General features: G+C 37.6%; 6 protein-coding genes across 28 annotated transcripts in view; 3 read left to right on the forward strand and 3 right to left on the reverse strand.

Annotated features, from left to right (window-relative positions):
• The first annotated feature begins 3,378 nt into the window (after positions 1–3,378).
• On the forward strand, positions 3,379–13,488 carry ctps1b (CTP synthase 1b). Of its 2 annotated transcripts, none has more exons than XM_051720934.1 (18): positions 3,379–3,673; positions 4,179–4,360; positions 4,563–4,733; positions 4,924–5,024; positions 8,419–8,535; positions 8,682–8,765; positions 8,851–8,931; positions 9,048–9,199; positions 9,314–9,446; positions 9,590–9,678; positions 10,680–10,774; positions 10,893–10,955; positions 11,054–11,097; positions 11,194–11,290; positions 11,460–11,515; positions 11,603–11,699; positions 11,785–11,929; positions 13,334–13,488. In XM_051720934.1, the coding sequence occupies exons 2-18, from the start codon at positions 4,195–4,197 to the stop codon at positions 13,398–13,400; spliced, it is 1,758 nt and encodes a 585-aa protein (XP_051576894.1). In that variant the 5' UTR covers positions 3,379–3,673; positions 4,179–4,194; the 3' UTR covers positions 13,401–13,488. The 2 variants fall into 2 exon arrangements, with proteins under 2 accessions (XP_051576894.1, XP_051576893.1); XM_051720933.1 differs by having other exon boundaries at positions 3,380–3,673; positions 13,322–13,488.
• A 238-nt stretch (positions 13,489–13,726) lies between these two features.
• Positions 13,727–21,064, forward strand: LOC127454022 (transcription initiation factor TFIID subunit 12-like). 6 transcript variants are annotated; one of them, XM_051720943.1, is made up of 7 exons: positions 13,727–13,885; positions 17,558–17,665; positions 17,961–18,182; positions 18,265–18,342; positions 18,647–18,761; positions 20,051–20,139; positions 20,260–21,062. In XM_051720943.1, exons 3-7 carry the CDS (start codon positions 18,012–18,014, stop codon positions 20,293–20,295), a joined length of 489 nt encoding a protein of 162 aa, XP_051576903.1. In that variant the 5' UTR covers positions 13,727–13,885; positions 17,558–17,665; positions 17,961–18,011; the 3' UTR covers positions 20,296–21,062. The 6 variants fall into 6 exon arrangements, with proteins under 6 accessions (XP_051576903.1, XP_051576901.1, XP_051576905.1 ...); XM_051720941.1 differs by having other exon boundaries at positions 17,964–18,182; positions 20,260–21,060; XM_051720945.1 differs by lacking the exon at positions 17,558–17,665 and having other exon boundaries at positions 13,736–13,885; positions 17,964–18,182; positions 20,260–21,064.
• A 26-nt stretch (positions 21,065–21,090) lies between these two features.
• On the reverse strand, positions 21,091–26,389 carry LOC127454020 (ras-related protein Rab-39B-like). 6 transcript variants are annotated; one of them, XM_051720940.1, is made up of 6 exons: positions 26,247–26,389; positions 25,988–26,157; positions 25,474–25,544; positions 24,439–24,762; positions 24,087–24,283; positions 21,091–22,202 (listed from the first exon to the last, which is right to left on the reverse strand). In XM_051720940.1, the coding sequence occupies exons 5-6, from the start codon at positions 24,263–24,265 to the stop codon at positions 21,761–21,763; spliced, it is 621 nt and encodes a 206-aa protein (XP_051576900.1). In that variant the 5' UTR covers positions 24,266–24,283; positions 24,439–24,762; positions 25,474–25,544; positions 25,988–26,157; positions 26,247–26,389; the 3' UTR covers positions 21,091–21,760. The 6 variants fall into 6 exon arrangements, with proteins under 6 accessions (XP_051576900.1, XP_051576897.1, XP_051576899.1 ...); XM_051720937.1 differs by having other exon boundaries at positions 24,087–24,325; XM_051720939.1 differs by having other exon boundaries at positions 24,362–24,762.
• Positions 26,390–27,554: 1,165 nt separating this feature from the next.
• Positions 27,555–31,736, reverse strand: LOC127454567 (ras-related protein Rab-39A-like). The gene is made up of 2 exons (XM_051721855.1): positions 31,239–31,736; positions 27,555–30,152 (listed from the first exon to the last, which is right to left on the reverse strand). The coding sequence occupies exons 1-2, from the start codon at positions 31,454–31,456 to the stop codon at positions 29,756–29,758; spliced, it is 615 nt and encodes a 204-aa protein (XP_051577815.1). The 5' UTR covers positions 31,457–31,736; the 3' UTR covers positions 27,555–29,755.
• A 590-nt stretch (positions 31,737–32,326) lies between these two features.
• On the reverse strand, positions 32,327–56,213 carry LOC127453604 (discoidin, CUB and LCCL domain-containing protein 1-like). Of its 2 annotated transcripts, XM_051720095.1 has the most exons (15): positions 55,994–56,213; positions 52,412–52,633; positions 50,412–50,549; positions 42,434–42,485; positions 42,011–42,083; positions 41,641–41,774; positions 41,178–41,215; positions 40,328–40,507; positions 39,054–39,166; positions 38,753–38,924; positions 37,537–37,623; positions 37,313–37,406; positions 36,749–36,789; positions 36,561–36,668; positions 32,328–33,942 (listed from the first exon to the last, which is right to left on the reverse strand). In XM_051720095.1, the coding sequence occupies exons 1-15, from the start codon at positions 56,094–56,096 to the stop codon at positions 33,521–33,523; spliced, it is 1,977 nt and encodes a 658-aa protein (XP_051576055.1). In that variant the 5' UTR covers positions 56,097–56,213; the 3' UTR covers positions 32,328–33,520. The 2 variants fall into 2 exon arrangements, with proteins under 2 accessions (XP_051576056.1, XP_051576055.1); XM_051720096.1 differs by lacking the exon at positions 37,537–37,623 and having other exon boundaries at positions 32,327–33,942.
• A 13,064-nt stretch (positions 56,214–69,277) lies between these two features.
• The window catches only part of LOC127453603 (receptor-type tyrosine-protein phosphatase U-like), a 374,740-nt gene continuing 372,997 nt past the window's right edge, over positions 69,278–71,020 (forward strand). For all 11 annotated transcript variants that reach the window (XM_051720082.1, XM_051720086.1, XM_051720087.1 and 8 more), the window contains exon 1: positions 69,278–69,508. In XM_051720082.1, the coding sequence (XP_051576042.1) occupies positions 69,439–69,508 (70 nt within the window). In that variant the 5' untranslated portion in view covers positions 69,278–69,438. The remainder of the gene's footprint in view (positions 69,509–71,020) is intronic.

A 71,020-nucleotide genomic window follows, 5' to 3' on the forward strand; every position in this document is an offset into this window, starting at 1 on the left:
AATCTGTTATTGAGCATCACCGTCAGTGTGTAAAGCATGCGGCATCTTTGATGTTTCTTATGACGAAATATGGCGCCATCTAGTGCCAATAAATATACAAACATCGTAGTAACATAGTTTCAAATATCCCGCTTTTCGCTCGACTCCTCCTCCAACCGGCAACGACGTGACGTCACATACCGCGCATAGCCAACATAGATATTTGTGCTCTAGTCTAGCCACTCAGATTTCATTCAGAGGCTTATTTAGTTAGTATTCCACCATTCGTAGTGACCTTTACTCTATTTTCTAATTTCCGTTTTTTACCAAATGAAAAGATTAACCATTTATAACAGTAAAATTGTGGATGTTTGCCACAGCAATGGTCATTTTACATTTGTGGTCAGGTGAAATATGTTTAAAATATTCTGTAAATGTGTCAGTACAAACATTTGTCATATGTCCGTTTTCATGTAGCCTACTGAAGCAGTCAGACACTGAATGTAGACGTTGTTTCCATTACACTTCACAATGTTAAAACAGACTTGGATATCTTGGATTAAAGAAAGGGAACGATTGAAATTGGTCGGGATACCATGTTTGAAGACATTTGCATGTGTTTATAGGTCTATGCACATCTTACTGTAAATAGTGCTGTTTAGGCTGCAGTCCAAAAACCTGGAAGAGAATGAGCATTTTCCCATCTGGATTTTCGTAAGGGTTTTATTATTATTATTATTTTATTTTATCAGAGATTCTTTTAATTAACTACATAACAAGCACATAACAACCTCCGCGGCTCTATCATGGGAGAGAGCGCAATGGTCAACTTGCGTGTTACGACAGTAAGTCGCCATTTGCGGATACCATACAAATTAATGGGGACAGCTACCTGTCGCAAAATTGTCATTCTCTTCTCTTATAAAACAACAATTGCATCGTTGTAAACTCCACACATAGTCCATTCCAGAAGGATTGTTTCGTGTAACTCATGTTGAAGATTAGCGGACAGTCGGTCAATTCATTAAGTGATGAGCTGTTTCCTCACAAAAGCAGTTTATTCAGCACACTGAAGCATCTGCTCAATAGACATCTTGTCTCCTCGACAGTGTACCAAAATGTCTATGGGACCGCCGCGTTATGCCATTTATTTATGCTGAGTTATGATACAGCTGGATCCTGGACTTCCTGTCAAGCAGACGCCAGGTGGTTAGAATAGGCAGCAACATCTCCTCATCACTAACCCTCAACACTGGAGCCCCGCACGGCTGTGTTCTCAGCCCACTACTGTATTCCTTGTACACATGACTGTGTCGCAACACATAGCTCCAATGCCATCATTAAGTTTGCTGATGACACGACGGTGGTAGGTCTGATCACCGACAATGATGAAACAGCCTACAGAGAGGAGGTGCACACTCTGACACACTGGTGTCAGGAGCACAACCTCTCCCTCAATGTCAGTAAGACAAAGGAGCTTGTGGTGGACTTCAGAAGAAAAGACAGAGAACACAGTCCCATCACCATCAATGGAGCACCAGTGGAGAGAGTCAGCAGCTTCAAGTTCCTGGGTGTCCACATCACTGAGGAACTCACATGGTCCGTCCACACTGAAGTCGTTGCGAAGAAGGCTCATCAGCGCCTCTTCTTCCTGAGACGGCTGAGGAAGTTTGGAATGAACCGCCACATCCTCGCACGGTTCTACACCTGCACTGTGGAGAGCATCCTGACTGGCTGTATCTCCGCCTGGTACGGCAATAGCACCGCCCACAACCGCAAAGCACTGCAAAGGGTGGTGCGAACTGCCAGACACATCATCGGAGGTGAGCTTCCCTTCCTCCAGGAAATATATACAAGGCGGTGTGTGAAAAAAGCTCGGAGGATCATCAGAGACTCCAGCCACCCGAGCCATGGGCTGCTCTCACTGCTACCATCAGGTAGGCGGTATCGCAGCATCAGGACCTGCACCAGGCGACTCCATGATAGCTTTTTCCCCCAAGCAATCAGACTTCTGAACTCTTGATCTCCCACGATCAAAATACATCAGCACTGCACTTTATTACCCTTACTCTTATATCTCACACCGGACTGTCATAAATTATATTATTATTATTATATTATGTTCTCTCTTAACAACTGACTATCAACCGACAGCCTGAATGTCAATACAGTACAATACTGTACATTCTATATATATATATATATATATATATATATATATATATATATATATATATATATATATATATATATACTTTTATATATATTTTAAATTTTTATTGAATAATGTGTATCTATATAGTAAAAAAAAAACAGCATATTGTATACTGTACAGTGTATGTTATTATTTGTATATTGTTGAGTGTAATTATGTGTATAACAGATGTTTAAATTGTGTTGTGTTAATTTGATGTTATTGTAAATTGGTATATGTCTCATCACTGTCACGACTGCTATGTTGCTCGGAACTGCACCCAAGAATTTCACACACCATTGCACTTGTGTATATGGCTGTGTGACAATAAAGTGATTTGATTTGATTTGATTTATTTGACTATATTGACTAAAATAAGGTCTGTGGTAAACATTACTTGAAGACATTTGGACGTTTTCTTCTACAACATAAACTGCACACAGTCGTACCTTAAATGTGAACTTTTAAGATTCAAAATTCACATTTGATTTTTATCCCTGAGATCTTATTTTACTTATAAATTGCAAAACCCCATTATAAAAACCCCATACGAGATGGAATGCGAGTCCAATCATATATTCTGAGAACATCTTTATTTACAGAAAGTAACAATAACTTTATATAAATACATGTAATTAATAAATGTGATATATTTACTGTACTAAAGCTTAAAATTATTATAATATGTTTGAGATTTAGGAAACATGCTAAGTTGAAATACTGGCTTCTCCGAAATCAATGCTACCGCCAGTATATTCTACTTTGAAATGTCTGTTCCGGGCCGGAATTTCTGTTTGTGTTTTGGCCTGTGTGATCCCGCCCACTGCCCATTTCCCAATAGTATTTCGAGACCCCGGGTTGCCAGATTTGAAACAAATTAGCGGGTAAACACAGCACACTGCAGCCACTGAAGCCAGCAATACATCTAGCTAACATTGACAGAGTTATAAAAAATACACTTGAGCTGGTTTATAATTTTCAAACAATAAAAACATTCCAAACGTATACATTAGCTGATCAACTTACAGTGTAAGGCTCGTCACTTGCCATTGTTATTTTGCTCGTTCCTGTTGTGTGTCCACAACCTGGCAACCCGCGTGAGCTTCAAGTCTGGGAGGAGGGGGCGGGGGAGACAGTACTCTCAAATATTTTGAATTTAGACTGCATTACCCATTTTAAACGCTTGATGTCAATGTTACATATTTCTCCTTTAAGTGTTACAAAAATGAACAGACGAAATGTTGTTAACCGTTTTTGACTTTCATACCGTGTTCATTCTACGTTTCTAACCCTTTCATTATCAAGGTAATGTCTGTGTGGAGTGGCAAAGGCAAGCTAGAGTTGGAACCATTTTAGTATCAGATCTCCCACACCACGTGTTGTTTTGGCGCTTCACCACGTTCCGGTGACTCCCACACAAACGTGAAGATGGCTCATTCCTACCGAATCGCTTGACGTCTTTAATCTGTGGTTTTATAAATTTGACAAGCAGGAGTTCAGGTACAGTTAAAATTCAGTTTATTTTCGTGTGTTCTGCTTTCATTGCACCTCGCGAGTTCACTGAAATGCTATGTAATATACATATGTTGGTCACTTTTGAGGTTTATTAGTAAATCTATTTAAACCATCTGAAACGTATGTGCTTTATAGTATATTTCGATGCACGTGATGCATTAGTGAAGGAATTGATATGTGTTTGCACGTATAGTAGTGTCAGTTCTGTTTACAAGGTCATCCTGGTTTTACAGTTTGTTCTCTCTGAACATTACAATTACCTGCCATGTTCAGTTTTAATGGTTATTATGGTCAGTTTATTCTTCCCTCCAAAAATGTATTAATGATTTACTTTCGTTGTGTAAATGTCACTTTCTAGGATTGAGATCTTGTTTAATGTTCATCGTGGGGTGACGCATTTGTTATTCTGTCCAGTAGGTGTTTTTACAGTGCATCTATTATAATGACGTTATTCTTAAAATAAACATCACTGTCTTTCTAACATTGATAGACGCTGTTTATAGACGATGAAGTACATACTGGTGACAGGAGGTGTGATATCTGGCATTGGTAAAGGGATCATAGCCAGTAGTGTGGGCACAATACTTAAATCATGTGGCCTGCATGTCACTGCTATAAAGATTGACCCCTACATCAATATTGATGCAGGCACCTTTTCTCCCTACGAACATGGTGAGTACAAACCTAGAGGTTTAACTTTTACCTCATTTGATTAAAAATAATAATAATAATAATAATAATATATATATATATATATATATATATATATATATATATATATATATACACACATTAATTATATTTACATTCATGTCTTTGGCAGATGCTTTTATCCAACGTGACTTTGCTGTTGTTTATGTTCTCTTTTTAACAGGTGAAGTATTTGTGTTGGATGATGGCGGTGAAGTTGACTTGGATTTAGGGAACTATGAACGTTTTCTGGACATCAGGCTAACCAGAGACAACAATCTGACTACAGGGAAGATCTATCAGTCTGTTATAACCAAGGAGAGGAGAGGAGATTACTTGGGCAAAACTGTACAAGGTGAGTTATATAATGAAATCACAAAGACATGCTTAAATTTTGAACACAAATAAAAAAACTGACATAAGTCTTATCTATGTTATGTGAGCCTTTTTTTTTATGTCCTTCTGTGATCATATTACAAAGGTTTGCATGTGTTATGGAATAAGGGTAAAACATTATTTATTTATTTTTTACTTTTTTTTTTAAGTGGTACCACACATTACCGATGCCATTCAGGAATGGGTCATGCGCCAGGCTAAGGTCTCAGTGGATGATGATGGTATTGAACCAGAAGTTTGTGTTATTGAAGTAAGAGTTTTTCTATTTTGTGCTGTCAGTAGAGTGCAACAGTGCCCGCCCAATTTTCCAGCCATATGGGCTCCAAAAGATTTTTCCCATTCATTTTTTGCATAGGCTTTTCATGAAATCCTCCGTTGTAAGCCATTAACTAAACCAACCAGTTCCGAGGTAAATCACCGCATTACAAACTTTGTATTAAGCAAAAAACTATTTTAAAATCGGACAAAAAGACAAAGGTACAAGGCTGTGTACTTACAGTCTTTCACAAGGGCACGAACTATAATCCCATGAAGCATTGTTAATGATGTAATTAAATAAAAAACAGGGGAAATGTATAAAACTGTTGATTTTAGGTTGGCAATTATAAGTATATAGAAACAATATCTTTTACGTTTATCGCAAAATATTCCATTATGTACAAATAAATAAGTAGTTTAAGGTTGAAGGGAGGCCGACTTGGTTGCATCATTCACAATGCATCATGGGAGTGGGCGGTCGCTCCTGGGCTCGTTTCGCGGGCTATGTTGGCCGTGGTTCTCTGATTAATGAAGCTTTCTCTGCTGGACCATGGGTAATGTACTATAGTTGTTTACCAGGAATTCCACTATCAAACAATTTTTAAACAGTGAAGTTGAAATTACCCAGACTGATGGCTTCAACGGAAGCATATACCATCAGTGAACAACCTTTGAGCTCACGGTAGGTCTATCTTTAACAGTTTATAAGTTAACGTTGAAAACGGGTGTAAAGTAATTGTGTAAAAATACTTAAGTATTATACTTAAGTATTTTTGGGGGGAGATTTGTACTTTACTCGAGTGCAATTTAAACGGAATACTTGTACTTTTACTTAATTACATTTCCAAATAACTTTTTTTTACTTTTTACTACTTACAATTTTATTAAAACTTGAAAAGTACTCATTACATTTTTGCCGCCTTTTCACTGCATCCGACAGATGACAGGCCAGAGGTCTGTCATTTCAAATAGAGTGCCACACGGCAGCTGTGTGGAGTTCCGACCATCCGCAGAGGTGTAATTTCGGATCTGATTTGAGATTGGATATGTTGAAATATTTGTGCGACAAGACCGTATGTAACCTCTTGACTTAATGTGATGTATTAATTCAATACTGTGAGCACGAAATGAGAAACACTGAAATTGTTTTTGTCCTAAACTTTATTCTAAATACCTTCTACTTTTACAGATTGGACAGATGAAAATGATCATTCATATTGCAAATATATATATTATATATAAACAAAAGGCTTTTGTAATTAAATGTGTACGTGTCATTTATTTCTACACTTGCCTTCTTATTTAAATCATATCTGTGAAGTTCTCCCTATCTGCTGAATTTTTATTGTTGTTTTTGTTAGGCAACTGTTAATTATAAAACAAGAAATGATGATAATGATAAAAAAAATAATGGGATCAGAGTAAATAATTATGAATTTTATTGAATTCATCCATCTGCTCAACAGCAAAAGCTTCAATTGAAATTTTTATTTATTTATTTATTTATTTATTTTTTTAATCTTTCACTGTCTCAAAGGGCTGAGTACTCTGACATCGCAATTTGTGACTGCCTTTTCCCATGCAACGAACATTGCGTGACTGGCAACATTTTTGCTGAATAACATTATGTGGTTCATTACACGTCTCAGGGCAGTTCCGAAGTGAAATGTCCACTGTGTGCTGCTAAAAAAAGAGTGAAATATTTTCCCGAACTGACGTTTTTAAGGTAAATGTTCTATCAAGATTTAAATCAACAAAACCTACCACCCTACACATTAAACCTAAACCTAACCGATAGCGTCATATAAAGCAAATGTGAGATGAAAAACACAATTTTTGAAGCAACCACGTCATTTTGACTTGTCGACTCACATGCTCTTCAGGACTCGTACCCTGGTCCTTTTTATTGCATATGCAACACTCTTCAGTTGAGCTACTGTGCAATTTGATCACACTTAAACAAGCTTGGATATGTAGTTGGTTATGTAATGCAAACGTTAAAATGAGACATATGAGTGTTTATATGTCATAAGATAGCATTGTGTGAGGAACAGAGTGAAAAGTTAGTGTTTATTAACTGATAATATGTCGTTTTACTCGTGATTTGAGTGAAACGGGATAAAAGTAATTGTTGTTTTAGCGCCTGTAGTGTTCATTCCACCAGGAAAATGCCATGTTACGTAAAGGCCACATAAAAAATTATTTTGCAAAAATGTAGTTATTGTAACATGAATCTATGACCAGGTTGCCAATGCCACTGGGGGAGAAATATGACAGTAAAATGGCGTCTAAACAAACCAATCAAATTTAACAACATCCTCTCTCACACAATCTCCTCTCTTGAATTCATTCTAGCAAGGAAAAAAGTTCCTTTTTACTTTTTTAATACTTAATTACAATTTAATGTGAATACTGTTTACTTTCACTCAAGTATGTTTTTGGCTAGATACTTGGACTTTCAATTAAGTAAACTTTTCACTCAGTATCAATACTTTCACCTAAGTATAATTTCAGAGTACTTTATACACCCCTGATTGAAAATCTATTCATCTATGGAAAAATTGAATGGGATTTTTACTTCCCGAACCAGACTGTTGCACTCTATTTAGAACAGTTGAAGTCATTGCTGCTAAATAAGATGCCACTTAGTTACCAAATTAAAAAAGTAATGTAGTGTTAATTTGTTCAATAAAGGTATGAGAAAGTAATATATATCTTTTACAGTAACTTAAAGGTGCTATATGTAATATTTTTACTGTACTAAATCATAAAATGACCATAATATGTCATTAGAGAATTAGGAAACATGCTAAGTTGAAATACTGGCTTCTCCAATAACAATGCTACAGCCAGTATATTCTACTTTGAAGTTTCCATTCCAGCCGGAATTTCCGTTTATGTTTTGCCCTGTGTGATCCCGCCCACTGCCCACTCACCAATAGTGTTTTGACACCACCTTGTTGCCAGATTTGAACAAGTTTGCAGGCAAACAACACTGCGTGCTGCAGCCATGGAAGCTAGCAAATGAACTGGATCACGAAAAAAGCCACACAAACTGGTTTATAATTTGCAAACAATCAAAACATTGCAAATGTATACATTAGCTGATCAACTTACAGTGTAAAGCTCGTCGCTTGACATTTTCAGTTTCGCTTGTTCCTTATGCGTGTCCTCATTCTGGCAACCTGCATGAGCTTCGAGTCTGGGGCGGGGCAGACAACTCTCCAATATTTTGAATTTGGACTGCAGTACCCATTTCAAATGCTTGTTGTCAATCTTACATATAGCACCTTTAATGGAAGGTTAGCTCAAATACATCTACAAATCTCACAAATTTTCTTCCATCACTGTTGGAGGAATAATTGTATTTTTTTTTTTTTCCACAGCTTGGAGGTACAGTTGGAGACATTGAGAGTATGCCTTTCATTGAAGCCTTTAGACAGTTTCAGTTTAAAGTGAGACGGGAGAACTTTTGTAACATCCATGTTAGCCTTGTCCCTCAGGTAAAAGAAACAAACTCAAATTTGTCATACTATATTTTTTCACTAGGAGTTTTATCTAAACAACTGTAGCATAAGTAATTATGTTGAGGACCTGTACAATTTCAGTTTTTTTATATGATTTTGTGGTCTTTTGTATGTATTGTCAGCCTAATTCTACAGGAGAACAGAAGACCAAACCCACACAGAACAGTGTTCGAGAGCTTCGAGGACTTGGCCTATCTCCTGACCTGGTCAGTCTGTACCCTCCATTATGTCCTGTGAAGAGCTAGTCAAATACCCGTTAGTCCAAAGCCTCTGAGATTTTTTTATTTGCAGATTGTTTGTCGTTGCTCAACTCCATTGGAAACTGCTGTCAAAGAGAAGATCTCCATGTTTTGCCATGTAGAACCTGAACAGGTACACACAAGACACCTAGTTAACAGTTAAGAGCTAGTTGTGGTGGACATTACCATCTTAGACTCAACTGAGACCTTTTTGAAAGTTTTGTACACCCTTTACAACTTTGTCTGCAGGTGATCTGCATACATGATGTCTCCTCCATCTACAGAGTACCTTTACTCCTGGAGGATCAGGGTATAGTCATCTACTTGTGCCGCAGACTGGACTTGCCCATCGAGATGAGACCTCGTAAAATGCTCACAAAGTGGAAGGAGATGTCGGACAGGTTTGAACTGTTTGGATCCTCCTTGCTGTGCAAACAACCCCAAAACCGCACAATCTTCTGACAATGGCATGGCTGTTTGTTTTATGTTTTAATTGGTCTCTCTATGTTCCCTAGGTCTGACCGACTCTTGGAACAAACATCGATTGCTCTAGTAGGCAAGTACACCAAGCTATCGGATTCTTATGCCTCAGTGATTAAAGCACTGGAGCACTCTGCCCTCGCTATCAACTATAAGCTAGAGGTCAAGGTAAGGAACTTCAGAGAAACCAGTGGTGCTGGAATTTTAGTTTAGAGTTTTTGCAACAAAAAAAATGTTGGGCCTTTATGTACTAATCATTTTACATGTTTTTGTTTGTAATGCAGTGTGATATTAGAAATTTTTCATTTTAGTACATAGATTCTGTAGACCTGGAGCCAGCAACATTGCAGGAGGAGGCAGTAAAGTACCATGAGGCCTGGCAGAAGCTCTGCAGTGCTGAGTAAGTATGTTCTCTACTGCCTATTGCTGCTATTAAATAACACTTCACTAGACACTGTTGCACTCTCCCTTGTCCATCAACATAGAGCATTTAGAACATTTTAATTCTGTGTTCCATTTTAACTAGCATAATTCACCCAAAAATGTAAAATCTCTCATGATTCACTCACCCTCATGCCATACCAAATGTGCATGACTTTCTTTCTTCTGCAGAACTAATTTTGTAGAAGAATATCTCAGTTCTGTAGGCCCATACAATGTTAGTGAATGGGGTCCAAAACATTGAGGCTCCAAAAAAGCACATAAAGGTAGCATAAAAGTAAGACTTCAGTGGTATAATTCATGTCTTCTGAAGCAATCCAGTCGATTATGGGTGAGAACAAATCAAACTGTTACTCCTTTTTCACTGTACATTTCGCCATTCAGTCTTTAGGCACGATCATAATTTCAAGCTCAATTACACTTCCTAGTGCTTGACGCATGCGCAGAGCGCTAGATGGCACTAAGAAGTGTAATTGAGCTTGACATCAGCCAGTCTCCATGGCAATTATGATTTCAAGATTTATAGTGAACAAGGAGTTACATTTTTGGTCTGTTCTCACCCAAAACAGATTGGATCGCTTCAGAAGACATGAATTAAACCACTGGAGTCTTATGGATTACTTACACACTGCCTAGGCTTTTTTTTTTTTTTTTGTGGAGCTCCAAAGTTTTGGACCCCATTCACTTGCACTGAATGGATCTACAGAGCTGAGATATTCTTCTAAAAATCTTCATTTGTGTTCTGCAGAAGAAGGTAAGTCATACACCGCTGGGATGGCATGAGGGTGAGTAAATGATGAGAGAAATTTCCTTTTTGGGTGAACTAACCCTTTAATTACTATTAGTGTTAGCTGTGTGATGATATAGTTATGTGCCCCTTTGTTTTGAAAAATCACTGGTTTACTTGACATTGAGGTTGTTCGTTTGAATGTGTATTTAAATGTTGAATTGTGTTGTTAGTGGAGTTCTTGTTCCTGGAGGCTTTGGTGTGCGAGGCACTGAGGGGAAAATCCAAGCCATTAAGTGGGCGAGGAAGCAGAAAAAGCCATTTTTAGGTAACAGATTTCTGTTTATTAAGCTAGCAATCCTGTGACAGTTTGTGCAAAATATGATGTAATGAGATGTTATTTTTACAGCATGCCTTCAATGGTTAAATTTGACCTCATATTGCAGGTGTTTGTTTGGGCATGCAGCTGGCTGTGTGTGAATTTGCTCGTAATGTACTCGGCTGGGAAGGTAAGAGAACAGATACAAGCTTTTCTGATTGGTTTTTCAAATCAAACAGTGTGTTTTAGTGACAACTTAAAATTTTTATACTCATTATCTCTGAACAGATGCCAATTCTACGGAATTTGATCCTGAAACAAAGCATCCTGTGGTAGGTGGTGATTTAGTGCATTTTTTGTGCATATCTACTGTATGTAATCATTCCATTTGTGTGGTGAGATGAGATTTATCATGTAGTTAAATGCAGGTGATTGAAATGCCAGAGCACAATCCTGGGCAGATGGGTGGAACCATGCGTTTGGGGAAAAGGCGGACCGTATTCAGAAGCACCTCTGGTGTTCTTCGTAGGTGTTTTTTATTTATTTATTTTTATTTTATGCCTGCAGGAAAATTGTGAATGTCATGAATCACAGAAATAGAAATATGATTTAATGATGTTCATATTTGCATACAGTATGCTAAACTGACATTTGAAATGGACACATTTGTTTGACTCTCATTGTTTTGTTGTAGGTAAGCTGTATGGAGATGCTGAATATGTCGATGAAAGGCACAGACACCGTTTTGAGGTTCACAAAAATATTTTCAAAAATTACTGTTATTTTAATATTTAGATCCGTTTCTTCACATAGTTCCATTTGCATTACATTTTCCAGGTGAATCCAGAACTGAAGCACCACTTCGAGGATAGAGGGTTCCGATTTGTGGGTCAGGACCTGGAGGGGGAGCGAATGGAGATCATTGAACTTGATGGTCAGTGAATGTCCTATTCCTTTGCCCATGTCTGGAGAGGTTTTCAGTGAGCATAAGATTCAGCTCATTTCTTCTGTCTTGGCAGATCATTGTTATTTTGTCGGCGTGCAGTACCACCCAGAGTTCACCTCTCGTCCCATCAAACCTTCACCTCCTTATTTTGGCCTTCTACTGGCAGCTGCTGGGAAACTACAGAGCTACCTGCAGAAAGGATGTCGGCTCTCACCTCGGTAATCATGGTCTAGTGGACTGACTTCATTTTACAGGACTTCATAATTACATATATTTCATGACAAGTGCTTAGAAAGTTAAAGGGATAGTTCACCCAAAAATAAAAGATTCTCTCATCATTTACCTCATGCCATTTCAGATGTACAGTACTGTAAAGTTTTAGGCACTTGGGAAAAATGTTGCATAGTGAGGATGTCTTCAAAAATAATGCCATAAATAGTTTTCATTTATCAATTAACATCATCCAAAGTCTAGTAAACATAAAAAAAAAAGCTAAATCAATATTCGGTGTGACCACCTTTGCCTTCAAAACAGCACCAATTCTCCTAGGTACACCTGGACACAGTTTTTCTTGGTTGTTGGCAAATAGGATGTTCCAAGCTTCTTGGAGGATTTGCCACAGTTCTTCTATCTATTTTAGCTGTCTCAATTTCTTCTGTCTCTTCTTGTAATCCCAGTCTGACTCATTATTTAGTAGGGGGCTCTGTGTGCAGGGCTCCCTGTTCTTCTATTCTATTCTATTCTGTTTGCAAAAGAAATGTTTGGGAGTCTAAAATGTATATTTCCTATTGACACACTAAAGCTGAAAATATAAATAACCATCTTAAGAAAAATGCTTTTGTGAAGCATCTTGTGTGCATAAGACTTTTGCACAGGACTGTATATGACTTTATTTCTTCTGCAGAACACAAATGAAGATTTTTAGAAGTTCTCAGCTCTGTAGGTCCATACAATGCAAATGAATGGTGGCTAGAACTCTGAAGGTCCAAAAAGCATGTAAAGGCAGCATAAAAGTAATCCATACGACTCCAGTGTTTAAATCATTGTCTTCATTGTCTTTTTTTTTTTTTTTTTTTTTTTACTATAAATCTCCACTTTCACTTTTCACTTCCACATTCTTTTGTTTTTGGCGATTCACATTCTTCATGCATGTCACCACTTAAATATTGATCTGTTTCTCACCCACACCTGTCATATTACTTCTGAAGATATGGATTTAACCTCTGGTGTCAATGGATTACTTTTATGCTGCCTTTATGTGCTTTTTTGAGCCTCAATGTTTTGTCCAATGCAAGTGAATACTTCATTGTATGGACCTACAGAGCTGAGATATTCTTCTAGAAATCTTTGTTTGTGTTAAGCAAAAAAGAAAAAAAGAAAGTCATACACATCTGGGATGGCATGAGGGTGAGTAAATGAATTTTCATTTTTGGGTGAACTGTCCCTTTAATGCATGAAATCTAAATGCAGTTCTAATAAATTACAATAAGTAGTCTCAGATCAGCTTTTTTTTAAGTGGTGATAAGCTGTATGTTATGTCTTGAAACTTGTTTTGTTTTCTCTTTCTCTCTCTCTCTCTCTCTCTCTCTCTCTGTCTTACTTTCTTTAAGGGACACTTACAGTGACCGCAGTGGCAGCAGCTCACCAGATTCTGAGATCTCTGAAATCAAATTTCCATCACTTTCTTAAAAAGAAAACAAACACAATAATAGAAAATGTGTAATTTTATGAAAGTATTCATTGTAATATATGAATTTGAATAAATGAATAAAAATTTCATGTCATTTTTCAGGAAAATTATATTTTTGATACATGTAATCAAATATTAATACTAAAAGTCATGGTCATTTGGAGTCTAGAATATATAATATTTGAGTCCTAAAATATGAAATGGTAATTTGAAAGCTAGAATATAGAACACCTGTGTCCTAATATCCACTTACACACCGCCGTGTTCAATACATTTGAAGAGCTTTTATGGTTTTATTTATCCCCCACTGTGCTTTTATTTTATAAAATCACATTCCCGGAAGTCTCGCGATATGTTTACGGGGCTCCGTTATAGCCAGAAGAGGTGCCTGTAAAAGCAACAACATCAACATACAGGGGCTTTTGCATATTTCCATTTCAAGAATGTCGAAGATGGTAAGATAGTACAAAGTCATTTTGATCAGGTAATCAAAATCACGACATCTATCACAGTTTAATGAATTAAAGGGGAAAAGAATAAGACGTGTTTTGGCACGAATGTTTACTTGCTAGCTGCTAACATGATAAGTTGAAGCTGTGTGCTGATTAATTACAATAACCGTGATATCTTTCAAACTAAAGTGAAGACTTATTCATCTAAATAACTACATGTATTATTACTATTTCATCGCCACTTCTCTAGATGGTTTAACGTTAATCTCAGTCGACATATCTGCCTAAATCCGTTAGCCTGTGTAGCAAATGACAGATCTTAAATGATTACAGCCTGCAAGTTGTTGGATTTGACATTTTGGTTATGTGTTCTGTAATTTGTTTTTTATTTATTTATTTATTTATTATTTTAATTTTTTTATTTTTTTTAATTTTTTTTATTATTATTATTTTTTATATATCTGATTTGTAGTTGTTTTATAAACGCTATACCTTAATAAATATAAATTTGGCTAATTGATTGCTGACAATTTCGAATCCGTCATATTCACCTAGGTAATTATTACGAAACCTGTCAGAAATGTCCTTGTCATATTTAACCCCAAATCAATACAAAAAATGTGGTTTTATATTTTACATAAAGAAAATGAAGCCTATACATAGGACGATTGTTTTGTTTTTTGTATTTTTTTTTTGTTTGTTTGTTTTTTTTCTTTTTTTTCTTTTTTTTATAATTATTTGTTTGTACAAATAAAATAATGTAATTGTGATATAGCCTTTATTTTCTATATGCCATATATATATATATATATATATTAGAGCCCGACCGATATGGGATTTTTGAGACCGATACTGATTTTAGAGGGGGAAAATTACCGATATGGTGGCCGATATAGCTAATTTTTTAGCTGGAATGAAAACAGACCTTTTCTATGTGGATTGTTCACCGATATGCCTATGCAAAGGTACTCAGAAGGCTGCTTTCTTAAATATTTTTATCAAAGAATATTTTACATTATTATTATACATATATATTCATATATACATATATATTATACATAAAAAATACAATAAATAGCTTAATGAACATCAGTACTGTATGTTTAGTATCAGTCAATTGCTGACCATTTAAATAAAGAATAAATAAAAATACAATAAATAGCTAAATAAAAATCAGTACTGTATGTTTAGTATCAGTCAATAGCTGACCATTAAAATAAAGAATAAATTCAAATAAAATATCAGGGGCCGGTTGCACCAGCTATGCGTACGTTACAAATTAGCCTAGTTGTGGCTTAAATGGGCACTAAGTCAAAATGTATGCACTACTAAATATTTGAGGGTTGCACCATTACATTTATATAGGACGTAACCCTATGTATAAACAAAATATTTACAGAAGCCTCCGACCAGGAGCAACTGATGGAATAAAAAACAGACTCACTTAATGACATCAGTGAGCTCATGTTTTGGTTGACAGGCATCAGTCCTTTCGACATATATGATGGTGTTGGCATTTACACTCGTTTACATTTACGAGAGAGAGAAAAAAAAATGTATTTTTAAGTGGCTCTTCAGTATGAAACCGATCTAACGGTGCGGTTTTTAGGGTGCGTCGCTCAGTTTCAAGTTTCAACACATTCAAAATATATATATAGGATATTAAAATGAATAAATGTCTATTTTTCCAGCCTGTTGTATTAGTATTTATCACCCCTTATTTATTTTAGATACAGTTCCTATATATTATTATTTACACAGAGCAAATATATTTATCAAATCTACTTTTATTATGTATCCTATATTAATGTCTGGAAAACCAGACTTTTAAATATTACATTTTATAAATGCAACGACTGGAATTGTTCAGATGAAGGGGGTACCAAACTGTGAATCCTGAACAAAACAGTTTCGTGAATACATGTTTACACGCTGACAAGCAATGAAAGTAGCTACGTGATTAGCTAGTTAGCTATATAAGCTCGTTGCCACGGAGAGCAAAAGATGGACTTTATTTACTTTCCAGCATTGTGTCTCACCGACTAGGTAACAATGTAGTGTGAAATCAACACTCACCACACACAATCCACCACCAATTGCTCTGATGTTTACCTTTCAGTCTGCTACATTACTGACTGCACTGACAAACTATAGCTGGCTAACAGCAAACAGATGTGATAAACATGAGTGACATGGTTGTCAGGGACAGGGTTAACATTATATTAGTTATATAAAATGATGGGGTCATTGTTTATTAACTTTACAGTATGTATTTCACAAACTAGTTAGCAATTTAACAGAAGAGACCGCTGAACTCCGCCCTGTCTGCAGAGCCACCGTCAGTTCAGCTCTGTAAACAGTGGAGTCGGAGTGTGCTCTGCTGGACAAACTACGTTATGAAACCAATTCTAAAGCATTGTTTTCTGCATTATATGTTCTGAAAAAAGTTTTCGTATCTGCGCATATCAGTATACATACAGCGATACCGATATATCAGTGAAAGGCTAATATCGGCCGATAATATCAGCCGACTGATATATCGGTTGGTCACTAATATATATATATATATATAGATATATATATATATAGATATAGATAGATATATATATAAATGGCATATAAAAAATGAAGACTATTTAGGGCTTTTTCTTTATTATTTTCATGACAACGCACATTTTGCCCCCAATTCACATTATATAATATATATAATTCACATTAAATATATATATTTATTTATTTATGCAATTTTATTATTATTTCCTTAACTTTTTATTTTTGTTGGAGTAAAATAGGCCTATGACATTTTATTAACAGATCTTGTGAGAGTCTCCCACCTCCTACTAGTAATTGTATAAACTGATTAACACTCATTTCTTTATATTTAACCTTTAAGGTCAACTTCTCTTTTTGTATTTGCTGTAATTTTAGTTTGTAAACCTTGATACACCCTATGACATGCATTTATATAATTTAACACTTCTGTTGTTTAAAAATAATGACAACTGTTGTTGTCAGGTTAAAAATTACCCACATATAGAGTTCAGTATATTTTCAGTAGGTTTACAGCACACTTACCTATTAATTATGAACATTAACATTGGCATAGGCTTAACTACATGTACACATTAAATCCTTGACTTTACTGTAAGGGTTTACAGTTCTTAAAATAAGCTGATACTTAGATTACTTAGAAATTGTATTTATTTGAAAGAAAAACAAATCTTAGTTTATATTATGCAGTATTACCAACTAAAGGAATATTGCAAAAAAGAACATGTATTATTGTACAACAAATACATTGTCAGCATTGTCAAATCAGCATTGTGCAGCTGAACAACTACAAACAACTGAGTGTGTGTGTGCGTCCATGCGCACTACACACAGTTTTGACAGTATGTGTAGGTGTGTGTATAATATCTGCAAATGTTAACCCTATAAAGCTATGCGTGTTGTATTTCATACATGATTTTCTAAAGCCTCTACATCATCAACATGATAAATAATTTGCTGAAACCCAGCTGTATGCAATGTATTGGATGTCTATTGCCCCATGGTAAAAGTTTCTGTACTTCTGGAAGTAGAAGACTTTGTAATATAATTTCTAAAATGGCCGTCTTCTTTTTATGCACAAGTCTTTGCTGGTGAAATCTTTGCTGATTTTGATAACCTTAAAGTAACAATAATGTTTATTATCTCTTTAACAGAGAGAGAGAGATCGAGACTGTGACACTCTTAATTCAAGAGAAGCTTCACAGCTGCATTGAAAGCCTGCATTATTTACCCCTGGGTCAGATTTGACCCGAACATAAAAGGTTGAGACAAAATGTTTGACATTCCATAAACAAATATAAAAAAAAATTTTTTATACATATTTATTTAGACAATGTTGAGGATAACCAAAAAATGTTTTTACCAAATTTAAGATTAAGATTAGTTTTTCACTGTTTTTAACTCTTAAACAGGTCAAAAAATGACCTAAACGTAAATGGAGGGTTAAATATTACTTGAATTTATATAGTTCTTCATCAAGTCATGGGTAGATTAAAACGATGCACTATATGAAATGCGTTGACTCAACTTAATCTTCTTTAATACCTCTTTTTCCAGCAGAATAGTTGTGATTCTGGCTCTTGACGGATATCTCTTGACTGGCATAGTATGACCCAATATCCAACACAGACTAGTCGCTCTAACTTCTACACTGTTGTGAAAGCAGAAGCCTCTTCAACACCACCCCTCTCCACCAACATGGCCAGCAGTACAGTCGCTCCAGGCAAAGTTCCAGGCACCCCTGGGCCAGCAGGGAGACTAAGTCCTGAAGGAACTCAGGTGAGGCACTTCAGCAAACAGAATGTATTAGGTTTTGGTTTAATTGGTTTATGAATTTAGGATGTAATATTCATCCTTCTAGGTGCTTAGTAAGAAGAAGCTGCAGGATCTTGTGCGGGAAATTGACCCTAATGAGCAACTCGATGAGGATGTGGAGGAGGTAATTATGATTATTATCTCTTTTGTTTCTTGTTGATCATATATATTTAGCTGTTGTGATGATAGATTTATCTTTTTATTTTTTTTTTAAGATTTAGGCTACTAAATTTGACTTGCTTTCTGAGTGCTCTGTGACTAAGCATGCAGTGGGATCTTTTGTGGACCTGTTTTCTAAGTTTCAAAAGTCTCTATTAAGAAAGTGAGTCGGTTTGTGCCGATGCTTTGTTGGCAGACTGAAAATTGACTTGACCTTGACTGTCACTGTGCTGTTGTCTGTTGACCTGAGTCATTTCCCCTTTACTCAGATGCTCTTGCAAATTGCTGATGACTTCATTGAGAGTGTGGTGACTGCTGCATGCCAGCTTGCCCGACACAGAAAATCAAACACTCTTGAAGTGAAGGATGTCCAGCTGCACCTTGGTGAGGGTCTTGCTTTGGTATATTTTCCCCTTTTTTCAGGCAGAGTGATCTAACTTCTTAACATAGAAGTGTCTGAATATTTTATATCTTGTATAATTAACCTCCTGAGACCCAAGCGTGACTGCTGTGTGCATTTTCCATTTCCCTTTTTCAATTTGTAACTAGTAGCCTTTAAGAAATATGCAGTTGTTTTTTTATGTGGACATATGTGGACAGTGGGACTAAGTTGTGAAATTGTAAATAATACCAAGCTATAGAAAGTCAGATTTAAAAAAAAAAATCTAATTGTTTGATGTTTCCAGGAGTGTTGGTTATTCATATTTTTGAGACATTACAGACATCAGAAATTAGCATAAATAATTCTGATTCAAAGTAATGGCCAGCATCATCCAATCACTGCCAACCATGTTAAAATAAAAACTTGTATGAAAAAAAACTGAATCTATGTACTGATTACCATTGTCCTGTGTCTGCCAAACATGTAGGAAGTTAATAGGAAGTTTGTATTGAATGCACTTCGCTGCATAGAGAGCTATAGGATGCTCCCTTGCTCCCTATTTAGAGAATGACCTAACCTCCAGTGTACTGTCTGTTTGCACCGGTCTCAGAACAGTACGAAATGCACATTATTTTCATCTTAACTCCATATACAGCCTCTGAAAACCACATTTTCCAGCATTTGGATGCATCCATTTATTGTGTTTAATGTGATAATGCACAGTGAATATAGTATATTTTAAATGAAAATGAGCATACAGTCCACGTACGTGGCCATTTTTTTTTTAACAACTTGCTGTTTTCATGATAAACCACGAAAAATTAAAAAATGGCATATCGAATGAAACTAGAGACTAATCTTTTGACTTTGTGTGAAACAGGTTTCAATAACTTAATTGGGTTTCTTACCAGACGTAGTTTTGTTGGCTTTTCTCCCAAAGACAAACTCCGCTGTGATTGACGCCATGTTGTTTGGTCATATGACTCTGTACGTCGAAAGTTTAACAATTTACTGACAGCCCAGAGTCTCCTGAACTGAGATCAGTTGGTTTAAATGAAATGAAATTATGTGTTGTGAATAGTGAAGCCAAAATACAACGTCCACGCGAGTGGACACATATTCGCACAAGGTCAATAAACTTATTTATTTCAGTCTAATCTATCTTTAAAAGAGCATATACTATGTATTGTAGTGTCCATGTTTGTATAACATTTATGCTAATAGATGGTATGATGGTCATCTATCAAAGGAATTCTGTTAATACAGTGTGTTATCCAACATTACATTACAGAACGACAGTGGAACATGTGGATTCCTGGCTTTGGCTCAGATGAGATCCGGCCGTATAAGAAGGCATGCACCACAGAAGCCCACAAACAGGTCAGCCATCCGTCACATGCACATACACTGCCCCCTCTTTGAATAACTTAAAGACAAATAAATCAACAATTTGAAATACACATGACTTGTATTCCTAAATATCTGTTTTTGTTCTTTCAGAGAATGGCATTGATCCGCAAAACAACCAAAAAGTAGCAAGATCTGGAGCATCAGTGTTTTTTTTTTACATTTTACTCCTGCAAATTTTGGAAGTGGGGTGGGTTTAAACCTATAAATATTATGTTAATCACAGGAGCAGAATGCATTGTTACAGTACAGGTCTGTTGACAGTTCACACATTCGAAATGTGCAGGTATTTATATAATTCGACTGTGCGAATATGCGTTAGAAACACCTTGTTAGCATTTTATTGTGTACCTTTTCAGGTCTCTGGCTTGGTGCTATATTGGGGTGTTTATTATATGGTAGGGATCTCACAGACTCACTGAGTCTTTTATTGTTTTACCCACAAACCACATTTTCAATTATTGTACATATATGGCTGAATAGTCATTTGAGTCACACAACCTTTGCTCAGCTCTAGCTGTCCACCTGTGACAATTACCATGTGTCTTCTGTTTTGTTTATAGTGTTCAGCGTTACAGAACTTGTCGTTTAAGGAATACTTAATAGAATAGAACAAGAAATGCTAAGTGTGTGACTTTCTAAAGGTAAAGAGTCATTTTTACCAAATAAATACCACTTCCCTTGTAATCAATTGTTTTGGATGGGAAATTGGATTTCTGAACTAGTGACCATGCAAAGTTTAATCAATTAGCAGGGATTATATATTTGTGAAGCGTTTGGGCAATGGTGTCACTTTGCTGTAGTTTTGGAGGGGGAGGGGGGTGGTATTGCAGATCTCTGTGGGGTTTGGTATAAACTGGATTTTGTTTTGGTCGTATATCCCAGTGTTTTACAGTCTCCTGTTTTTCTTGAAAAAAAAATAAAGACTAATAATTGTGATTTATTCATACAGAACTAAAAAAAGACAAATAATTGTGATTCATTCACACTGAACACTCTTAACAAGTTGTGATGGCTATTTCTGAAAAGTTACAGCAATATGTCGACTGAAAGTCAACTCTAAATATGTAAATACCCTTTATATGTCTCCTATTTTAGCAAGTCCTTTACAAATGTATAGGATTAGCTCTCAGATACCTTTCTCAGAATGTTAAGCAATTATGAATTCTTTCCAGAAGTCTGCATTAATGGTACCCTTTCTGATTCACCAACAATAAATTAATATTTGTGAAACTATGGATCCAGGCACTAGTGGAAAACAAACATCACTTTATATCAACAGTTGATGCAATACTACTGATGACGCCACAATAATGGACTACACGTACTGTTAAATCAAGAAATATGAACAAACATTTGGAGGATAAATTGTGATGTTATTTCAAATGTGGTTTGCATATGTTGAAATCTTATGTAGAGATGCAAATATGATCCATGCTATGTGGAAAGACCTGGCCATTCTACTTATGAGCAAATTGTCTTAAACCTTAAAGGTTTGAGGCCTGCTTGTATGAGTCAGTCTTGTCCATCCTGCTCCAACAATGAGTGTTATAAGACAGGTCTAGTTAAGGCAGTAATAGCAACATGTTGTGAATTAGCAGGCACAGCTCTTGTTTTTCTCAGCAGGTTCATTGTTCTGGGTTTTCTGGAGTGTTTCTCTAGCAGGAGCTGAGCTCTTGACACCGTCCCATCCCTCACGCAACTCCACCTCTCCACTTTTGAAGCCCTGATAAATACGCCGGGTCAACAGGTCAAATGCCTCCTTCACATTGTGACCTGTTTTGGCCGAGGCCTCAATGTATGGTGCGCCTAACTGGCTTGCAAGTCTTTCGGCCTCAGATTGGTCCACCTCCCGCTCTCCAGCCTGAAGTCGGTCACTCTTGTGTCCAACCAAAACGAAGAGCACAGTGTACGGTTGTACTCGCTCACACACCTCTGCGTGCCACTGCCGCACATGCTCAAAAGAGGCGCGGTTGCCCAGGTCAAACACCAGCAGACCTCCGACTGAGTTACGGTAGTAGGAGCGGGTCACAGACCTGAAAGCATAGTATAGTTGAAGAAGAGTTTCCACCCCTTAGTCATGTCCAGAATGTTAGCTGTTTCCACTGTCAGCTGAACGTCGTACTTGTACTGTAATTTAGCTGACATTTATACAGTGACAGTCCCAGTGACAGTAAGCTGAGAGTGTCTGCCTCAATGGTCATTTATAGACCTCATGTATCACTTAATGGGTTTAAACCTAAAACCCTTCAGTAACAAACACATTTTTGTAAGACATTTGCCACTTCAGATGTGGTTTCTGAGTCGTTTTTGCACTGTGAAGATGGCTTATTACAAAATACGTTTTTTAATCATTAAAAATAAATTCATACTTCTTTTTGCAAGTCATTGGAAGATTTAGCGGGCCTGGTTGTGGATTTGCAAAACATTGGATGGCAGGGTAAAACTCATTCATATTTCAGAGGAAAGCGCTTCCTGGTTGGTTAGGTTTAGGCTTGGGTTGGGTTGGGTTGTAGTTTCTCCGACCAATTATGAGCGCTTTTATTATGAAAGTTACTGATTCATCCAATTAGGTAAAGCTTTCTTCCTGACTATAAATGACTATTGCTGCATGACCATGTAACATTTCGGAAATTCATGGCCTGGTTGCATGACAACAGCCCTGCACATGGGTGCCAACAGCAATGATTGAGCTACCCTCTCTTGCAATATCACATAGAACAGATTATTGCTCAACCAACTAGATTAATTTATGTTTTTCAAAGGCACTAGGTAAGATCTTTGACAAAAGTCTTGCAGTCTGTTCAGGAAATTCCCTTCCAGTTGAGGAAAGCATGAGTTCTGAAATGCACTTGAATACATCATCTTTGAGCTTGAGTCACAGTGGTATAAAACAAACAGGAGCTGCCCTAAATGGCTCTGTTACAAGAATAAAAATTAAGAAGCAGTCAGTGTTAAAGGAATGTTTCGGGTTCAATGCAAGTTAAGCTCAATCAACAGCATTTTTGGCATAATGTACATTACCACAAAACTTCATTTAAACTTGTCCCTACTTTTTTTTTTTTTTTTTTTTAAAGGAGGGTTACATGTAGGCACTTACAATAGAAGTGAAAGGGGCAAAACCATCCATCCGTCCATCCATCCTCTAAAGCCGCTTGTCCTATATAGGGTTTGCGGGTAGTGCTGGAGCCTGTCCCAGCTAACCGTAAATGTTAAAATACTCACTGTTTCAAAAGTATAGCCACAAGACGTTAACAATATGCATGTTAACATGAAAAAATCGCTTACTAAGCTTTACTGTGTAAAGGTACAATTTTACAACTTCGTTGCCCTGAAAACATAACACTGTTAACAATAATCCCGCAAAAACAACGATTTGAACAATTTTACAGCTTAAATAATACGAGTTAAGCCTTTAAAATTGACCCCATTCACTTACATTGTGCGTGCCTCACTGTAAACTTGATTCTTGTTTTTTTTTTTTTTTTTTAAGAAAATGAGGTCGAAATGTATTTTTGTGTTAATCAACATTATGCTGTTGATTGAGCTTAACTTTTATTGAACCTGGAATATTACTTTAAAGTCAACCATGCAGACCAAAGAATTCCTTACTATGGTGTAAAGACTGGCAACATACTTCCTGGAAGAATACTTCAAACCTGATACTGTGATGAGTAATACATTTCAAAATATCTTATTTTTAAGAAACAAGGGTACTTCTCTAAACCTTTTTAGCTGCAGAATTTGAAAGGGTAAAATAGTCTCTATGTATTCTTATTTTGTCCCGAATAGAAAAGTATATGCATAGGAGAATGTACATTTTGGTTCATGGTAGGACTTTTTGAACAGCTTTAGAGCAACAGGTAAAAAGACTGTTAGGGTTGAAGAGAATGTAGATGCTGTGTTTTCTCTCTGCTTACCTAAACCTCTCCTGACCAGCTGTATCCCAGAACTGCAGTTTCACTCTCACACCAGGCTCCACCTCTAGGAAATGTACATAGAAGTCCACACCGATGGTCTGGTTTATGCACTCCAGAAACAGGTCCTCTGTGTAGCGCTTCAGCATGGATGACTTGCCCACTGTGGAGTCTCCTAGCATGATGATTCGAAACTGGTACTGCCACAAAGTAAGATCCATGACTCTTGAACCAGTGTACCACTAACAGGATGAAAAGCAAGGCTAGGTTTGACTTACTCGCCACTCTTTTTCAAGAGAAGGTGGCAGTCCACCAGGATCCTTGGAGGTCTGAGAAGGTGCAGAGAGCTTCTTACCTTATAGAGGGTATTCAGCAGTCAAATGTAGAAGTTCACATTTTAAACATAGGTAGAGATATGCCCATACTTTGCCAGGTTTTTCTGAACACGCATGCCAAGAGCAGCGTTTTTGTTTCAGCGCTGTGTGGGTGGGACCTTACAGTGTTGATCTGCTTTTAAAATCTTTGCCTGTTCATACTTGTAAGTGGGAGGGATTTATAAAAAGGTGGGGTTTATAAAAGAACAGTAGAACGCTTAGGAATTTTTTCCTTGGCCAGCCTTGGCCAGAGGGAGTGAGCATGCAGTTTCATATCAGGACAAGCCCAGCATTTCCTGTTGTGGCTGGTTCATGTAATATGCAAGCACACAAAAAAAGAAAAAGAAAAATTATATTTCTCAATAGATCCAACATGAGAATGCTCCCACCCAGGTCATACCCTTTGAAGATTACTAGAAAACCTCCAATGTAATGATAAAATTGTATCATGCAGCATTCACTGGATTCTTCAGGTACATTCCAACAGCTACAATGCAGCATCACTGGCAGTTGCTGAGCAATTCTCACAGTATTCCCCACCAATGTGAACTACAGGTCAGTTTGCATCTGAAAGTTTCTATAATCATGATATTTTCCAAACAGGAGGTGGACAACAATGGTACCACTTCCAAAGGACACATATAAACAGACAATTTAGGTGGGCTTGGGCCTTAAAAATGGACAAATATAGTCATATAGTTTCAGTTGGTTTGCAGACACTTTAGTGTTTGGATAATGGTTATGACTCCGGTAAGGCTTCAATTTATTACCTTCCACAGTGTTTCACTACTAAAGGTGTTTGTATATACAGAAGCATAAAAGAACATTCATTATACATTGTTCAGACATTTGACATAAAAGTCATACCAGGTCAACAAGGGTGGGGATCCAGTGAAGCAGAATAAATGTCCATTATTTAATGAGAGAGAGAGAGATCAGAATAAAAACAGAACTCTCAGTATTATTATTCTAAGCTCCAATAGACTTAAAGTAAAAGTAAGTCATTTTTTACTCACCCTTGATACAGGTGCTGTTAAGTCTTATATATGTAAGCTCCACATTTTTTGCAGCATTTCTCTCACCACACCTGAATGTAACAACATGCATTTTCTTGATGGCCACTAGGAGGAGCAATTTTTTTCTCAAGGCACATGGTTTTGCATAGCACATGACTGTATCATTTTGCAAGTCTTCTGAAGGCAAATGGTTTTGATGAGAAACAACATAGAAAATAATCATTGTTCAGTGAAAATCTTGATGTCCGTTGCACGTTCATGAGTGCATGAGAGAAGCTCGTTTATGGTGGCATGCTTGTTCATGCGAGAATTTATGTTGTTTTCACATATATGTTCTCTCATAAACATGTGAGCCACTTTGAACAAGCTATTCTCATGAATGTGAAACAGACGTCAACATTTTAACTGAACCCAAACAAAACAACAAAACTGAAAAGTATTATTTTGTGTTTTGCATAAGAAAGAAAGTCATACCTTACAAACTCCATCTGGCTGTTTGTAAGGAAGAACTCACCTGGTGTGTGTGCTTCTTCAGAGTATTGAGCGCTGTCTCTGCCCTGAACAGAAAGGCATGGTTCACTGTGTTAGAGCTTGTTGCTGTGATGATCAGACCACAATGTACCGCCGAAACTGATGATCGATCATTGCTGTCACTTCTGAGTACTCTAGTACTCATGCCCATCCCTAGTTTGGAATAACATGAGGGTGTGCAACTGATTTTTGGGTGAACTATCCCTTTTAGTGTAGAAATGCTGTGTATTCTAATTGCTTACCAAAAGCTTCTATGACCAGGTGTATCCCAAAGTGTTTCACTATGGGAGAGTGTAATGGTCGCCGAAATGCTCTCTGGATCAAGCCTTTTGTGCAGCGCTCCAGCAAGCATGACTTGATCACATTATTTTCACCTAGCAAGATGATTTTAAACAGGTACTTCCACTGAGTGACATCCATGACTGTTACATAACTGCAAACCAGAGAAGCAGACCAACAGGATGAACAACTTACTTGCCACTCTTTCTCAACAGAGGAAGAGCTTTACTGCACCAAGATCTTTGGAGGTCTGACCAGAACCCCTTAAATTATTGATGATATTCAGCAGACCACATTTCACTTTTAAACATTTGCAGATGTCAGCAAATATTTCTTCAGTCTTCACATTTCTTGTCAGACTCATACCTGTCTGATTCTTAACTGTGTTGATCTGGTGTGGGGTTTATGCGAGAATTAAGCATCTGCAAGTTTCCATATTTATTTGGTATGCAGTAATGCCATTTAGTTAATAGTAGTCATGTACTGAAACTGTTACTTAAAAATACATCATATACGTTGTCATTATAATTTTTATAAAAGTTTTTTTTTTTTTCATTACACTGCAGGCTATTGGATACGAGCTTGTTAGTTTCTCTGCCCTTTGGTCATCAATTCACAATGTATTGACTGACATGCATTGAACATTGCACATAATATTTTACCAATATAAGAACCGGTATAAGGACCAATACAGATACCAGTTCCAACAAAGTAAGTCCCTTTGAACACAGACAGGACAATTTACATGAATAAATACATAAATAAATCCACAATTCGAGTGTTTTATGAGTACTTGTGCAGTGTATTTACTTTGTTTGCAGTTATAATTATTTTATGCCTCCTGTAAGGCTTTAATTTTATTACAGCCGATGTGAAGTGTTATATATGTAGGTATTTTTGTGTAGCATGTCCTTCTCCTAATTTTAACATCATGCTTTTGTTTTTTCATGGCCACTAGGACGAGTGTAATCTTTCTCTTTGTGAATAACTCCACAAATCCAGAAATTCTAAAGAGTTCAAGCTTTTCTGCAACTCTTGGCAGTTCAGTGCTTTTTTTTTCTGTGGTTGATGAGCAAGTCAAGTCAATTTTATTTGTATAGCACTTTTCACAACACACATCGTTTCAAAGTAGCTTTACAGAAAATTATGCAGAAACAGAAAATTATGCATTGTGCACTCATTGTGCATTTAAATGAATAACACAATTGAAAATCATGCTTTAAAAATTTTCTGTAAGTAGTTTTTCACTTTTCAACAGAAAATAATTAAAAGTATACGTTAACACAATATTTGACGTATGTACTGACAGACGTTTTTATTCAAAGCGACTAAGTCTTTTTAAAATATAAATATCCACTTTCAAACAGCCCTCCTAAGTGCCCTTCTTTCATAAGAGTACTTCTTTTTTTTTTTTTTTTTTTGGCGATTCACATTCTTCGTGCGTATTGCCACCTACTGGGCAGGGAGGAAAATGTATAGTAGAAAAGGACTTAAATATTGATCTGTTTCTCACCCACACCTATCATATTGCTTCTGAAGACACTGATTTAACCACTGGAGTCTTATGCTGGCTTTATGTGGTTTTATGAGTTTCAAAGTTTTGGATCACGTTGACTTGCATTGTATGGACCTACAGAGCTGAGATATTCTTCTAAAAATCTTTGTTTGTGTTCAGCAGAAGAAAGAAAGTCATATACATCTGGGATTTCATGAGGGTGAGTAAATGATAGAATTTTTATTTTGGGGTGAACTATTCATTTAAAGGAGAAAACACGAGTCACTGATTATTATGTCAGTACATGCCAGTGTCAGTATACACTGCATGCACAATTATTAGGCAAGTGAGTATTCTGATCTTATCATTATTTCCATGCACATTTTCCAACTCCAAACCATATAAACTTGAATGCTTATTGGATTCAATCATTTTCAGGTGATATGTATTTGTGTAATGAGGGAGGGTGTGGCGAAAGTGACTAACACCTTATATCAAGGTGTGCATAATTATTAGGCAGCTTCATTACCTCAGATAAAATGGGCCAAAAAAGAGATTTAACTGACACTGAAAAGTCAATTTTTTTTAAATGCCTTTCAGACGGATGCAACACTCTTGAAATAGTTAAACTACTGAGGCGTAACCGCCGGACAATCAAACGTTTTGTTGCGAATAGTCAACTGGGGCGCAAAAAACGTATGGAGAAGAACAGGCGCAAATTAATTGCAAAAGACTTATTACTTATTAAAGAATTAAATGTGAAGCTACCATGAACCCATTATCCTCCAGTGCCACCATATTCCAGAACTGCAGCCTACCTGTAGTGTCCAGAAGTACAAGGTGCCAAGTGCTCAGAGACATGGCCAAGGTCAAGAAGGCTGAAACATGACCACCACTGAATAAGATTCACAAGCTGAAGCATAAAGATTGGGCAATGAAATACCTGAAGACTGATTTTTCAAAGGTTTTATGGACCGATGAAATGAGAGTGACTCTTGATGGACCAGATGGATAGGCCCGTGGCTGGATCACTAATGGACACAGGGCACCACTTCGAATCAGGCACCAGCAATTTGTAGGAGGGGTACTGGTATGGGCTGCTATCATTAAGGATGAGGTAGTTGGACCATTTCGAGTTGAAGATGGACTGAAACTCAACTCCCAAACCTACAGCCAGTTTCTGGAAAGTATTTTCTTCAAGAAGTGGTACATGAAGAAGTCCTCGGCATTCAAGAGGGCCAAGATATTTATGCAGGACAATGCTCCATCACATGCATCCAAGTACTCCACTGCTTGGCTTAGCCAGCAAGGGCCTAAAAGTGACTTGACTTGGCCCCCTTCCTCACCTGACTTGAATCCTATTGAGAACTTGTGGGCCCTTCTCAAACGTGAGATTTACAGTAAGGGAAGACAATACACCTCTTTGAACAGCATTTGGGAGGCTGTGGTTGCTGCTTCAGCGAAGGATGATTGTGAACAGATCAAGAAACTGACAGACTCCATGGATGGAAGGCTCATGGCAATTATTGAAAAGAAGGGTGGCTATATTGGTCACTGAATATTTTTGAAAGGCCAGAAATTTTATTTAATTGTAATTTTGTGTTACTTATTTGTTGCACTTACTCTAAAAATTGAGAATAAACAATTGAGTTGGGAGAAATTATTTGTGTAATTTAGTTGCCTAATAATTGTGCACACTTATATATGTATATATATTATATATTAATAATGCTTATTAATTGGATTAAATCAACCTTCAAGATTTGGTACGAAAAATTTAATTTTCAAGTTTATTTAATACACGTACAAAATGAAAAACATTTTTACTTGAGTGGTTTCAAATCACACAGACACATCCGTACATTCTGATTAGTTAAAGACACATATAGCCTACTGTAGGTTCAGTGGTGAACTGAATAAACATTACAAATCATTTCTCCCATGTTCTAAAATTTTACTAGAGCTAAATGTTGTAAATTAAGAGGCACAGCATTTGTTATCTTCAGCAGGCACGTCGTTATTGTTCTTTGTGGAGCATGTAACCCCGGCCTGCACCTCTCCTTGCAAAATGCCTTGATAAATGTGCCGGGTCAACATCTCGAAACTCTCCACCACATTGTGACCCGTTTTGGCTGAAGCCTCGATGTACTGCGCTCCGAATTCGCTTGCGAGTAGTTCTGCCTCCTCTCGAGTCACTTCCCACTCGTTTCGGTCGCTTTTATGTCCCACTAGCACGAAGTGAGCAGTATGTGGATGCAGGCTCTTGATCAACTCTGTGTGCCAACGCTTAAGGTAGCTGAAAGAGTTATAATCGCTGAGGTCAAACACCAGCAGACATCCAGCTGAGTTATGTACGTAAACGTGCATCATGGTCCTGAAAACATGAGAACTCATCAAAATTAGTTTTTTTACAACATACATTCTGAATATCCATCATATCCGATATGTTGGATGTTTCAAAAGCAATTGAATTGGGTTGTTGTCATCAGTAGCGGTTCTAGCTTGTATGGTGCCCTGGGCGAAACCCGCTTCATGCCCCCCCCCCACAAGATGTCGCCCATGCCTAAATCTGCCACGCATGTCGTTAAGTAGGCTGCGGATTACAACTAAACTAAAAAACCCAACAATGAATCCCACAATGATAACATCACTGTGGATATCTACATCAGCCAAAGAACAGCCAAAAACTAAAATGACATACTTAAATACACAAAGATATTCCGTGTTCGATACAAGTTAAGCTCAGTTGACAGCATTTGTAACATAATATTGATTACCACAAAAATTAATTTCGACTCGTCCCTCCTTTTCTTTAAATGTAGCAAAAAAATGTGGGTTACTGAGGCACTTAAAATGGAAGCGAATGGGGCCCATCTGTAAACATAAAAGAACAGCACTATTTCAAAATTATAGCCACAAGACTTAAACTAAATGTGTGTTAACATGATTTTAGTGTGATAAAATCGCTTACTAACCATTTCTGTGTAAAGTTATAACCAATTTTACGATATAATGTAACTTGTATCGTCAAGTTATAGCCATGATGATATGTCTACAAGCCCTAAAACGACTGTAAAAGTGACAATTTAAACAACTTTACAGCTCAAATAATACATGAATTTTAACAGAAGAATTAATGTATGTGCTTTTATAAAATTATAAGCTTCACATTTCTGCCTTTAAACCCTCCAGAAATTGGCCCCATTCACTTCCATTGTAAGTGCCTAACTGTGACCTTGATTTTTGCTTTTTTTTTTTAAAGGAACAACATGAGGTTGAGTAAATGATGGCTAAACTTTCATTTTTAGATAAACTCCTAAATCTCTTTATATGAATCACAAAATGTTTTCATTTTATCAGTTCACCTCATATTAATATTTTGCACAGTTTTAAAAAAAATAGGTAATAGGTTAATGGAATCATGAAGAGTGTGCAAATGCGTGTTATTCTCAATGCTCACCTGAAGAACTCAAGACCAGGTGTATCGAAAAGCTGCAGTTTCACTATGACCCCTGGCTCCACCTCTAAGTAGTGAATACTTAAGCCCGTTACAATGGTCGCATATATATGCTCCGGAAACAAGCCCTTTATGTAGCGCTCCAGCAAGCATGACTTTCTCACATTATCGCAACCTAGCATGATGATTTTAAACTGGTATTTCCATCGAGAGACATCCATGACTGCGAAAGGATTGGAAAACAGACCAAGACCAAGAGAATCAATGACTTTACTTGCCACTCTTTGTCAACAGAGGAAGAGCATTACTGCACCAGGATCCTTGGATGTCTGACCAGAACCCCTTAAATTATTGATAACATTCAGCAGACCACATTTCAATTTAAAACTAAGAAGATGTTAGTCCATATTTCTTCTAACTTGACATTCCTTAGACCCGTATTTGTTTAATTCTCAACAGCAGTGGGACTTTTCAGTGGTTTTACGGAAGTGATTTGTGAGAGGCAGGGTTTATGTGAGAAAAGGAGAACTGAAAGTTTCAAATCTTGGAAATACCCTTTAAATTTTTTTATCACTTTGACCTTGTGAGTAGCATACATGTTAACATGTAAATAAATAAACCGAAAGAAATAATCAGTATGTTACACTATATTTTTTTGCACAAAATGGTTTTTATCTAAAGCAACTTACTCTGAATTTTTTTTTTTTTTTTTTTTTTTTAGAAAACACGAACTACATTAGTTAACATGAACTAACAATGAACAAAATATTTTATAGCATTTATTTATCTTGGTTAATGTTAATTGCAACATTTACTAATACATTTTTAAAATCAAAAGTTGAATATCTTAACATTAGTTTAAGGCATTCTGAACTAACATGAACTTACAATGAACAAATCTATCTTTATGAAATAACATTAACAAAGATAAATAAATGCTATAAAATATTTTGTTTATTGTTAGTTCATGATAGTAATGCATTTACTAATATTAACAATGGAAAATTATTGTAAAGTGTTACCACTATCATGAACTGTCATTTGCTCTACAGGAATCCCACCTGTAGTTTATACTAATTATTTATTATATATACTATATATATTTACAGTATATAGTATAAAATGTTTAAAATGATGTACACATTAGATCAAGACTCATATCAGTGCCCTATAAAATGCTTTTTTATTCTACATAAGGGTGATCAACTCTGTGGTTGCAATGTTGATAACAAATGACGACTTACTATCATATGATCACATGAATACTTCACACTTTATCTTACCTGCTATTATCGGACACTTTTGGTTGTGAAATAATTTAATTATAGGTGACAAAAATGCCTGCAAAAAGAGTATTTCTACAATGACATTGGTAACCAAAAACAGGTGTCAGTAAACAAACAATTAATAGGAATTACTAAGTGCACCTTTAAATTGTTTTTTTATATAAATAACAGCAGGGTGACTGGATTAAATCAACCTTTTAAAATTGGCTATGAAACAATTCTTTTTCAAGTTTTTTTTTAATAAGCATGAAAAATGTAAAAATATTTCTGAATACTAAAGTGGTTTCAACTCAGACCTCATGATCAGACCTCAAATCCTCATGGAGTATAATATGATTAGTTACAGTTATAAAACACACAAACATTTACATTAAATAAAAATGCACAGGTTCAGTGGTCAACTGAACAACTTTCAATATAAATAGTTTCTCCCAAATAATAATAATCCATTAATGGCCACAGTAAAATTCCTTATACTCAAATCTAAAGTATGTGTAGCAACAACAGTTTGGTATGCTACATTATGTATTAATTGTTAAATGTATTAATACAATTCTCCATACTTTCATGTTTGGCTGCAGTTAAAGTGTACAGTGCTAAAAGCATTCAGGTTTCCTGCATCTTTTGACCAATGAATTTCCATGACCTTTCCAGTCATTTGAGGTTACTGGATATGTATTTTTTAATAATTTTATAGATATTGCACTCACAGAGAGCAATTTCAAGTCGTTGAAATATTTTAGAGCCAGGCATGACAAGAAAAATCAATATACACTATAGAGATTACTTTTCCATTAGTTGTTAGGACTAATTTTCCATACGTTTCGTGGCCGGGCAAACACAATTTGAAAATTCCCTGTTGGGAACCCTGCATATTATTCTTATTAATATGATTTGCCCATTCGTGTTCTGTTTGTTGTCTTTAGAATGGCAGAAATGTTCTTTGAAGCAGCCAAACAAAGGCTTGGCACAAGTGTCTTCAGTAGATGCTACAGTGGCTCAAAGTGCCTCATGGTTGGTATGCATTAGTGGTTCCACTGTCTGGGGCTCAGCGTAGATCACACTAGCCTTATGGCTAGTACCATCTGAGACTGGAGTACAATACCCGTTAGAGATCATTCTGTGGGCAGGGCAGTCATACAGTTGTCCCAACACTGCTCTTTTACCCTGTGTGGATTGACATATAAGTAGATTGATGTTCTTTCGGCTGTCCTTTGATTGTGATATGAGAGAGTTTATTTCACCAAAGGGAGTAGCATATTCTGGTTCAGGGGGCAGCGGATCTGTGTATTCAGGAAGTTGTTGTCCAGGGGTGTCATAGTGGTTGAGAGCAAAGGGGAAGGTGTAGCCCTCCTCCATCAGAGGTCTGAATGTGAGACCCACCATCTGCCCACCTGCTACTACATCAGGCTCAGCATAGTCTGGAAACAGCAGGGAAATGTTATAGAAATGTGGAATGTAGGATTCACACTGCAATGAAGTGCAACATCACTTTTAAACTTCCAACAAACATAATGAATAATGATTATAAAGGCAAAAAAAAAAAAATCAGAGCAAGCAATATATTTTTATTAGAGCTGTCAGAATTAATGCGTGAAGACATGCGATTAATAAAAAAAAAAACATATTAACGCATTTACCATTAATACAGCATAAACCACCTCAACACTGGTTGGAAGTGCGGAACCTTTGTTATGTGACTGCCTGGCGTCATTACACTGACGCACACAACTTCACACACACAACAGCTCAATGCTATTTGTGGTACAAAACAAGCCCAGATGGAACTTGTTTAAGAAATCAAATATATTTCAGCCTATGTAAGGTGCATTTCAAACACGTCAAGTCTTAACTATCATCAAAATGCAGAATGAGACATTTTTGTCTGAAAGTGCTTTTCATGTGGAGTTGACACTGATGCCCTGACGCGATTCAAGAACGCGGCTTCGTGATTGCTGTAGCAAAGCAGATTAATTACCGGCTGATTAATATTGTGGAGGATGAGAGTTTAAGAGATTCAATGCCCATTGCAATGAAAATGCAACCTATGGGGACACTAATTCTTTCAGTTAGTCAACCTCCCAATTAGACTTTGGGAAATGTTTAATGTTACTTCAATTGGTTCTATTTTAGTGCATTTCTATCTTTATACTGTGGAAGGCTTTGTGTGGGAAATGTTAGTAAAGCATAATATTGTTTTCTTTTCTTTCCTAAGATGGAAATAAATACATTTTGAAAGGAAAAGAAATACATATAGTGTCAAATTTCAGCATTTTCAAAATCTGCGATTAATCACGAATAACTAAAAAAATTTATATTATTATTTGCGATTTGCTTCATTGTAAGCACGGATATTTTCTTCAGGAAATGCAAATCTATTTTTAACAATTATATATTTTTTCAATATAAAATATTTTAACTATTTTATATGAATAATATTAATATAAAGATAATACAATTTATTTTAATTAAAAAATATAATTTTTAATTATAATAATTTTTTTTAATTAATTCATTAATTCAACTTTTTGGCTTGTCAATTCTGTCACAATATCATTACCCCCTACAATACCATCATGTAAATCACAGCCTAATATAACTATAATTGAATAGATTATAATCATAATCATATATATATAAGTATATGCTACTTTGATGTGTACATGATTCATGTGATGCTTTAGATGTGTTCCATAGCAAGCATTTACAATACAAAGTTATTTAACACCTCACCTTAATTATCAAACAATCAGACAAACATAGTGATTAAACCCTCCCTTTGATTGGTCCTCATCCCCAGAGATTTGGCCTTTCCCTCGGCCAGCTCATATCGAGGCATTATTAGGTTCCCACATGATCGCCCAGGCCACCCACTGCACTGTGTCCAATAGTAGTTAGGGATGTGAAAGGGGCCCCAAGTTTTCCCCCTTTCTCTCTTCTTGTCTCCTTCTCTCAGTCCTTCACTCACTCTGCAAGAATGCTAAGAGGGCGAAACTGCTTTAATTAAACCGACTTTAGAAAGGACTCTGTTTGTCTTGACCACTGACCCTCTGTCCTCCTCATCCCAGAACCCCTTACTAAAGGGTCTGTTGGCCAATGGGCTGTGGGGAGGGTGCTCTTCTGGCTTGAACACCCCTAATTTAGGCTCCAATTAAAGAATCCTTTCAGAGAAGCACTGCCAGCTAAAGAAAGACTTGTTTATGCTGCCATCGAGCAACTGTTGGGCAAGGGAATAAGAAACAGTGACATGGAAGAATGCCTTCTCTGGGTTCCACAGGCAGCTCAGCTGAACAAGAGTACAGAGGGGGGCAAAAAAAAGGGGGAAGATGGAGGTTAGGGTTGCCAATCGTTCTGTATTAAATGTAATCATCTCGAAGTTAAAGGGATAGTTTACCCAAAAATGAAAATTCTATCACAATTTATTCACCCTTACGTTGTTCCAAACCAGTATGCTGTTCTTTCTTCTATGGAACGCAAAAGGTGATGTTAGGCAGAACATCATTCATTGTTTGGAAAAAAGATGCAATGAAAGTGAATGGTGACTGAGTCGCACAAACTGATAGCTCTGCCCCAAACTCACGCCATTGGTTGAGCCAATTTTGCTGTGTCAGGCTGGTCAGGTTGCTAAAACAGTATTTAAACATACATTTATTTATTTTTTTCACATTTCACCTTTAAATCTCAAATAAAATGTGGTATAAAGAAATGGAGAGTGTCCATTCTAAAATGAAACCGAGTCTGTTTTTCTCTGCTAAATCTGGCAACCCTAATAAGGATGCTCTAACAAAGTGTCAGAATGACTACTTGGCTTTCTATTTGTTTCCTTCCTGCTGTTTGAGTCACACTAACCCTCTTATGTGCTGCTATATATTAGCATGATGTCTGTGAGCTGTTGATTTGTAGAGACTCTAAGAACTTTTGTACCCAGCAGCGTCTTCTCAACAAACACTGCCTTGTCTCATTTGTCGACTGAAACATTTCTTCATGAATTTCCGTATTCATTACTATACTGGGTTGAAAATCTGTGTGGATGTCTAACCATTGTGAGGAGGGTTGGGGAGAGCGTCATGGATGTTCCTAACCAGAGGGTATGATATAAGCTCAAGGTTTGTGCACGGAAGCTTCTTCCCATGGAGACCATGACTGCCTGAAGCAGAGACAAAGGAAGTCAGTCAGGAAATACCAACAACATTGGAAGTGGAATAAAAACAAAGTAATAACTGTTACCTTGGTCAACGCAACATTTCTTTATTTCTGGACTTCTTTTTCTGAAATAAAAAACACAGGTAGAGGGATGGCTCTCATTAAACCTGTCAAGAACATATCTGGGTCATATTTCCACCCCCAAAATAAAAGACAGGCTTTTTTGGGAACAATAAGAAATATCTGCATTACTGTATGACATTTATTTTCAAGTACATTCTCATAAAAACAAAAACTGTAATACTGCACGAAGGACAGTAATTAGAATTACCATTTCTAATGGGAATAATAATGCAAATTACAAATACAAATTATCATGAATGTAATGTCACAAAGGCAAAAATCTTAATGGTCAAAAAATAGGCCTTATTTTCTTAATACAACATATCATTTCATGTTTTGTCTTTTGATTTTGGGTTGAAATGTGACCTCGACATGTTATCTTAACATTCACCCACAGACTGTTATAGCATCAAAGTGGTTACTGTTCTGACAATCTGAATCAACATTTTTAAGTTTGTATGCCTGCTGTTTTTTAATTTGCAATGACTGTTATAAATTCTTTCTGAGGAACAGTTGTTGCGGTACCTTCTCCACCAAATGAGTCCAGCCAAAAGGCAACCCACACACAGAGCGGCACCCAAAACCATGCCTGCCACTAATATCACTGCCTGGCTTGGGCCTGTGGGAAAATAATAAAAGCTGTTCTTTAGCCTTTATAATGGAATCCACTACCAGTTTACACATCATTATGTTAATATTGTCATTCATATTAGCAGTCACTGAACAAAACAGCTTGCAAATTCATTCACCTAAGTTTCTTGTGATCACAGGATCTTTAGTAGGCAGTGTGTCTAAAGGTACTATTTCTGTGACAGCTGTCTTGCCAGAGCTGAATCCTTATGAAAGATGTAAGAGAGTTTAAATTAAACTAAGAAAATTTTAATTTGTTACTAGATTTATCATAGTGTCCTTGGAATTGTAACTTCACTGCAATGGTCATGTATATATACACTCACCGACCACTTTATTAGGTACACCTGTACACCTATTATTCATGCGATTATCTAATCAGCCAATCGTGTGGCAGCAGTGCAATGCCTAAAATCATACTGATATGGGTCAGGACCTTCATTTAATGTTCACATCAACCATCAGAATGGGGAACAAATGTGATCTCAGTGATTTCGACCGTGGCATGATTGTTGGTGCCAGATGGGCTTGTCTGAGTATTTCTGTAACTGCTTATCTCCTTGGATCTTCACACACACAACAGTCTCTAGAGTTTACTCTGAATGGTGCCAAAAACAAAAAACATCCAGTATGCGGCAGTTCTGTGGACGGAAACACCTGTTGATGAGAGAGGTCAATGTAGAATGGCCACACTTGTTCGGTCTGAGGAGTTATCTGAGTTACTGCCTTTCTGTCAGCTCATCAGGGCAGCGTTTCCCAAAAGCATTGTAAGCCTAAGTAGATCGTAGAAACCATTGGCACCAATGGTCTCTACGATCAACTTAAGCTTGCGATGCTTTTGCAATTGTACAGAGTGGTTATCTGAGTTACCGTATCCTTTTGGTCAGCTCGAACCAGTCTGGCCATTCTCAATTGACCTCTCTCATCATCAAAAAATTTTTCTGTCCACATAACTGCCGCTTACTGGATGTTTTTTGTTTTTGGCACCATTTTGAGTAAAGTCTAAAGACTGTTGTGCATGAAAATCCCAGGAGATCTATCTGGCACCAAAAATCATGCACGGTCAAAATCAATAAGATCACATTTTTTCCCCATACTAATGGCTGATGTGAACATTAACTGAAGTTCCTAACCCACATCTGTATGATTTTATGCACTGCACTGCTGCCACGATTGACTGATTAGATAATCGCATGAATAAGTAGGTGTACAGGTGTACCTAATAAAGTGGTTGGTGAGAGTATCGGTTACTAACAGTGACATCTAAACTGAAGTTTCAAGGGAACTTCTACTCTGCAATGAAAAGAGGTTCTGAATTCTGGGTTAAATCCTTACCATCTCCACGAGAACGGGGTCTGAAAGGGGCAGAAGGGCAACCCAGCACTTGTACTTGTGCAGAGGCTCTGATATGCCACTGCTGGGGTTTGAGAAGAAGGTAGCGTGCTACTACTGGAAGAATCAAACTGTTGAGCACTGTCCAATGACCATCATCATAGGCCTCAAAAACCTTAAAAGGATGAGAAATGTAATAATATTTCACTTAAAAAAGCTTAAAATAGATCAAAGTAAAGACAGAACAGGGATTTCATTTAAATTAACAAATGTATAGTATTAGATTGATTTTTTTTTTTTTTACCTTTCTTTCTTTGCTAGATGGAGCTTTGAAAACTTTCCAGTTTTTGCGGTCTTTGCTGAACATGAGGGTGTAAGATTCAATGTAGTAGTTTGGTGTACCCTTTGTTATGATGCCTGAAAGCAGATGTGAGACCATCAAGTATTGATCAGTGCAATAAAAACAGAACTGTTGCAGTCTTACTCTTATCAAATAACAAATTAAAGGAATATTCCTTGTTCAATATACAGTAAGTTAAGCTTAATCGACAGCATTTGTAGCTGTAACAAGGTATAAAATGGGCAAGGAGGAGGCGGGAACTGGCTGAACAAAGTAACATTTAATGAAACAAAAAGACACAAACATAAACACACACACGGCAGCTACGTGTGGCTCTCTCTCTCCCAAACTGCCGCATCCGGCTGCATTTATCCCTCTCCTCAGCTGATAAGCCCGATGGGGGCCGGGCATGCGTAGTCACAGCCCGGCCCCGCCCTCCTCCTCGTCACACTCCTCCCTCCTTTGCCTCAGGCTGGGGAACAAGGGGGGGAAATTTATAAAATCACTTATATTAATTCGTATGTATTATTTGAGCTATAAAGTTGTTTAAATCGTAGTTTTTGTGGGATTACAAGGTTTATGGCGTTATGTCGTCATAGCAACGAATTTGTAAAATTGGATATAACTTTACACAGTAGGAGGTTAGTAATCAATTTTTTCGTACTAAAATCATGTTAACATGCATATTGTTTACATCTTGTGGCTATACTTTTGAAATAGTGAGTATTTTAACTTTTGTGGATTGGCCCCATTCACTTCCATTCTAAGTGCCTCACTGCAACCCAATTTTTGCTTCTTTTTTATTTAAAGAAAAGGAGACAGTCAAAGTTCATTTTTGTAATAATCAACATTATGCCACAAATGCTGTTGGCTAAGTTTAACTTGTATTGACTAGTCATAATTATGAATTAACTTGGCAAAAGTATTTTTTATTCTGATTATTCATATTAATAATAATAAATGCAATTACTTATTAAACATTGGTACATTTTATAAAAGCAACAGGACATAAGCTGTGCAAACTGCCCGTTTCAATACGAAATATGTCAACACATGAAAGAAAACTGTGCACATCCAGTGATTTCATGGGGTCTTCAAATATTTTCCTTGCTGTGCTTCTGCAACATTCACATTTGATCATATTGTAAAAGTACAGCATATTCTACTAGATACAGTAAATCTCTAAAATTGCCAGTGGTTTGGAGAGAAACAGTGATTGTTCGAGGATGACCCCTGACCTGTGACAGTACTCCTGTTCCACAGCTCAAGCTCCAGCCATGGGTGCTGATCTTCAGAGCTGGCAGCCCAGTGAGAGTTTCCATATCTTGGAGACCACGAGACCTGCTGACCGAATCTGTTCACCTCATCCCACACTGAAGAAGTGTTATAGGCCACCACTCTTAGCTCACTATCACACTCTGTGCATTTACAGGGAACAGAACGTGTTCATACAAGTGAAGATTGTCCTTTCGCATACCTCAGATTAATATTATTACCCTTGCAAATAAATGTTAGTGTTCAAATTGCTATGCCATGTTTATCTTCTAGCTATGTGTAATTACAAATAGGCACTAATACCATGTTTAAGGTGTAAGTATCATGCAGCAGGAGCAACTGCGTATTATATTTACTATAATTTTGTGTGTACCCTGAACACTGACTCATCGCTGGTCTTGGGATCAAATTAAAACAAGAAATCTCAATTTTACAAATGAATCAAAGATTAGTAACTTGGGAGTAAAGCAGCACATATAAGGTATGTAACTGTTTAAATATGTTTGAAGTATATAACATACAATATTATTTTAATACTTTACACTACAATACAGTAATAATCATGTATATTTAGTGTTACATTTCTGTTACAGCACTGTTACAGCATGTGCATATCTTAACAATAATATAAACAAGTTGCATTTGATTTGTAGTTAAATAAATATTATTAAATTAAATTAATCTTCTAGAGCAAAGCCATAAGTCAGGCCTATTAGTGATCTGTATATGTAAATTATAATCACTGGATGAGATTGAAAAATTACTAGTTATATATTCAAATCATATCTGCCTGAATCATATTATTATTACTACCTCTGTGGAAGACAAGCCGTTTATCTGATAAGGAACCACTGTAAAGAAAGAAAAAAATCAAATGAATGATGCATCCTTAATTGTTTTGTTTAAATTTGCTGACACTTAAAGAGATACTTCACCCCAAAAGGAAAAATGGAAATTCTGTCATCATTTACAGAATGTTAGCCTTAGTCACCATTCACTTTCATTTTATGGAAGAAAAGAAAAAAAAAGATGCAATGGAAGAAATGGTGACTGAGGCTAACATTCTGTAAATGATGACAGAATTTCCATTTTATGGGTAAAATATCCCTTTAAATTGGACTCTGTAGAACATGTTAGTGTACTGTTACTGTACTGTATGTGTCCATACCGTATCCAATTGTGCATATGGATCAAAACCTTCTGTGAATCTAGTTAATTATGGCGCACATACTCTACAAGTTACAGCTGCAAATCCTCTGACAAACAATACACTTACGTTTTCGACAGTATTCCATTAGCAAAGTTTGACTCATATAGAGTAATGCCCCTTTGCAGGGACACGGTGATCATGCCACCCAGACTGTCTGAAATAATCCCAGCATGGATTGCAGCTTTGCACAATACAGACGTCTAGAAAAACATAAACACACGTATACTTTGCAACATTATATTATACAGAGTCTTTAACATTCTCTGTCACTTGTGCCTTATCAATATAATTACTTGACCTTAATGAAAAGTGCCTGCTGTAAGCTATTACAAACATAGTGTATGACATCAATCCATATATGGTAGTAAATTTAAATGCGTTGACTCATAATAATCCCTCTACTGAACACAGCCCCAGGCTGCATTAAAAAGCTTACATCACGGTATCCTTGTCCATGCCAGCCCCAGATTTCTCCTGCAACACCTTTGCAGCCAGCAGGACAGAACGCACTGGAAAACAGAGCCCATGATTCAGGCAATAAACATTATAGGGATAGTTTACCCAGAAATTAACAATTCTGTCATCATTTACATCTCCTTTTATGTTTTATGGAAGAAAGAAAGTCATACTGGTTTGGAATGACATGAGTGTGAGTAAATGATGACAGAATTGTAATTTTTGGGTAAACTATCCCTTTAGTTTAAAATGTAACCTACAGCAAAGAGCAGAACTATTTAGAGTTTCAAATCTAATGAATGTGATGGGAATTGTGAGTACAAACATGATAAGAAATGGGCTATATTTATCTTTAAGGTGGTCTTTGTTAAAATCAAGTCATTTGTTGAGTAGTTCTTCTTACCTGATCTGCTGAGAGGAGAAATGTGTTCCTCGATACAGGCATGAAATGAGCTCTATGAGATAGAACAACATTAATATGAACTTCAAAGTCACAAATCTATAAACAAACCTATAAATACAATACTCCAGAACATGTGCTTTTATATTTGGCTCCATTCCAATACATATCCCTGATTTGACAAGACTATGTGATGCAATCTCTTCAATGCTATATACACAAAGAATATACTCAATGAAGAGTGTAGAAGACAGGAAGTGTGTCAGAATTTAGTACATACCATAACTATTTCCTCAAGAGCATTATATAAACAACTTCAAACACAACAGGAAAGCAAGGAAGACATAAACCATTCCTGCTTACTTCTGTGCAACAACGTGGGAACTTCTAGAACATTTGACTGTACACTGACGTCAAGGAATCTTTTCCGGAAAGTTACAGCCTTTCATTTTCTGAATAAACTTAATGATTACAAATGCATGGGCTGACTTTTTGGTTAATGTGCAGTTGTTGAATAGCATTTGAATAACAAGATTTTAAGTTATATATATATATATACAGGGTTGGGAGAGTTACTTTTTAAATGTATTCCACTACAGATTACAGAACACATGCTGTAAAATGTAATTTGTAACATATTCCGTTAGATTACTCAAGGTCAGTAACGTATTCTAAATACTTTGGATTACTTCTTCAGCACTGGAAGATTTTGTCACTTGTTTTGACTATAAAAACTCTGCCAGCGCAGTAAGACAAAATACACATGTTAAAAATACATTCTCTGAAAAAACTAAATATCTTGTGCAGTGTTGTTTCTAAAACAAGATAAATCAAAGTTTTAAGGATTTTTAGATATTTTTACAGGAAAACAATACAAAAATTATCAAGAATACGATTTTTGCGATAATATCAAAGGTCTTACTAGAAAAAAGAAATTATGATCCAACGTGAATTTTCTTGATAAAAAAATATGATCGAGCCTGAGCCTGTGCATGTAAAATGGCTAGAAATAGCATTTTAGCTTAGTGTAAAGCTGACAATTTACACAAGGTTTATTTCTATTTCTTCTGCTCCAAACGTACTTCAAACTTACTTCTCTGTCAGCTCGTATGAATGTAACACATCATAAGAAAGTGTTTCACCGCTGTTCAAATGCACTTTGGATCGCAATATTTATATGTATAAATGTTTTCCATCTGAAAGGACTATATATTAAATGAAACAAATGACAATAAAATGCAATTTAAAAAAAAAAATTAATCTCTTCAGTAATCAAAATTATTTTTGAATGTAACTGTATTTTAATTACCAATGATTTAAACTGTAACTGTAGTGGAATACAGTTACTTATATTTTGTATTTTAAATACGTAATTTTGTTACTCCCCAACCCTGTATATATATATATATATATATATATACAGGTGCATCTCAATAAATTAGAATGTCATGGAAAAGTTCATTTATTTCAGTAATTCAACTCAAATTGTGAAACTCGTGTATTAAATAAATTCAATGCACACAGACTGAAGTAGTTTAAGTCTTTGGTTCTTTTAATTGTGATGATTTTGGCTCACATTTAACAAAAACCCACCAATTCACTATCTCAAAAAATTAGAATATGGTGACATGCCAATCAGCTAATCAACTCAAAACACCTGCAAAGGTTTCCTGAGCCTTCAAAATGGTCTCTCAGTTTGGTTCACTAGGCTACACAATCATGGGGAAGACTGCTGATCTGACAGTTGTCCAGAAGACAATCATTGACACCCTTCACAAGGAGGGTAAGCCACAAACATTCATTGCCAAAGAAGCTGGCTGTTCACAGAGTGCTGTATCCAAGCATGTTAACAGAAAGTTGAGTGGAAGGAAAAAGTGTGGAAGAAAAAGATGTACAACCAACCAAGAGAACCGCAGCCTTATGATCGTCAAGCAAAATCGATTCAAGAATTTGGGTGAACTTCACAAGGAATGGACTGAGGCTGGGGTCAAGGCATCAAGAGCCACCACACACAGACATGTCAAGGAATTTGGCTACAGTTGTCGTATTCCTCTTGTTAAGCCACTCCTGAACCACAGACAACGTCAGAGGCGTCTTACCTGGGCTAAGGACAAGAAGAACTGGACTGTTGCCCAGTGTTCCAAAGTCCTCTTTTCAGATGAGAGCAAGTTTTGTATTTCATTTGGAAACCAAGGTCCTAGAGTCTGGAGGAAGGGTGGAGAAGCTCATAGCCCAAGTTGCTTGAAGTCCAGTGTTAAGTTTCCACAGTCTGTGATGATTTGGGGTGCAATGTCATCTGCTGGTGTTGGTCCATTGTGTTTTTTGAAAACCAAAGTCACTGCTCCCGTTTACCAAGAAATTTTGGAGCACTTCATGCTTCCTTCTGCTGACCAGCTTTTTAAAGATGCTGATTTCATTTTCCAGCAGGATTTGGCACCTGCCCACACTGCCAAAAGCACCAAAAGTTGGTTAAATGACCATGGTGTTGGTGTGCTTGACTGGCCAGCAAACTCACCAGACCTGAACCCCATAGAGAATCTTATTGTCAAGAGGAAAATGAGAAACAAGAGACCAAACAATGCAGATGAGCTGAAGGTCACTGTCAAAGAAACCTGGGCTTCCATACCAGCTCAGCAGTGCCACAAACTGATCACCTCCATGCCACGCCAAATTGAGGCAGTAATTAAAGCAAAAGGAGCCCCTACCAAGTATTGAGTACATATAGAGTAAATGAACATACTTTCCAGAAGGCCAACAATTCACTAAAAATGTTTTTTTTATTGGTCTTATGATGTATTCTAATTTTTTGAGATAGTGAATTGGTGGGTTTTTGTTAAATGTGAGCCAAAATCAGCACAATTAAAAGAACCAAAGACTTAAACTACTTCAGTCTGTGTGCATTGAATTTATTTAATACACGAGTTTCACAATTTGAGTTGAATTACTAAAATAAATGAACTTTTCCACGACATTCTAATTTATTGAGATGCACCTGTATATATATATATATATATATATATATATATATATATATATATATATATATATATATAATACAGTATATAAAAGCAATATCACACAGGCAAGAGTGCTGTATGGCCCTATATCAGCATGGCTGTGATTCGGCCGCAGGCACAAATGCAAATGAAAAGACACATCTAGCTGCTTTTAACACATCTGCGTTCCTCTTACACTTTAGTTTAGAATGCCACATACACAAGCAGAGTGATACAAACAGTAAAGCCTCCGAGTGCTGCTGTTCTGAGACATCAGCACTCTTGGAGTGCCTCTTGTCCAATCAGATTCGAGAACCGGAACTGTTGTATGTGTATATATATATATATATATATATATATATATATATATATATATATATATATATATATATGTATATACAGTTGTGCTCAAAAGTTTGCATACCCTGGCAGAAATTGTGAAATTTTGGCATTGATTTTGAAAATATGACTGATCATGCAAAAAAAACTGTGTTTTATTTAAGGATAGTGATCATATGAAGCCATTTATCATCACATAGTTGTTTGGCTCCTTTTTAAATCATAATGATAACAGAAAACACCCAAATGGCCCTGATCAAAAGTTTACATACCATTGAATGTTTTGCCTTGTTACAGACACACAAGGTGACACACACAGGTTTAAATGGCAATTAAAGGTTAATTTCCCACACCTGTGGCTTTTTAAATTGCAATTAGTGTCTGTGTATAAATAGTCAATGAGTTTGTTAGCTCTCACGTGGATGCACTGAGCAGGCTAGATTCTGAGCCATGGGGAGCAGAAAAGAACTGTCAAAAGACCTGCGTAACAAGGTAATGGAACTTTATAAAGATGGAAAAGGATATAAAATGATATCCAAAGCCTTGAAAATGCCAGTCAGTATTGTTCAATCACTTATTAAAAAGTGGAAAATTCAGGGATCTCTTGATACCAAGCCAAGGTCAGGTAGACCAAGAAAGATTTCAGCCACAACTGCCAGAAGAATTATTCGGGATACAAAGAAAAACCCACAGGTAACCTCAGGAGAAATATAGGCTGCTCTGGAAAAAGATGGTGTGGTTGTTTCAAGGAGCACAATACGACGATACTTGAACAAAAATGAGCTGAGTATGGTTGAGTTGCCAGAAAGAAGCCTTTACTGTGCCAATGCCACAAAAAAGCCCGGTTACAATATGCCCGACAACACCTTGACATGCCTCACAGCTTCTGGCACACTGTAATTTGGAGTGACGAGACCAAAATAGAGTTTTATGGTCACAACCATAAGCTCTATGTGTGGAGAAGGGTCAACAAGGCCTATAGTGAAAAGAATACCATCCCCACTGTGAAGCATGGTGGTGGCTTACTTATGTTTTGGGGGTGTGTGAGCTCTAAAGGCATGGGGAATCTTGTGAAAATTTATGGCAAGATGAATGCAGCATGTTATCAGAAAATACTGGCAGACAATTTGCATTCTTCTACACGAAAGCTGCGCATGGGACATTCTTGGACTTTCCAGCATGACAATGACCCTAAGCACAAGGCCAGGTTGACCCTCCAGTGGTTACAGCAGAAAAAGGTGAAGGTTCTGGAGTGGCCATCACAGTCTCCTGACCTTAATATCATTGAGCCACTCTGGGGAGATTTCAAACGTGCAGTTCATGCAAGACGACCAAGACTATGCATGACCCGGAGGCATTTTGCCAAGACGAATGGGTAGCTATACCACCTGCAAGAATATGGGGCCTCATAGACAAATATTACAAAAGACTGCATGTTGTCATTGATGCTAAAGGGGGGCAATACACAGTATTAAGAACTAAGGGTATGCAGACTTTTGAACAGAGGTCATTTCATTTTTTTCATTGTTGCCATGTTTTGTTTCAAGATTGTGCCATTCTGTTATAACCTACAGTTGAATATGTATCCCATAAGAAATAAAAGAAATGTGTTTTGCCAGCTCACTCATGCTTTCTTTAAAAATGGTACATATATTACCAATTCTCCAAGGGTATGCAAACTTTTGAGTACAACTGTGTATATATACACTAATGGTCAAAAGTTTTGAAACACATTCTTTATTATAATTATTATTTTTTTTTTTTACATTTTAGAATAATAGTAAAGTCATCAAAACTATGGAATAACGTAAATGGAACTATGGGAATTATGTTGTGACTAAATAAAATCCAAAATAAATCAAAACTGTGTTATATTTTAGCATCTTCAAAGTAGTCACACTTTGCCTAGAATTTGCAGACATGTACTCTTGACATTTTCTTCTTCAACTTTTTGAGGTATCACCCTGGTACGCTTTTTAAACAGTATTGAAGGAGTTCCCATCTATGTTGGGCACTTATTGGCTGCTTTTCTTTATTCTTTGGTCCAAGTCATCCATTTCAAAAACTTTTTTTTTAAATTAAATTTTAGTTTTATAATCAAATAAATTAATATGGAGGCACAATTATATTTTTGTCTACAAAACTAATTTCAAATATTTAAGCATACGCCTTCAGATCAAAAGATTTTTAAGATCATGAGAAACATTTCAGTCAAGTGTTTCAAAACTTTTGACCGGTAGTGTGTGTGTGTGTATATATATATATATATATATATATATATAATACTGTACATTTCTATAATGTAGATATCATGTGTGTACAGTATATCTATAATGTAGATATCAAATATGTACAGTATATATATAATGTAGATATAATGTATGCACAGTATATAATAGATTTTTAATCACCTATAGTAATGCTTTTTGCTGTTCACTTTAATGGTCATCTAGTGTGACAGATGAGTTTTTAAAAGTACAAATATTTCACATAGTCTCTCATAAAAATAGCTTGTATAATATTTACATGAATTAAACATTTTGTTAAAATATTAAAATAGTTGAAGTTAAGCATGGCACACTGAAGGACACTGCTGTCATCTCTTGCATATAATGTCAGCTACTATAATGTGTAACATAATAATGATGTACTATATATTTCTAATTTTAACACAACTTTAGTTATCGCTGAATAATTGAACAGCATAAAAAAAATCCCTTTTTTGCATACAAAGCCAATATATTATTCACCACATAAGAGTAGATTTTGAAGTTTAAAAAGGGGAAATGCAACTGTAATCCCCTCGTCTGCCACTGGACAACAAACAGATATTCCCACCATTGATTGAGCCAGTGTTTCTGTGTTGGGCTGGACATGTCGCTCAAACAACCAGAGCAATGTTTTGATCGTGCCATATTCTGCTGCTGCACAATAAGACAAAACACAAGACATGCTGCATCTAACAGATCTAGATATGTGGAGCTGGGGAGGTGGATGGTTTCAGAGAAAAACTCTCGCAGTGTGCTGCAATGAAACAGGCTTATCTGCAAAACTGAGCAATTTAAATGTTAGGACAAAGAACCTATCAGTTTGCGCCATGTAGAGTTTCATGACTGAACTTAGTCATGTGCATATTAAGCTGGGATAGGAGAAAGCACAACTAGTCAAAATAATTGTTAGAGACTGCTACTGTGTGGTCAGAGGATGGTTTATCTGTCATTCTGTGCTTGCCTATGCAAGAGAAGTGAGCACATAGCATTCCACCTGCTTTCAGTGTGTGCCCAAGCACTGGGGCCTCTCCTTATTCAGGCCAGGAGAGGCCGTCTGCTGCCCTGCTTACATAGCAAACACTATGAACCTCTGCCAAGGATGAGAGCTGCATTCCAATCAGTCTCCTTAACACACTTTAGAGTCCCTGCATCACAGTTTATATAATAGTTTTTAGTGTTTGTGCCTTGGAGTCCTTACAGTACATAGTTGCACTTTTATGACACAATGTTGATTGTATTGTAATGGGCAACAGTGGCTACAGTGGAGAGCCATTTTAAAGTTTATTTATGGGCTTTTTGCCTTTATAGGACAGTATAGAAATCTGGGAATTGGAGGAAGAGAGGAGGAATGGGATTGGAAAATGATTGGCCAGATTCAAACCTGCATTCCAATGAGCACAAGAGCTCTGGTGTGTAATGAGCATGTGCACTATCCTACTGTGTCACAATGCCTTTTTTACTAATATAATGAGTGAAAGTTGATCCTGGTAAACTGTAAAGAGTGAAAACAAATAAAGGGTTCATTCACCCACCCGTATGACTCTATTTTTTCAGTAGAACACAAAATTATATATAAAGCAAAATTTTAGCCTTAGTCTCCATTTACTTTCATTTCAACACTTTACAAAGGAAGTGAATGGTGACTGAGACTAATATTCTGTCTAACATCTCCTTTAGTGTTGTACAGAGAAAAGAAAGTCATACTGATTACACGAGGGTGAGTAAATGCTGACATAAGTTAAATTTTTGGGTGAACTATCCCTTTAAGGAGCTATTATTACCTGATCTGACTGACCCTTTTTTTTTTTTTTTTTTTTGCGTAACCTAAAGTAATTGAGTTGAGTCAGTAATATTAAAAAATAATTTTGACTTATTTAACTAGTTATTTTAGATGTTACCACATGAAGCATTTTTTTATAGTTATCAAAATGTTTTCTACATTGTAGAAGTGATGTATTTAATTTGGTCTAGTCATGTGCTATGACACATGTATGGGATGTTTATTTAGCAGCCTGCACAGTGACCTCCGGTAGGGCGATTCACAAATGATGTTGGAAATGAGAGTAAACAGTAATTGAGATTAGGAAGGGAACTTCTCCCAGTCCCAGAGTTAGCTGGAATGCTGTTTACTGAGTAAGCTCTACATTCAGAGAACAAACAGTCCCTGGCTTGTTTACTCTGCACCTATACAACACACCCAGAGCATTAAGAACCACTGAGCGACATGGTATAATCTATTAGCTCTTATTATGATTCAGAATCACTAAAGCACATATGTTGATAGATAAGGATTCCATTTCTGTCTAATGTTGTTTATAGAATAAGTGGGAGGGGGCGAGGAGTGTGTGATGTAGGAGATGAGCTGTTCTACACTACCTGAGTGCTGATTGGTTGAATAGGACATCACAAAGCCCCGCCCAGAACGGTGGGTGCCGGAGACAAAACGCACAGTAACTTCATTAGTACTAACAGACACATTCTTGTTCTTTGCAGCTAACTGCCCACACAAAGGACCTGGAAAGACAAACATACAGTGTAAATCAATGGATTTGTGCCATACATGCTGTCACATGGCCCATAGTATAGGCTGGCTTCCATGTTCAAACAATGACACACAAAAATAAATTACATGCAGTAAAGTAGAGATTAATATACACTTTGCTTCCTGTAAACAGTAGCTCAGTTCTAAAGCCTTATGAACCTCACTCACTTAACCTTCATGGAACCTATTCTAAAATTAAAAAAACACACTACATAGGTTATGTAGGTTGTAATATTGGTTGAAATAGTCTATGTTAATAAGATGGAACTATTTTTATTGATAAATGTTAGTATGAAATGACAAAAGTATATTTTATAATCTGCATTTTATCGATAATGGATGAATTTTTCAACTGAGCTTGTTGCAGTTTTCTGGGATCGCCTTAACTGCGAAGGAAGCAAGTGATGCAGCCTTAGGGGCCGTTCACACTAAACACGTTTTTGCTTCCATCTGTGCTGTTTTTTCTATGTAAACGTGTAAGACAGACATCTTTGACTGTTGCATCACATCTCATAATTTTTTCAGCATCTTGCACAGGAGCGCTACACTTTTTAGATGCCGTGTCAAGTTATTTTTTCGTTATTTTCATATGCAAATGAGCATTTGATTCCCCACAAATGTTAGCTAGAAGTTTTCAGCTCTTCACCGGTAGTGGTGAGCCTTCAGCAAACCTTTGGCAACAATGGACAATTTGCCACAAGGTTGACGCAAATCTCATTTGCATGTGAAAATTATTAGTGGCGAACTTGCGGCAAGTTTGCCACAAACTCTCAATTTTTGTAAGGGTAATTCTGCAGCTTTTTGTCTTAAAATGCTGTCTAGGTAGACACTGGCAGCTCCCTAAGTTTTGGAACAAAGTTAGTGTAACACTGACACCACACAATATAAACACATATTAGCTTTAGTGCATTTTTAGCTTCAATACACAATCCTGTGCACTCTCACTGAAATAAAAGGACCACACCTTCACACACATTATGTGGTAGTGCCTCATGGGAGCCTGAGATAAATCATGACCTGCCCTCTTGCTGTGTGTGCGTGTTGGCACATATAAGTAATGTTGGTTGTAATCCGATTACAAAGTATTTAGTTACTGTAATCAAATTACTTTTAGTAAAAACAAAAAGTAATGTTATGCATTACATTTTAAATTCTTGTTTTCAGATTACAGTTACTGACTTTAATTACTTGTAAGTACATTATAGGGTTTTGCTTATTTCAAATATATTATTTATGTAGAATGGATGAATTATGGCCATGTAATGAGTCATTGTGAAGGAGAAATGTGAGATGCTGTGTATGATTTAGGCACATTTTTGAATTTGTTGAGTAGAAAAGTGTTTAAGAAATTAACTTTAAAGTAAAGTAACTAGTAATGTTTTTCAATAGAGTAATTAGTCATATAATCTGATGAAAATTTTAGAGGATTATTGAGTAATTTGTAGTGGATTACTATTTTTAAGTAATTTACCCAACACTGCATATAAGTGACCCTGAAAGTGCCAGTCACATAACTGCCATGCATCAACAGAGCGGAATGCACAATGCAAGCTGCAGGCATGCTCTTATGGTCACATGACTTAAAGAAATGTGTTGCTAGGCCCTCTGGAATTTATCAATATCAACATCTCTGTAAATGGCATGGCTATGGAATTAACAGGTGGAACATGGTAAAAAAGTGTAAGTGTGCTTCTAATGTTGTACCAAGTTTCAAATCATATATCCAGATTGAACATTCTGAAGAAAAATGTTTGTGCCACTACTGACCCAAACATTCCACCATATATGCTCAGATCTGCATCATTCCCTGATGTTGATGAAAAGGGGTACATACCTACTCTGGTGGATCCATTGCTGTCTGTGAAGGTAAGAGAGCCAGCTGTGCAGTCTTGGCTCCACTCCAAGTCGAAGTCCCCAAAGGTCAAGAGCAGAGTCTGGCCCTTTGGTACCCTTAGAGTCCATTCACACTGGGTGTGGTTGGGGTAGGTTCCTGGGAAGTTCCGCGAGGCCAGTGTGCCACTGGTAGGGCTAAAGACTGTGTGTCCACACCCATCGCCTACGGGGAAGAGGAGAGATCAAATTGATATTGATGTAGAACAAGGAAAAATGTGCATTTATAATCTTTTACCTTCTGTTGTTTAGTATTCTGTTTACTTTCCACACATAATTTCAACCACATATTTTATCCGTCATATGATTTCAATTTATCATTAAATGTAGTAACTAGTTTCATTCTCTGCATGTTTCTAGCCCATGAGAAAATAAGACAGGGAGCTCTTAGTGTGTCAGTGTGAGAATGGAGGGTACTGGCGAGTTGTTGTGTATGACTGGTTATTGAATAGGGGATGAAACAGCTAAAGCTTGAGTGGAAAGTGGGCTTGCCAGTTTCAGCAGTATTAGTCACACTTGAGGGGCTTACCTTAACTGGAGTTAATTTTAAGCCATAATTGCAATCAGGCTTGGTTCATGACAGGGCTGTTTTGTACTGTAGGTGAGTAAAGGGTATCTTCCATAAATGTGCTCTACAAAGTCCATTAGGTTGACTTCATAAATCCCAAAACAACTGGCAACTAGTCTGCATTTCAACTAAACCACTTTGACATTGTGCACATTCAAATTGAATTACTAAATTCTACAGTATATGTGGGCTTTGAGCTACTCCATTTATGATGTAAGTAATCCTCTGTCCTATCCTTTGTGTTCCCAAGAGGATAGAATGTCATATGGGTTTGGAACAACATGAAGGTGAGCAAATTATAACATAATTTGTGGGTGAACTATCCCATAACTGCCATTAAATTTACAATTTTGTATTTAAATATTTCATCATAGCCTTGGCTAAGATAATGAATTACGGTAAGCTTTTGAATTTGAATTTATTCTGAAATGTAAATTCAGTTCTTATTTTTACGTCTTAGTTTGAAGATAAGTGTCTATAGTGTAGTGTTTAAAGAATTTGGCTTGGCAACCCACTGTTTGTGCATACTAGTTGGTGTAATAATCCATCAAACTGAAGACTTAAATGCTGAATGACACATAGCATAAAGAATAATAATGGTTGGCCACAAAAATGAGGTGGTCTAATACAGGTCAAGATCTATCAGATTTCCCTAAAACTGCCAAGAGTAGTCTACTTTGGACTCCCCATATAGCTCATCCTCTGTCTCAAGTCTCAGTTTCCTTTTAATTGCAGCTCAGAATTCCCAATTAACATCTCATGAAGCATGGCCTAAAGCAATCTGTAAAAGTTACCCTTAATTTAATAGCAGGCAAACACTATGATGACATCTGTGTGATGTGTGTAAGTTGAAGTGTTTTAGAAAATGTAACGCTCAAGGATGCAAATGTCCGGGAGTAATAAAGACATTTGCAGACACCAAATATAACATTCCTTATAGCTGAGCTACTATAAAAGCACTGACTGGGATCATGGATACCAATCCATCATCAACGCTACAGTATCAGGCAACATGTCATTTTATTTTCTCGTCAGTGGATTTGCAGGCACGTCGCTGCAGGCCTGAGCCCATGTCAGACAGGATGTTCGTATGTTTAGGTTGTCACCTCACAATTCCCCTACGTCAATCATAGTACACATGTAAACTCGAAAATATGTTGTTATTTCCTGCCCCTTTGTATTCTGCCTAATCCTGATAACTCTCCATATCTTTGAAAACATTGATACAATATCAAATAATAGAATTTAAAAAATAGTCAGCTTCCTGCTGGACTTGTTAGAATGGAGTCGCAGCACTGCAGTACACACTGTATCAGACAGAGTTCTGGGGGAGGGCAAATGACTGGACAGCATTCTTCCAAAACTATTCCATAGTCTGTGAATCTGGCAGTAGTGATTCATGCTGAACCCACACATATTGAGAAACACCATAAACAAACTATTTTTTCCTGCAGGGCTGAAAAGTCTCTTAAAATGTATAGACACAACCAATGGACATATTCCAGTCTTGTAGCCTGGATGCTGATGTGTCTGTTATCTTATTTGGACAAATATATAGTATATAAATCTGTGACTGATTTGACTTTAGACTTTACATTCTGTGTCTGTATGTATGTGTATATTTATTCCCCACCCCCTTCCATATATATATATAGAGAGAGAGAGAGAGAGAGAGAGAGAGAGAGAGAGAGAGAGAGAGAGAGAGAGAGACTACAATGGGGCTAAAAGCCCCCTAGGGTAAAAGGCACTTTTGATTTTATTCTCTTCTAAAACACCAAATAGCAACAAAAACAACCACAGCACTTTCCTTAACACCTGTTTTTCACTATACATTGCAAAATATTCCTGATCCATGATATCATTGCATGCAATGTCTAAAGTTTGATTTTGAGGTAATTTGATCAAATATTTAATCATTTCTAAAATGTTGCAAATGTATATAGGTAATGAGAATCCTTCAAATTATCACATTTATTTTACGACAAAATACTTATTTGTCATTTTCAGTTTTGTTCAAGGTGATTAAATCAAAAGTTTTTTTAATAACCGTCCAATAAGTGAAAGGATGGTATTTGGGGTAAAAAGCCCCCCTGTTGCAGGGGCTAAAGTCCCCCATAAAACACATTGTTTTTCTTAAGTGGTGGGAATAGATTTGTAATGAAAAAAAATTCAAAGTGGGCTCATACTGACTGATTCAATCACAGTGGAGATTAATTTGTTTATGCCAAATGTGATTGAAATTAACAGGAAATGGTTAACCCTTTTCTGAAGTAGTTATTTTGAATAAGCTTTGTCTTAATTTGTTACTTAAAAAAGCATCTTGCTGTCTCAGACGTATTTGCCTAAGTTTATATTGCCCTTATATCTATTGTCCCTATATTTACACAGTATCACTATAACCCCCCTGGTGGTCTTTTACATCAAGTGAGGAGTAAAAAGTTCTTACACCCAAAAAACCTTCCGTTATTATTTCTCTTCACACATATATTTGTTTTCGATCAATATTCTATAAAAGAAATGATCTTGATCCCCTTATGACCAGAAAAAAAAAAAAAAATTCCTTAAGGTGTGCCTTTAGCCCCGCTGTACCTTATATACACACTCATCCTGCTCCATATAGTATATTATCAATATACTTCATATTTATCACCTTTTTAATATATTATCAATATATTAAATTATAATAAAAATATTATATATATAATTATTATTTAATTATAAAAATATCAATTCTCAACAATAATAGAGATTAGAATACAAATATAAACTTGATGAAAACCCTTGTATTGAATGATATTGTAAAACAAGAGACTATTACACATGTTCAGGAAAAACCAGTGCAGTTACGTTTTCAATGAACATCCAACTACAAAAACGCTCTAACGTACAGTAGAATAATCTTATTGAAAGTGTTAGAGTTGATGTGACTGGTTGTCGGTGTAGCAGGAGTAACCTTACCGTTTTGACCGCATACAAACACCACCGTTTCAAAGCTGAGAAGAAGCCAAATCCTAGAGGAGAATTCTAAAGTATCCCAAATAACTCCAGGTTTAGCATGCATGGTTCCCTCCTGGATATCCCTTTCGCTGACTCTAGCGTTCAGATTTTAAGCCATGAGTTAAAGTTACTTCAATGTCGTAATCAGTCTACAGTCTCGCGCTTCTCATCCAAAAAAGACAAGAAGAAACAAAATAGCCCGTCCCCGACTGGGCATGGGTTAATTTACTCTCCTCTTATTGGCCTCAATACGTGCTATTCAATTTATTTGCTAGAATATTTCACGTTTAACTCTTAGAATAACTCACATTCTTCCAAAATAATGTACTGATTAATGTATGATCGAGGATGCATTGTAATTGAAAAGTTCAAACACCACTTTGTGCACAAATAAATCACGTCGTTCAACGGTGTAAAGCGAATAACTGAATTCTTTCGGCAATGCAACTTTTGATCTGTTAAAAATAACAACTCTCCTCTCTATTAGACGCTGATGTATGAAAAGAGAGCAACATATCCTTCTGTATGGGTTATTATCAGTTTAGCCTACTGATCACATGGCTCATAATAAGATCAGTTTCGTAAAAAAAAACAAAACAACAACAACAACAACAACAATAATAATAATAAAGAGATAACCATGACTTTGGATTCTGTCAAAGTGAACAGCTACACACGAAAGAAGAAATTCTGCCATCCCCTAGCCTTAAAAAGGCAATAGCAATGTACGCATATTTAACGGGAGCCTGCTGATAGATAGCTGTGCAATGTGTATACACTTCACTCTCCTGACCTCAAGAGGTGCACTTGAGGCTGGGGGCTGTAGCTTTTAGCCTCCTTGTTAGCGCACCGCCCCTCATGCTGGAGACGCCAGTTCGAGTCCCATACAGAGCGGGTAGAACAAGAGCGTCACAATGGTGCCATGACCCGGATGTGAATGAAGCTTAGAGGGGTGAGTGGGAGCCAGATAATAGATAGCTGTGCAATGTGTATAAACCTCACTCTAGTATATGTGTATAAAAGCACACCCACCTCCCAGGCTGGAGATGCCGGTTCAAGTCCCATACGGAGCGGGTAGAACAGGAAGGTCACACATACATGTAAATGTAGCACACAAAATACACCACAGAAGTTACATTCCCTATCTGTCACTCACTCGACGTTGTGTCGATGTAGTGACACTAGGGGTCACTCTTGGGAGCCCGAGACACCTCTGGCCTTTGATAAAAGGCCAATGAAAATTGGCGAGTGGTATTTGCATGCCACTCCCCCGGACATATAAAAGGAGTTGATATGCAACCACTCTTTCAGATTTTCTCTTCGGAGCCGAACGGTCATGCTCACTGAGCTGAATACTACTGTTCATTCACCTCTGCTGGATCTGATGGCGCATTTCAGCGGCTTCTCCCCCCTCTGCACTGGTGCACTGCAGAGAATGCCTCTGGGCGCTTCGGCAGAAATAAAAGAGTATATTTCTCTAAAAGAATATTTCTCTAAAAGAGTATATTTCTCTAAAAGAGCGGCACACACGGAACGTCTTTTTAAAGACGCGTCTTTCTAAAGCTGCTTTTCCGATTGTGTGTTATTCCCGGTTGCGCTCGTTATCTCTCGCCTTCTGACGGTCACGATCACTGTCTTTCGTGTCTGGGCACTGCTCATGCGGAGACAGCGATCGTGGATGGTCATGTTCTCATTGCGAGGACATGTCCATGGCAACGTTGCGGTCGCGGCTCGCCTTCGTAAGAAAGCAAGCCACCCCAGAGGCTCCCCGCCTCGGTCCTTTTACCCACGGGTATGAGGTCAGCACGGCTTGCACTGGGGGCGATTTGGGGACCCCAATGGGACCGCCTCTGCCGGGTGTCCCCCCGCGGACCTCCCATTCCCCAGCTCACCTGCCCCGATCGGGCTTCCGGTTGAGTCCGCTGGCTCGTCTCACAGCGAGTTCGACCTCTTATTCGGAAAGTGATGAGCTCTCGAGCGCAGCATCGGAGAGCGGGCGCATCCAGTCGGAAGCCTCAGCTGGGCTCCTCCCTTCGGGGATGATTGCCCAGTCACAGGCTGACGCAGAGATGACGACATGCTTTCCCAGACAGCCGCGAGCGTCGGCTAGAGTGGAACTCACTGCTCTTCCCTGAACCCTCACAGCTCGGTGATTGGTTCCTGGGCTCGCGGCGCCGCTCAAAGTCACGCCTCGCCCCCGTTCCTTTCTTCCCGGAAGTGCAAGAAGAGCTGACAAGGTCGCAGGAGGCACTTTTTACTGCCTGGTCCCGATGTTTTCAGCTTCTCCGCCCTCACTACCCACGATGGTGGGGTGGCCAAGGGCTATTCAGCAACCCCCCGGTGGATAAAGGCGCTCGCGGTGCACCTATGCCCGCAGAGCGCCGCCACCTGGCGCGGGTGCCCAAAGCCCCCGTCCAAGGCCTGTAGGTTTACGTTGTCTCTGACGGCCAATGCCTACGGTGCCGCTGGACAAGCCGCTTCCGCCCAGCACGCCATGGCTCTCCTGCAAGTCCGACAAGGCACTAAAGGAACTGCACGAGGGTAGTTCCACACCAGGATTGATGCAGGAACTGCGCTCGGCGACCGGCCTCACTCTCTGAGCAACGGAGGTCACGGCACGGTCTCTCAGGCAGACGATGGCCACAGTAGTGGTCCAGGAGCGCCACCTTTGGCTCAACCTGGTTAAGATGGGCGAGGCCGACAAGACACGATTCCTTGCTGCCCCCATTTCCCAGGCGGCCCTATTCGGCGACACCGTCGAGGACTTTGCCCAGCAGTTTTCGATGGTGGAGCAGTAGATGGATGCTAGCCAGCATATCCTGCCCCGGCACGGCTCAAGATCCCGCACCACGTCTACTCATCAGCAAGGGCATCCCCCTGCGGTGACTGCACCGGCTCCGCCGCAGCCCGCCCCTTCGGCCCGGCCCCGGCGTGGAGCCCACCGCAGGAAGCAGACGCCACCCGTCTCGTGGCTGCCCAGAACCCGTGAAAGGCTTCAAAGCGCCCTTGAGACGGGCGGCCCAGGGACAACGAAACCCGCTGCTCTGGAGCTGGTAAGCAGATCTCTCCATCTTTTTGTTACCTTTTGCATTTAATTGCGCTGCATGCCCAAGTGGCTGCAGTACTCAAGAGCTCAGCAAGAGCGGTTTCCTTGTTCCCTGGGTCACGTATCCGGTGTGCATGGCGTCATCACGACCACCGTCCACCACACTATTTGGCAGGTTTGGTGCTCCAGTGGCGGTCTCCCGCCCTGAGCGCCCAGCTGTGGCACAAATCCACCCCCGATGTGACAGTCTGCACGGGTCACGAGGACAGGCCTCTTCCTCCCCTGTCCCAGGCTTTTCTGGGGGTGGTCACAAGGAGCCAGGTAAGTGCTTCGATGTCCTTAGACTCAGCACGGCCACGACGTGGTGTGGCACCTCGAGCTCTGCCCCGCCGCGAGGCCCCACCTGCCGGTACGTCCAATGACGTTGTCCCTTTGGTCCCCCTTGCGCAGAACTTGGACGCATGGCTTGCGCTTTCCAATCCGTCGCAAGGGCTGGTCTGGACTCGGCTACGCGATTCAATTCGCCGGGTGTCCGCCCAGGTTCAGCGGTGTCCACTTCACCTTGGTGAAGGACGAAAGCGCTGCTACCTTGCGTGGAGTTCACTACCCTCCTACGGAAGGGCACGATAGAACCTGTCCATCCAGCCGAGATGAAGAAGGGGTTTTTCAACCCCTACTTCATCGTACCGAAAAAAGGCGGTGGGTTGCGGCCAATCTTGGACCTGTGAGTTCTGAACTAGGCTTTACACAGACTCCCGTTCAAGATGCTGACGCAAAAATGCATTCTGGCGAGCGTCTGGCATCAAGATTGGTTCGCGGCGGTAGACCTGAAGGATGCGTACTTCCACGTCTCGATCCTTCCTCGACACAGACCCTTCCTGTGGTTTGCGTCCGAGAGTCAGGTGTATCAGTACAAAGTCCTCCCTTTCGGCCTGTCCCTGTCTCCTCACGTCTTTACGAAGGTCGCAGAGGCTGCCCTTGCCCCGTTAAGGGAGGTGGGCATTCGCATTCTCAACTATCTTGACGACTGGCTAATCCTAGCTCATTCTTGAGACATGTTGTGCACACACAGCTCTTTGTCTGCTTTGGTGCACAGCGGAAAGGAAGCGCTGTCTCCAAGCAAAGGATCGCCCACTGGCTTATTGACGCCATAACTATGGCATATGTTGCCTAGGAAATGCCACCCCCGGTAGGGCTACAAGCCCATACTACTAGGGGTGTAGCGGCTCCCTGGGCCCTGGCCAGGGGTGCTCTCTAACAGACATTTGCTGAGCAGTGGGCTGGTCAACACCCAACACCTGTGCAAGGTTCTACAACATCCGGGTGGAACCGGTTTCGTCCCAGGTAGTGGCACGCAACACAAGCGGATAAGCCCGGGATAGCTGGCCGGGTGTATCGCTTGCACATAGAGCTTTCCACCTCCCTTGGAGCTGAAGACGTGCGCCATTAATTCCCAGTAGTGTTCACAAACTTTGTTCCCTGGTTGACTTCCTCCGAGCCCTGTGGTAGTCGAGTTTTCAGAGAGACTCTGCGTCTTCCTTGGGCAGAGCCCCTCTGCCCCAGTCTCCATGTTTGTAGTAACTCATCCCCCATTGGGCTGGATCTACCTTGAAGACTCCCCACATGGTTGGAAAGACCATGTGATGTATTTTTCCACTTAAATATCCCCCCCCCCTTTGGGCGAGGTGTGGTCTCCGCAGTGTCTTCCCCTTGGGAGGGACACCCCCCGACTAGACCTGGCGGCCCAGTCGGATAATCCCCCTTCTTTTTTAGGGAGTGGAAAAAAAGAAGGGAAAAAGAGGCCACGACTGGGTTAAGCCTGTCTCTATCTTTTGGGTAGTCGACTTGTCCCCAAAAAGGGCCGTTCGACACTCATAAATATGTTGGGGGAGGTTACGTGTCGACCTGGTATGCTGGCTACGAGGCACACAGTAGTCTGCCCACCACACACCTCCAGTTCACGTAACACAGTTCAGCCAATTGTGCCGTTTTGTATAGGGACCCCCAGTGTCACTACATCGACACAACGTCGAGTGAGTGACAGATAGGGAACGTCATTTGGAGCTTTAAAGTTTTGGTCACCATTCACTTGCATTGTGTGGACATACAGAGCTGAGATATTCTTCCAAAAATCTTTGTTTGTGTTCTGCAAAAGAAAGAAAGTCATACACATATAGGATGGCATGAGAGAATTTTCATTTTTGGGTGAACTATTCCTTTAACAAAAATGGACTGAATCTTCTGTTCTGTTGTTAAGTTTCCAGCTGTAGCATAATGTTCTAAAATTGTATGTAATAGTCTTGTTTTGATAATAGCTAAGTGTTTATATTTATCTAAATATATTGTTACCATATTTCTGCTGGATTGACAGTGGTATAGTACAGTTGGTACAGTTTGCTGTACCTCATAGTTGACCTGTTCTGCCCTCTTCAGGACAAGTGAAGATATTACATAAACAGGCACAGTTTTGTTGGCTATGGAAACTTGTCAAGGCACTGCATTTTACTTAATTTTTTTTCTTATGGTGAAAATGTTTTACCCACTCATACCTATCTGACATAGTATGACATTATCATTTTATCCACGTCATTATTTACATCACTGTCATATAGGATATTGCACACATGAGGTGTGCTTTATTTTGTGAGTAATTTCTTTACAGTTCAATGTGTGGAAAGTTAATATGGTTATCTTATAACCTGTGGTGACAGCAAGGCAGTGCTTCTCTTCAAGAAGTTTGTGTGCCCAGGAATCAACGTTAGATGTGTCAAGGTTTACACTCACACTTTGGCAGTTGTTTTTAAATTAGCTTAAGTCAGTCTAAAACAATAGAATACTATTTGTTTTATAATGTAAATATACCTGTACGTTAAAATGATTAAGGTCATTTGACACCCATTTGATTTAATTGTTGTCATCATTTGATGAAACAAACTCAAAAATCTTCAGAACAAGCTTTAAAGTTCTGTCTTTCAACATTAAGATACTATCTGCTCTGTCTAGTTCAACGATCGGCTCATTAGCCCAAAGCTAATGCAGTTTGCTGGTAAAGCCACATTAAAGGACAGGAAGAGAGCTATTAGACTTGGAGAAGTCACGCTCAGGTGTTCACACAAACCACTGGCATCTTACCACTGCCTACAAATATGCACACTGCACATTTTTTAAAAGACTATTCTTTGCCAGTTTCAATGTTTGTATAAAATGTTATTTTAATTTGTTCTCACTAGTCCTCCTCACTTGTGGTGAATGCTGATATACCTTTGTGCTCATTCTGTCCTTTTATTTTGCTGAATATAAACAGCATCCATTACTTTTGTTGCATGATTCAGTTCATTGGTTTCATTGGTTAAAGTCAGGCCCACATACTACTGAACCAGCAGAACTCTGCAGATTTCCATACGAAACGTCTAATGATTTCAGCTACCACTAAGAAAATAATACTCTCAGCTCTTTTTACAATATTTTAGTCCATTCCATAGATTCTGTCTAGACCTTAGGTTATAGTCATAGTCATAGATGTCAAAACTGGGCCAAGATATGGTTTTAAAAGAGTTATTGAATCCATTTTTCCCATGAAGTTTCTGTACAGGTACGTAATGTTGTATCAAACCTCTCGCTCTTGCTTTGTCTCTACTTTCTGTCCTCCTCACAGGATAATGATGGATTCTGGTCAGAGTGACTTCTACCAGCATGACAGTGTGCAGTAACTCATGCCGGAGCACCAAATCTGACCAGCTCGTCAACAGCACTCGACTCCCTCATAGTGTGCTTCAGGGCTCCTCTTCACCTCTGCCAGGTATGACGCCTTGTCCCTAACCTCAGACACACACACACGCACACACAGACACACACACACACACACACACACACACACACACACACACACACACACACAACAACAACAACAACAACTGAAAAAGTAAGTGAAATTCATTGGTGAAAAGATATGGCAAGTGTGATGTCGACTGTTTTCTCCAAGTGATGGTCAGGTGAGCATTGCAATGGAGACGTCTGAAGAAAATGATAGTGTTACAGTGGAGTCCTTAGCAACTATTGGAGAGGACCAAATGCACACAGACAAGATGTCTGTTGAGTGTGACAGAGGGTGAAAGAACACAAATACATATCACGTGTCATGTTGCACATATATTTGTGAATTTTATGTGTGTGTATGCTATTGCTCCAATGTGAATCTGAGTTTGTGGAGGGGTATAGCAGAGATTTTAAGAGGAATAGAGCATCGCAGTGAGCAGGCCACTCTACAAACGGCAGGTGGACAGTTAACTGTTTGACATGTACAAAACTCAAGGTTGTTGATATAGTTGTTATCTTATATTCTTAAAGGAATATCCCAGGTCCAATACAAGTTAAGCTTAATCGACAGCATTTGTGGCATAATGTTGATTACCACAAAAATGAATTTAGATTCATCCCTCCTTTTCTTTAAAAAAAAAGCAAAAATCTGGGTTCCAGCAAGGCACATACAATGGAAGTGAATGGGGCCAATCCATAAATGTTAAAATACTTGCTGTTTCAAAAGTATAGCCACAAGACATAAACAATATGCATGTTAACATGATTTTAGTGTGATAAAATCGCTTACCAAACTTTATTGTGTCAAGTTATATCCAATTATACAACTTCATTGGCACGACAATGTAATTTCAACAAATCATAAACCGACTGTAAAAATGACTATTAAAACAACTTTACAGCTCAAATAATACACAAGTTTTACTTTTTACTATTTTAGTATAGATTTAAAGGAGATGTTTGTAATTTCTTCAATGTTAAAAAACTTTCTTCTATCCGAAGCTTAATATGCAGAGATAACTATAAGTAAGCCATTGATATGTTCATACCCTGAAAAGTGCAAACAGGGTGGCTCTGTAGGGCCATCAAAACTGCTCGAAGCAGCAACATTGGCTCAACAAATGGCGTTAGTTTGAGGCGGGGCTATCTGTTGGCCAGTCAATGGCAGACGGGGAGAGTGTTTGGGAAACCTGTTTAAAAATAGTAATTATTTTTGCAATTCCTTTTGGTGCTACTAGATGTGCAGATATTAAACATTTCAACTTACTAGTTCTACCTAGTTCAAGGCTTACTAGTTCTACTTAACTTAAAAAAAAAAAAAAATGTATGCAGTAACTTACTGCAGCTGCCATGTGTTGGAATGAGTGTGTTACATATATGGCCTTGTGTTTTGTGTGATTTATAATTATAATAGATGCAACATTTCTGAACAAACTAACTCAGATGTTTGGACTGTTGGACTCACTGAGACAGGTTTTGCACCTTCAGAGCAGCAGAATTGATGTGAACCAGCAGCAAATTCATGACAAACTTAAAGGTGAGATAGAGGGCATTATGCAGATTGGAGAACATTATGCAGACAAGAATCAAAGTAATAGTGCGTGTAAAAGTGATGTGTAGTCCTTGGTTTATTGTTCAGTTAATGTTTCAACAAACTATAAGGTATTTATTATTTCTAAAGTCCAAAATTTGTGTAACCTTTGAGCTCTTTCCCTTTTTAAAAAAAACGATCTCACTCACAAGTTAGACAAGCTTCTGGAAGTCTTAACTTGCAACCTCAAAGTAGTTTTTTTTTTTTTTTTTTTTTAAGTATTGAACTTTTGAATATTTTTAATGAGTCACAACATTTTTCTATATTTGTAGTGAATAGTTGCACATTTGTCTTTACTGAGAGCACTTTTATGCTTTAGTAATAAGCACATTACCAATCACTTTCTGCAGAATTGCTTTCCAAGTTATCTGGTTAATAAAAGTTTGTCCAAGTGCTTAATTGTTTTTGTTATTTTTATATTGTTAAAAAAAGTATCTAATATAAAAAATATTAACTTTTTTAAAATCTGGTATTATGTTTATTGCTATTAAACTGTAAAGATATTTCTTTAAATTAAACTTAACAACAATACAAACAGCTAAACACTTAACCCTTATATTAAGTTTCAGTCAAATCTGTTTTCTGAAAACTGTAGTTTATTTCATCAAGTTGGAATAAAATTCCATGACTTTGTTCACACAGTGCATTTGAACACACACATTTTGTTTTTAGATCATTTTCATAAAACTTTATTTGTTTTATTTCACTTTTAAAAGTGTTTTACAAATTACTCTTTCTTTGTGGAGCAATTTTATAGCCACTTAGCCAAGTTGACTTTCATGCCATAGGTTTACTGTTCCCTAGAACAATAGCCATTAGAGCGTAAGATACTGGAGCATATTCTTATCTATGCAGTACCACAGGTTGTATGGACTTGTGTTAATCTGTTTAGGATCAACAAAGTAAGGACTATCTATTTAGCCATGAATAGACGCAACAGGGCCAAGCTGGATCTCATTTACCCACGGTCCTGCCATGTCCCATACAGCATGTGTTGAGCGCCTTTTTGTGCATTGTCTTTCCATGTACACTCTTTTAGGAATATTTCAAGATCTACTTATCATATTACGTTGTGTTTGATCTTGTTTGAATCGGAATAGTCTGCTGTAAGTTACGATATGTAATCGTCTATGTTATATGTATGTTTCAGGAAGTAATAAGGAAAAATGTGACAAAAAGACACTCCTGTTTATTATCTTTCCTATATGTGTGTCAGTGGGAATTTTAATACACTAATACTCACTGCATTTTGGCTTATGAGTGAAACAAATTTGCTCATTGCATTTATCACTTATTAGTCACTTATTGACTTAGTCACTTATTGAGACCTTTCCAATGATATATAACATATGGCTATCACATCTTTTTATGTTTTTACCAACTCTGAATATAATTGTTGTGATAACAAATTAGCAAATTATGAGAACAAAAGAGTTCTAATTTGTCAGCCAATTAAAAAGCATTATTAAAGAATTGATAGGATCAGCTATATACACAGTTAAGTCCAAATTTCAAAGCTTTAAAATGACATCTATTTTGTTTATATCAAGCAAGTGGTTATTAATTTATTACATAATTATTTTTTATTTTATTTTTTTCTGCAGGGAGTGGCCCCCACTAGCCAGTATAGGTTCAGTTCAATGAATCTATCAATAAAAAAATATTTATTTGTAAAATATGTTCATAATTACTAAAAAAGAAGTTGACAAAAAGATCTAATGCAATATCTTGGGATAATATATGCAATATGAGAGATTTATTAACAATTTTACTGGGCCGGTAATTTTTGACAGGGAATACAAAGGGTGTTAGCACAAATAAACACAACACAAGGGTTAAGTAATAATGCTGATAAAATGTTGACATTTTGATTGATACTTTTACTGTATTATGAGAATACATTGTTCATAATCAGTAGTTGTCTTGGCCTGTCTCAGTTTAGATTTAATACAAAATGTTTGTACATTTTGACATTTCCCACCACTTCCTTCCACCCTTCTTCATAATGCTGAGATTTAGTGATGGCCTGAATGTTGACTGATAATGAGCCAAATTCATGGTTAGCCAGCCATGTTTATGCATTGATCTTATTTGCATTCTGAAATTTTACCACCAGATGGCAATGAAACATTAAAAACAGCTTGTCTAACATGGTGATGCAAATCTGTTGTATCTGTCTGACAGCACTAAAATCTGTTTCCCAGTCAGATTACAATACATTTTAGTGGGAATGATTTAAACTGAAATTATTCTGCTCTCCTTAAAGGAATATTCCAGGTTTAATCCAAGTTAAACTCAATCGACAGCATTTGTGGCATAATGCTGATTATCACAAAAAAATTATTTTTCTTTAAAAAAGCAAAAATTTGGGTAACAGTGAGGCACTTACATTGGAAGTTAATGGGGACAACCTGTAAACATTTAAATACTGACTGTTTCAAAAGTATAGCCACAAGACATAAACAATATGCATGTTAACATGATTTTACCTTTTCTGTGTATAGTTATATCCAGTTTTACAACTTTGCCATGATGACATAACGCCGTAAACCTTAAAACCCTAGAATGACTGCAAAATGATGATATAAACAACTTTACAGTGCAAATAATACATGATTTTGAACAGAATAATTCAAGTAAGTGCTTTTATAAAATTATAAGCTTCCAATTTTTGCCTTTAAACCCTCCAAAAATTGTTTTAAATCCACTGTAATCTCGATTTTTACTTCACAACCTTCAGATGTTTTTGTTTCATAAGAGAAAAATACTGTATTTTCTCAATAAATCAAATTCTTTTTTGCTTCTAATCATGTAAATAGAAGTATCATGTAAACAGTTTACAGTCCTTGACTAAGGTTGCTCTGTGAAACTTACATGTTGTATTTATTCACAGGACAATTTTCTCTATACACGGCATAGACATGCTTACAATCTCATTTTGGGTGAGAGCAGCTCTTCATAATCCTCTCATATTCCACTGGAATTGAATAAAACTCAGCACAGTCCATCACTCTTTTGTCATTTACTGCAAAAAAAAAAAGGTTTGTGGCTGTACTGGGGACCCCCATAACAGCACCCAAATGCAATTTTGTGGAGGAGAGCGCACCTGTCTAACCCTTCATAATACTATACAGGCCCAGTCCTGGCACTCACATGGGACACTTAAACAAATGATAAACCACTGCACAGTGCCCCACCAAAGCAATGACTGAACAAGGTCATGCAGTCATTTGTGCCTCTGCTCTGTGCTGTCCCCTTGAGATCACAGGCCTATTTGGATACAGCTGCAGGATCAGCATAGTTAGGGACTATTCATAGGGATCATAGTGAAACTTAGGGCACAATTACTGTAGGGAAATCTAATGGTTTTCTCTGGCTGTGCAAAAAGATTTTAATCAGTATTTTTATCTAGTTGTTTTACAGTAAAAATGGATAAAGAGTCTTAAAACAAGATCATTTTACTTGAAAAACAAAATTGATAGAATGTATTTTGAGGTGATTATGTATCATTTTGCTTCATCCACAATTCTGCTGTTGGAATCCACTGCTGTGAATATGTTATAAGTAACCTGATTGTGCTAGAGGGAAAACATTAGAACTGTTTGCTGCTGTGTGAAATTAAACTGGTATGAGAAATGTGAATGGATTAGCGTGTGGTTATCTGCGCCTGCCATCCTCGCTGGCTGTGGGACATGGCAGGACCGTGGGCAAATGAGCTCCAGCTTGGCCCTGTTGCTTCTATTCATGGCTCAATAGATAGTCCTTCCTTTGTTGTTCCTAAACAGATTAACACAAGTCCATACAACCTGTGGTACTGCATAGATAAGAATATGCTCCAGTATCTTACGCTCTGGAGCTTGCCTGGTAATGGCTATTGTTCTAGGGAACAGTAAATCTATGGCATGAAAGTCAGCATGGCTAAGTGGCTTTAAAATTGCTCGGAAAAGAAAGAGTAATTTGTAAAACACCTTTAAAGTGGGTATTTTTAGACATGTTTTTCTTGCATGATTATGGTCAATTGCAAAGTCATTTATTCACATGTAAGCAAAAGTGTAGAGTTAATTGGTGACTTTCCATTATTACATTATTACCGCTGCATTTTATAGTATATTAATCTATCAGTCTTCACTGAGGCCTCCCTCACCCATCTGTCTGGACTGTATCACAATTTCTGTACTGTTTTTATATATTGTATATTGTTTGTCATTGTGTCTTGCACTTTATTGTATAGTGTACAGTGTTTTGTACTGGAATGTAAAGTGTATATTGTTTTGTATTGTATAATGTATACTGTATTGTATGTTGTATTGTCTTACACATATTACTGTACATTTGCTCATGTGCGCTCTTATTATATAACATTATGTATGTTACATTGTTGTACCTACAACAATTTCTACAGGCCTTGGTATGTGGCAATAAATCTTCTATTCTATTCTATTCTATTCTATTGCTCTCTGTGAATTATAGCCTGTAGATTGGGTATACCCTTTTTCTTCTTCATTTTATTAACCAACATAAATCAAACCAATACATTTAATTGTTATATAGAAGCCGGTATCCTATCCACAGTATCCTATCAGGCTAAACAGAATAAGCTTTGAATCACAATGCAGCACTAGGACACCAGGATTTTTAAAGCTGCACGTTGAATTAAATTTGCACCGCATGGGGGCGTCGTTCGCACACTTTCAAGTACACTACGCATACTCTAGCACCAGAAAGTGCGCTCGGAGAGAAAGAAACATCGGTTCGAACTGTTTATCCTGACGTCAGTTTGAACAAGATCGTCCTGCCCCAGTATCACTTCACGCGACTCTGAACTGCTCTTCGGCTGGATTTCGGGAATCGATGAACGGGAGTCGGTTCACTCACAACTTCGCCATCAAACTACTGGAGCCACTGAAATGTAATGATTTCGACTCGTTTTCCCAGCTGGACTAAGAGCATAAAATGAATACCTGCGCATTTCTCTTGATTCTGGCTGTTCATATTCACGCCGATAGCGTCGAGGGACCAACAGGTAAAGTTCCGTTCATTTCAAGTTAAAGAGGCTGCGCACTTTACAACTTGCGAGTGTTTTGAGGTCACGAGAAACATTTAAGCTCGTGTAAACAAACATAAGATAGCAAAAAGAGGCTGAGTTATGTTTTGAAACTGCTGAACTTGTATAAAAATTGAGAAATTATAGTACTATGAGGTAAAAAAAAATAAATAAATAAAATAATAATAATAAAAATGCCACTGGAAGCTTAAAATGTGTTTTAAGCTGATATATTTTCATTGGTTATGATGATGTGAGACGTCTGTTTGACATTGCCTATGACATGATCAGCGAAGTATGCATTCAGAAATTGTGGGTCTTTTAAATTGTATTTTTTCTTCTTCTTGAAAACACACTAGGAACTTGTTATTTTTAAAGTAAACAGACGTTTTAGTCTCATCTGCGAAGTTATAGTTAGTGGTTAAATTAAAGAATTATTGTTTGTGGGTGCGCGAGATGTACACTGGTGATTTATAAATGTGAGTTTTTGATTATCGAATCGATGTAAGTCTTCTTGCTGTTCCTCGGTACCTGTAAAAAGTTACCATGATACACTGAGAATTGCCCCATCCTTGTCATCACAAATTTTCTTACTAGAAGTTATACATTTTCTGGCGAATGTGTGCGCACATCTTCTCTCAGTAGAACAAATGAGGAGAGTTGAGTGGAGTACAGTGAGTAAAACGAAACCTTTTTTTGATTTACTCGGTTGCGCAATTCTTTGCTGGTAAAAATATTCTCGCGTTAAGTTACTATGTTTATAAATAATTACAGCTTGCTTAAACTCGTCAAATGGGATTTTAGCGCATACTTGGCCTTAATCAAGTTCATAACAAATCTTGTGTTGTGTGTGATACAGTATCTCGAGCTCTGAGAGCGTGAGATTGCTTTTTATCATCTATAAACTGTTAGGATTTCATTATGAGAAGCTTAAAAAACTTGTTGGTTGTCACAAATTACATTTGTATTGAATTTAAAAATGCAAGTTGTGCAAATTAAAATGAGTCTCCTTCAACTTAGGATGCAGCCTACTGCAGTTGTGCAATTGATAATATTGATGATAACATTTGTGATATTTCCTGCTTGAAAAGGGAATATCTTAAACTAGCCTGGTTTGCTGGTTTTAGCCGGTTTAAAATGGTCTCCCCACTTGGCCAAGCGGGTCTAGCTGGCCTCTAGCCTGGAAGTCCAGCAAAAACCAGCAAAAACCAGCGAAGGCTTCCCTACAGAAAAAACAACCAAAACCAATCTAATCTGGTTGTAGCTGGTTTAAGATCATCTCCCAGACTGGCAAAGTTTGTGCTCAGCTGATTTTAGCTGGGAGGTCAGTTGGTCTCCCAGTCTGACCAGCTTTAAACTCCCCAAAACCCCATCTTAGGTTGGTTTTAGAAGTTTTTTTTTCAGCAGGGTTTTTCACCCCCCCCCCCCCCCCCCACACACACACACACACACACAGACACACAGATTATGAACTGCTTCCTCCTCCAGACT

This window comes from Myxocyprinus asiaticus, chromosome 16 (assembly GCF_019703515.2).
Source record: "Myxocyprinus asiaticus isolate MX2 ecotype Aquarium Trade chromosome 16, UBuf_Myxa_2, whole genome shotgun sequence".
NCBI classification, from domain to species: Eukaryota; Metazoa; Chordata; class Actinopteri; order Cypriniformes; family Catostomidae; genus Myxocyprinus; species Myxocyprinus asiaticus.

Bases quoted from the DNA above. Each gene is read 5' to 3' on its own strand.
- LOC127454020 (XM_051720938.1), bottom strand. From the start codon at position 24,304: ATGGATCTTACTTTGTGGCAGTACCAGTTTCGAATCATCATGCTAGGA. The intron at 22,203-24,086 runs GTAAGCAGAGAG...CTATGCTTTCAG, and splicing joins GCTGGTCAGGAGAGGTTTAG to GTCTGTGACCCGCTCCTACT.
- LOC127454567 (XM_051721855.1), bottom strand. From the start codon at position 31,456: ATGGATGTCTCTCGATGGAAATACCAGTTTAAAATCATCATGCTAGGT. The intron at 30,153-31,238 runs GTGAGCATTGAG...TCATGTTTTCAG, and splicing joins CCTGGTCTTGAGTTCTTCAG to GACCATGATGCACGTTTACG.
- LOC127454022 (XM_051720943.1), top strand. From the start codon at position 18,012: ATGACCCAATATCCAACACAGACTAGTCGCTCTAACTTCTACACTGTT. The intron at 18,343-18,646 runs GTAATTATGATT...CCCTTTACTCAG, and splicing joins TCGATGAGGATGTGGAGGAG to ATGCTCTTGCAAATTGCTGA. The intron at 20,140-20,259 runs GTCAGCCATCCG...TTGTTCTTTCAG, and splicing joins CCACAGAAGCCCACAAACAG to AGAATGGCATTGATCCGCAA.
- ctps1b (XM_051720933.1), top strand. From the start codon at position 4,195: ATGAAGTACATACTGGTGACAGGAGGTGTGATATCTGGCATTGGTAAA. The intron at 11,098-11,193 runs GTAGGTGGTGAT...AGTTAAATGCAG, and splicing joins CTGAAACAAAGCATCCTGTG to GTGATTGAAATGCCAGAGCA. The intron at 11,930-13,321 runs GTAATCATGGTC...ACTTTCTTTAAG, and splicing joins GGATGTCGGCTCTCACCTCG to GGACACTTACAGTGACCGCA.
- LOC127453604 (XM_051720095.1), bottom strand. From the start codon at position 56,096: ATGCATGCTAAACCTGGAGTTATTTGGGATACTTTAGAATTCTCCTCT. The intron at 41,775-42,010 runs GTAAGCTTTTTA...ATGTTTTTCTAG, and splicing joins ATGGACAAGGATACCGTGAT to ACGTCTGTATTGTGCAAAGC. The intron at 41,216-41,640 runs GTAAGTGTATTG...CTTTCTTTACAG, and splicing joins AATGGAATACTGTCGAAAAC to TGGTTCCTTATCAGATAAAC.